We start from the raw sequence: 58,131 nt of genomic DNA, 5'->3' as shown, positions 1-58,131 counted from the left end.
TTGTACAAAGACAAACAAACAGCTGCTCTACAACATTTAGAGCTAGCAATGCATTTCCATACACTGTAAAGGCCCTTTAGTGAGTTTAATAGCATGTGACATTAGTAGAGCTGTTTCCTTCTTCAATTAGTTTGACATGAGATAAAGAAAATAAAAGAATAAATGCTTAGGACTGTCATTTAAACTAGAATGAAAGACACACAGGAATTTTGAAAAAGTGCAGTTTTTCCCCCCAAGTATTGTTCCAAATATAGCCTTAAATTTAACAAGCAGTCTTCTAAAGGAAAATATTGTTGTGCTAAAATTCATGGATTAACTACAAGTCTATAAATCTCTCTGCTATTATTACTGACAGCACATATTTTGGAGGGGAAAAGTATTATTATTGCACTTGTGAATTCCTGAAAACATTGGCAGCACTGCATATAGAATCACAGGATAAAGGACGGGAATATCCATTCTGATCCACTCAACACATTCTATGTCTCCAATATGCCAATATAGTGTCAAAAGCACATGTAATATACATGATTTTTTTTTAAAGTACCATCAAAAGCCAACTTACTAATTTCTAAAAACAACAGAGATGGTGTAACGTATAAGTGTACATTTAGATGAATCACATTTTAAGTACATAAAACTTTGTCATTGTGGGTATTCAGTTGATAAATCATAACATATTTATTCCATATTCTCAAATGCAACATTGTAACAGATAATCTTAAAGGAGTAGTTCACTTTTAAACAAACTTTTGCTGATAATTTACTCACCCCCATGTCATCCAAGATATCCATGTCATTCTTTCTTCAGTCGAAAAGAAATGAAGGTTTTTGATGAAAACATTCCAGCATTTTTCTCCATATAATGGACTTCAATGGGAACCAAACGGTTCAAGGTCCAAAAGACAGTTTCAGTGCAAACTGTTCAAAGGGCTTTAAACGATTTCAGACGATGAATAAGGGTCTTATCAAGCGAAACGATCGCTCAGTTAAAAAAACAAAGTTTAATTTTATAAGCTCAAATGGTCAGCTTGCTCTGTTCTGTGATACGCGTTCGTGACTCTCCTGTTTGAAGTCGTTTATCAAAATGAACAAATCTTTTCCCCGAGTCAACTCGTTCATTTCATTCATTGAATGAACCAAATGACACGAAAAAAGATTCGTTCATTTTGATGAGCGAGTTCGATCAGGAGAGTCACGAACGCGCATCACAGTACAGAGCAAGGCGAACATTTGAGCTTATAAAACTTAAACTTGTTTTTTATGAGCGATCATTTCGCTTGATAAGACCCTTATTCATCGTCTGGAATCGTTTAAAGCCCTTTGAACGGTTTGCAGTTTGCACTGAAACTGTCTTTTGGACCTTGAACCGTTTGGTTACCAGTAAAGTCCATTATATGGAGAAAAATGCTGGAATGTTTTCATCAAAAACCTTCATTTCTTTTCGACTGAAGAAAGAATGACATGGATATCTTGGATGACATGGGGGTGAGTAAATTATCAGCAAAAGTTTTTTTAAAAGTGAACCACTCCTTTAAATTTTGGCTGAATAAACTTAAATTCTACACGTGTAGAAAAAGAGCCACTCAACCACGTTGTGTTATAACACTCTTGAACGAATAGTGTGTGCATGTATACAAATCTTTTAAAGGTAAGTTTCTCAGATTGTCAAAAAATTAGACTTAAATGAAACTGACGCCTGAGCTCTTGAGAAAATATTTAGGCTAAAAAAATGAGTGACAGCAAAGAAGAGTTATTTCATTTGGGGTCAATTCATGTGGTATAGTTACTTCCCTTCCCTTTGCTTTATTTATATATTATTATTTTTTTTAATTTTTTTTTTTTTTGAAGATGAAGAGTTTAGACATCTTGCTCTTTCGTATCTGGAAACAAGACTAGTTTCCAGATACGCTTCTTTTTTTTATCCCTGTCCAGATAGTAAAAGCATGTTGGATGTGTACAGGCCAAAAGTTATTCAGTGAAGGAATGAGAAAGATGAAAAATGTTTACGAGACAATTAGGGCATTTGGCAAGAACTCTCAAAATCTCTCAATCCAGTAAAAAAGGAAAAGTCATGAAAAAGAACAGCAAGGGAGCTGAAGAGACCACTGCCAACTAACACAAATAGTTAAAATGCAATTTCAGAAACTATTTGGACATACTGCACATACTGGACAAAAGCCTAAAGCGCACCGTATACAAGATTCCAGCATTTGGCTCCATCCCACTAACATTACAGTTCTGATATGGAAAACATGCGAACAGTTGGAATAGTTATCAAATCTAACACTTTGAAACTGCTATTCTAAAAGACTGGCCAACTTTCTCTCAAAGCGTGAGGGTTGAGCTTCACTAATGCCTTGATTATGCACTGCAAGCAGTAACAACGGTCAGACACTGTAAAACATAAGTCTATTCCAACTGCTTATTAGTCCAAGAACAGGCTGGATAGCTAGAAATCTGGCAACAGAGGATGTGGCAAATTGGAGCAAAAAACGTGTTACTATTGTAATCTCGACTTGCAAATGGATGAAATATGCAGATGGTTATGTTGAACTCATGCATCAACATCACTGACCACTGATCTGCTACTACTGGATCGTTACTATGTCACAAAAAGTGTACGGGACTAAAAAATTGCAAAGATTTGGCACATTCTTCATATATAACTTCATAAACTCATCTCAAAATTGCCAAGGCTTATTATCATTGAACCATAAAATCCCAGAGTTATCTTTATCTGTATTCAATCTGTATTATCTCTATCTGTACTCAATGTTATTTTTTCCAATTGAAAATATAGGAAAGACAGCTATATCCTATGCAACAGGAATACAACACTAATATTTCTATAGTAGTAAATATTAAATATGGGTTTGAGTCAATCTCATGTCACATTTTACCCCCAAAATCACGAGAAAAATTATGAGGTCTATTTTTAGGAGCATTAAAAAAAATAGTCCTAAGAACAGACTTTAAATTGACTTGCAAAATAGAATTTCAGGTTTTCTTTTTCATTTGATTTGAGTGAAATGTGACCGGGATATGTTTATGACAGGTTTCATGAGATTCGCCCATTTGTATATTTTTTTTTATTTTTATCATATATATCAAAGATGTGCAAAAATAGTGAGGCAAGAAAGCTGTGTTGCTTGCATTTGGAGAGCTGAGACTTTTCAAAATGTACAGACGGACAGACAGTAGCTTTACTTGAAAACTTCAGAGTTTGGCAGAGGTTTTTGCATGAATGAACGAGAGAGAGAGAGAGAGAGAGTGTGAGAGAGAAAGAAAGAGAGAGACAGTATCTGATCTGTTAAGCAGGTGTTTTCTTTGCTGTCTGATTTTGGGCGGTGATCTAGAACAGAAATGGATCCCCAAGGACATTTGAACGGGGGCTGAAGAGCGTCTTTTTCAAAGAAGTGACCATTGCATCGGGATTCAGACAAATCTCATTTAACAGATTTGGCTCCAAAAGGAAGTTACGTAACTTCCCCAGTAACATCACATTCTTCATTTGCTATTCTCCTTGTTTACTAATAGAAAGAAACTGAGGCTGGAGAGGATCTGGCCAAACTGTTTACGACTGCGTCAGCAGCAAGTACGTTCCCTGGTCGACTCTGATGGTTGACGACGAAGTTTGAAGCCCTTGACCGCAGACCCATCTGCATCTATAACTGGGATCCTTTGACCTATAAAGGAAATGAAATAAAAATTAAAAGGAGCATAATGACATTACCTTTTGTTTCAATCGGAATGAATTCATTCTGATTGATAAATCTGATCTTACACTCTAAAAAATGCTGGGTTGTTTTAACCCAACGTTGGGTCAAATATGGACTAACCCAGCCGTTGGGTTAAATTTTTACATTACATTTTTAACCCAGCATTTCGGGTTTGTCCATATTTGACCCAAAATTGGGTTAAAACAACCCAGCATTTTTTAGAGTGTAGTGTTTACGTGAACGCTAAATAAAGTGATCGTGTTAATGTGCGCGTTGATATGTCACAAGCTTTAAATTGGAATGGATTTTTTGACATGCTCACACTGCACAAATATAGTTTCCCGCTGTTTGGGCATACTAACAATTCTTCTATATTGCATCTTTTCTTTGTTTTAAAGAGGAGACCTAGTATTTATGTATTTCAGGTCCTAATTAGGGGAAGCGAGCACATGAACTGTTGTGCCGTGTTGCTCAAGCAGTAAAAAAACGCCCCTTTCCCCGCCCAAAACAAGAGAAAATCCAACTCTTCCCACCTTACATATACCTAAACCTACCTATCTCCGCCCACTGATCCCTAACCCCACCCCTAATCCTACCCATCTCCACCCCTTAGATCTGGATCCAACTCCGTCCCCTGGATCTCGTGTCTACTGCGAAACAAGGCATCTGTGGATGAGAGTCTGAAACAAGGACTGGTGGGAAGTTGTCCTGCTCCACTTCAAAGATGATGAGTGGAAGGAGAAGTTTAGAATGACACTTTATTCAACAACAACAGCTCATTCCGTGCATCATACGTCATTACGCCATTTCTACATCACTGACCATGCGCAGTACTTTCCAGTTTCAGGTTTCAATCCGATCAAGTGCCATCTTAATCGCATTACAAAATGTTCAAACCACCACATTTTGATTTGGATTTGGCCAGGCTATTCTGACGTGGTTACCTGTGACTTTTTTATTCTGACTGTGCTACTAGTCCGATTAAAATCGGATTGTTGGGGTCCATGTAAATGCAGCAATTGACAATAACAATATGCAAAATGATTAGACATTTCAGTGTCTGTACTAAAGTCACAAGCATGGTGTCACGCCTGCTCCTTGATGGGGCAACTGCCAAGATCCACGGTAAAAGATCTGTATCCACTGTAACCCATCCACTGCCCTGGGTCCAAATGGCGAGAACAAGTATCCACAGAAGCACTATTCTCACCACCATCAGGATCAATTATAGATCATGCATTCATTATCATTTTAATAATAAATAATGTTGCAATAAACAGAATTTATTAAAACTAAACCTGCCTGTGATCAAGCTCAATCTAGAGAAGATGTTTGGGGCTCTGAATGAGTGCTTCTAGATTGTTTGTTAAATTGGCCTTGTTAATGGCAATGCACCAATGATGACTAGTTAATAGTATACTCACTTATTTGAATGAAGACTTCATTGATGTTAATGGCATTTTTGGCACTGGTTTCAACAAATATGGCATGAATGGAGTCAGCATAGTCCTTGGCATCTTTCTCTGAAACCTCTCTGGAAAGCAAAAGCACAAAGCAACAGAAAAGGGTGAAATAAGAGAGTGGAGTAAGCAGTAGCAGTTTTACAACTAATAACACACTAACAAGTAATCACTTTATTAAATGAAGAATTCAGATATTTTCAAAACCCTCAAAAAGTGTGGCATGCCATTGCTATTATTATTGATATTTGAGACTAGAAGGATTTAAAAAGACACCGTGGTTGAGTGAGAGATTATCTGAGTGGGGTGAACCTTGTAAAACTCATGTATTTATGTTTTTGTGATGGTGGTGTAGAACTAGCACAGGGCAGCATGTTAGAGGTAAACTTTTGTGTGCTGGTTCTCTGTGCACCTGTCACCTGATCACAGGTACTGATCAGATTGCACCCGTGCTACACATATCAGGCCGGTCACACTGACAATGGATCAATTTTCCATTGACGCTTTGCTCTCTTAGATTAACCGCCAAGACAGTGATGTTTTCTTTAAACATTTCGATCAACTAGACTTTTGTTGGTCACTGGCAAACAAGTCATTGGCACCATGCTAAGGTGTTGTTCGTGGTTGCTAAGGGGTTGTGGGTGGTTGCTAGGGTGTTCGGTCTGGTTGCAAACTAGCCCTATAATAGATATATGTGGTGAGAGACCATATCACCCCAGTTTTGAGCACTTTAAAATGGCTACCAATACCAATCGACCACAGAGTATATTTAAAAAATAAATAAATAAATATTTTTTGTATGTAAATCAATGCATGGTATGGCTCCGCTGTATTTAGCAAATCTGATTAAGAAATATGAATCAAAGCGGTCTTTAAGGTCAGCTAACCAGCTGGTTTTGACGACTTCCACAACTAAACGGAGAAGCGGAGATCGAGCTTTTGTACCGATTGCCCCAAAACTCTGGAATGACCTACCCATTTCTATTAGATTAGAACCTATATTAACTGTCTTTAAACAAAAGCTAAAGGAATATCTTCTAGATTTAGCATTAAACGAGGTATAGTAGCTGTTCTTGTGGGCTTTCTAGTTGAGCTGTTCATTTTATTGTATTTTAACTGTGGCGTAAGTGTTTTTTGTCTCCATTCTTGTCCAGCACTTTGTTCAACGACCAGTTGTGTAAAAGTGCCTAATAAATAACATAAATGAAATGAATGAATGAAAGTGAAAGACTATTTTTACCCGCTTTCTCCACCAAGTGAAAAAGCGCACATCTAATCAAATATCTAACCTCAAGTATGAGTAAAATCACGGCTTTTAGTTTATTGCTTTAATTAATATAATTTGAAATACTGTTAAGATCTACAAATAGGGGTAATGTTATGAGTTAGTACATTTCCATGATGACAGTGTTTAGAGCAATTGATTTTTTCTTTTAAATTTGGAGCAAACCTCTTAAACTTCAAGCAAAGTATCTATAAAGAAACAATGACGGCTGTGGATCACAGAGAACAGCACCACTTGTGCTAGAAACAGAAATATGAGCCAGACAGAACAATTGCAAGAATTTTCCCTGATATTTATTGCCTGAATGGCTTGCGGTGCGAACGCTATTCCTCAGATTCAATGTCTCGGTCTTTATGGTTTCGAGAAGTAAAATACAACCACAATGACAGCTCACTAACACTGCCAACAAAAGCAATGGTGAACCAAGACATATCATTGGACCTGTGGGAAGAGTGAAGCAATTTAAAGTGGAAAGATAAATTACAGACCGCTGAAGAGTGGATTTCTTTTTCATCACAAGTTATGCTTATGGTAACGGTACGTGTGCGAGCTTGTTTTCAATGAGTCGAGACAAGTTGACAGCAAATATGTGGGTCTTTTCCCGACGTCAAATTGAGTTGACAGCCATTGCGGGTGCATCCCTTCAAGCTGAATAGAGATGACAGGATGTGAAGTCTTTTGTGGCAAGGACGCTGGAATTCACCTGGCATCAGAGAGATCACATTTGTTGCCAGCGATAGCCACCACTATGTTGGGTGGTCCGTGCTGGCGAAGCTCCTTCACCCAGTTCTTCAACGTCTGGAATGATTCCTAAGTGAGAGATGAAGAGATCTTCAAGGCAAGCAATGACAAGCAAACTTTTATGCCATCTACTGTCCCTCATGTTTGCTCGAAAACCTGTGTGGTCACATTTATTCAGTTGAAAACAAAAGGAGTCACCTAGCAGACCGTCTTCCATTCATTGAACATGAATGCAAGCACACAAAAGTAGTCTATAGGCACTAAATTTCAAGTCTTCTAAAGCCATACGATAAGCTTTGCGTGAGGAACAGGCTGACGTTCAACCCGCTACTCACTGAAAGTCTTACCACAGCCCATGACTCCTTTAATGTGCCATGGAAAAAAATAATCTCCCGTAGTTCGAGTGACATGAAGTCGAGTAGATGATGACAGAACTTTCATTTTTTGGGTCAACTATGCCTTTAATAGCTTTACCAGCAGAAAGATTTGTGTAGTAATAATAAAGAAATGTTTCATTACCTCTTTAGTGATGTCATACACAATGATAGCTGCAGCAGAGCCCCTGTAGTACATGGGAGCCAGGGCACGAAACTAAGAGCGAAACGGATAACATGCAGATGTCAGAGAAAAATAATGGCCGAAACTTTAAAAAAAGGGAAAAACACCAAGACCCAACATCCCTTGTAAGGGGCTGAGTGGCCAATCTCAACCTGCATATGCTTATTTTCAGAGCTTTAAAAGAATTTGTACGCTTTGGCGGAGGTCTCCTTCGAGTTTCAGGCTGAATTAAGAGGATGGCTCAAACACACACACACAAAAACACATGTTATTCCAACTTGTTCCTTTCAAACTGAACAAACAGGCAGCGGTTAGGGAAACCCATGGTGAAAAACCCTAGAAGTAAGCCACCGTTAAAACCTAAAGGAGAATTGTGTTTCAGACGGACATGCCTAAGGAGTTTGAGTAGAGGAACTGCAAGGAAAGGCATATCAACACATGTGGGAGCCATCAGGGGAAAGATGAGCGCAACGTGTCAGAAGTTGTTAGCGTTTAATCATTGTAAAATAGCATAGTTGGTTTGTTTGACCCCGGTCATCAAAAATAGACTGATTAATAAAAACAAGCTGGATCCAGAATGCCATTCCACTGAAGAAAAAAAAAAGACCTAAAAGAGCAGAAAGATGCGTTATAAAATGAATGATTAAGAGAAAGGGTAGAGAGGGAAGACATGATGAGAAACCTTGGCAGGTTTGTTTTTTTATACACTTTCTAAAGTTTAGGTGTGAGCTAGCTTGTGAAATAATCTTCAAATCAAATATGAAGAGTTCAGATGCAAAAGCCTCTAAATGCCATTTGAAATTTGAAAAATGATCATTTTTTATCAAGCTTGTATATTTAAGTTCAGTAATTTCACCTAAATGGCAATGAAGATTACCTATTAATTGTCATTTAAGTGAAATTACTGAACTTAAATATACAAGCTTGATAAAAATTGTCATTTTAGAAGAAAATTTCAAATGGCATTTAGAGGCTTTTGCATCTGAACTCTTTATATACAGTTTAGAAATGAAAGAGTTTTTAGGCAAATTTACAGTTGGTTATGAGCTGCAAATTGGTGCACATTAACATGTTTGTGCTCATTAACAGCATTAGCTACAGTTTACCATCAATAAAAGTGAATATTTACATTTCATAAAATGAAAATAATATACAGAGGCCCCAAAACCACTTGGACCCTAAAGCTTGAGTGCTCCATTGGTTTTGCTGATGAGATCAATTATTTAACAATTATTTATAACTATACTCTACAAATTCATACTAAGTTTATTATTTAATTCATCAAAATGCTGAATACAAATTGGATTTTAGTTAAAGGAGTAGTTCACTTTCCAAAAAAACTTTTGCTGATAGTTTACTCACCACATTCGTGACTCTACTGTTCGAACTCGTTCATCAAAATGAACGAATCTTTTTCGGAATCATTTGGTTAATTCAACGAACAAAACAAACGAATTGACTCTGAAAAAGATTCGTTTACTTTAATGAACGGGTTCGAACAGGAGAGTCAAAAACAGAGCAAGGCGGGCATTTGAGCTTATAAAACTTAAACTTTGTTATTTATTTATTAAATGACCGATCGTTTCACCTGATAAGACCCTTATTCGCCGTCTGGAATCGTTTAAAGCCACTTCAACAGTTTGTAGTTTGCACTGAAACTCTCATTTGGACCTTGAACCGTTTGGTTCCTATTGAAGTCCATTATACGGAGAAAAATGCTGGAACGTTTTCATCAAAAACCTTAATTTCTTTTCGACTGAAGAAAGAAAGACATGGATATCTTGGATGACATGGGGGTGAGTAAATTATTAGCAAAAGTTTTTTCCTTTAAGACAACAGGTCAGAGCAATGCTCAATCCATCTTTTTTTGCCAATAAAATTAGTAAATCAAGTTTGACTGACACGGTTTCTCACATTTATAGCTGTTTTTGGCTAAGTTTGCTGCACAAGGAAGAGAAAAAGCTTCAGTATAGCTTTGGACTAAAATTGCAGGATGTCTCCTTAGACATATCCCAGGATTCCAGACTGTGTGGTCCCTTTCCAACTCTCCCACTGGATTTTCTCTCATCCAACTTCCTCCAGTCACTCACTACCTCTTTCAAATGTGTCTTGCCGTTAAGTCGACTATTCAACTTTAAAGACCTTGTGAAATCACTTTACTAGCTATAATATGGAGCTTCTTTTTGCACATTTTAAATTCAACTGGTCGATAACATTCTTTAATGATGCTTATTCTTATTCTTGATCAAAAATACAATCCTTTTAATGCGTTTTAAAATCTAGTTTATTCCTGTGATGCAAAGCTAAATTTTCAGCATCTTCAGTCACATGATCCTTCAGAAATCATTCTAATATCCTGATTTGGTGCTCAAGGAACATTTATTATAATTATTTATTTGAAATAAATATGTTGTAATAATGTAAAAGTCTTTACGATAACTTATAATCAATGTAATGCCACTCTAAAACTATCAAAAGTAGTACAAAACAAGCCATGTTTCTATAATGCTGTTCTAAAAAGCAATGTGCCGGATAATTATCTAATCAAGAGCTTGACAGCCAGTGAAAAGCCTGATCACAGCTCCCGACGGAGTACAGGAAACTGTGGACAGAACGGTCTTCTCTTCACAACATCACAATAGAGCTTGAAGTTAGAAAAGAAAGAAGAAAGAGGGCGGAAGGAAGAGAGACAGAGTCTGGCTTCACTTGTTATTCTCAAACTCTTATCTCTGACAAGGCCTAACATTTCATCCCATCAGGCTCTGGAGCATCCTGAACAAAGAAAACTTGACCTCCTTAACCACTCATAGGCCACGATGATGAACTTGCACCATCTTCACCAGTGGGAATACATCAACATCAAAGCACTAAACAGGTCCAGATGAGGGTAAAGAGGCTCAATAAGTCAGACTTTCCCATATGCTCAGACCTTCATATGCAATGGGAGCCAAATATCTAAGACAGGTTTGATTTTTGTTATAAATTACAATATCAGCAAAACAATACGAGTGAAGATTGGAAATACGTGGCCTTGTCTATATTTTGAACAAAAAACTGAACGTGACAAACCCTACAAATTTGTTACATTTAAGAAAGTAGTGCAGAATATATAGCACAAATCTCAGTAAATAACCTTGCATGACTCATTTAAAAACTCTTCTCCCATAAATTTTGCATCTGAAAGGGAAAATCGAAAAAAAATGCAAATGGACTAAGCTTAAAGGAGTAGTTCACTTTTAAAAAAACTTTTGCTGATTTACTCACCCCCATGTCATCCAAGATGTCCAAGTCATTCTTTCTTCAGTCGAAAAGAAATTAAAGTTTTTGATGAAAACATTCCAGGATTTTCTCCATATAATGGACTTTAATGGGAACCAAACGGTTCAAGGTCCAAAAGACAGTTTCAGTGCAAACTGTTCAAAGGGCTTTAAACGATTTCAGACGATGAATAAGGGCATTATCATGCAAAGCGATCGCTCATTTAAAAACAAAAAAAAACAAATGGTTGCCTTGCTCTGTTCTGTTTGTGACCCTCCTGTTCGAACTCGTTTATCAAAATGAATGAATCTTTTTTCGTGTCATTTGGTTCATTCAACAAACAAAATGAACGAGTTGACTCTGAGCTTATAAAACTTAAACTTTGTTATTTATTTATTAAATGAGTGATCGTTTCGCTTGATAAGACCCTTATTTATCGTCTGGAATCGTTTAAAGCCCTTTGAACAGTTTGCAGTTTGCACAGAAACTGTCTTTTGGACCTTGAACCATTTGGTTCCCATTGAAGTTCATTATATGGAGAAAAATCCTGGAATGTTTTCATCAAAAACCTTCATTTCTTTTCGACTGAAGAAAGAATGACGTGGATATCTTGGATGACATGGGGGTGAGTAAATTATCAGCAAGTTTTTTTAAAAGTGAACTACTCCTTTAACCATGCAAAATTAACCCTGTATAGGCCTTTTCAGTGCATTTTTTTCCACTGTGCGTATTTAGTAAATCCTGACAGTAGTTTTTTAACAGCAAAAGAGGGTTTGCACTGGCATAAGCTGTTAGTAAATCTGTCCTTTGCTGTGATACTATATTTTCTAACAGCTTGTGTGGGCCGCTTGGCATTCTACATTTAGCTTCACATAACATCACAGACAAACATGAGAGGAGATCATATTCCAAACACCCTCAAGACTGCCGTCAAATTGTGAGTGGTGATAAAACATATCAAAATATGAGATGTCATCCATAGACTTCAGCTGTCTCTCCTAACGTAGAACGTTTTGGGGGAGAAGACCGTATCTAGATATACGATGAAAACCAGTCCTTTTCGAATGACATTACTCTCTTTCCCAAATGTCAAATGTATGCCTGCATTGTAGTAAGAGAAGTGCATGCAATACTGCCCTCTGTCTGAACTATAAAGACACTGCAAAAACAGAAAGTGAAACAGCTTGTTTGTCACCCAAGTGTGTGTGTGTGTGTGTTTAGTGATGATTGTTGCTGTGTTTACCCTTTCTTGTCCTGCTGTGTCCCATATCAGGAATTTGTGAAGCTCACTTTGGTACTGCACAGTCTTTGTCATAAATGATGCCCTGAAAGTAAAATGCACAGATCAATAATAATTTTAAGCATACACATAGCCTAAAGAAGCTTTTATAATAATAACATTTAAATGATGTATGTCATAAAAACATGAAATTCAATCAATATCACATTATAACATACATTTCATATTGAAGAACAAGTTAAGTAAAAATACAATGAATATGCATTATGGTGCAAATTTAACAAAAAAATTGCTCCTCTCTAGAGTTATATTTACCATACCATACTTACCATAATGAGGTTTTGAACACTGAATGGCTTTCTGAGATAAATGTAACATTACATTGTATTTTTTATCCCAGGCCTATTTTTTGTCTATGGAAACTGTGTGTTTTGGATTCACAGTAGTTGAATTTTAGCTGCATAATTTCCAGCTATTATTTAAAATAGAAAACTTAAGTTTAGGAACTTTAGGCAACCTTTTAGCAATACTACCTTAGTTTGTGAAATGAGTGGCCTGACTGGGACAGCACAAAAATCTTTATTGTTGAGCCCTGAAATGTGTGTCAATTGAATTTAGACTTATGTAACTGAATTAAATGGGGTCACATGTTAAATCTTTAACACACTGTGATGCAACATGCATTATACAATCAATGGTGAATATTAAATCACTTAAAGGAAAGATAATCTCATCTGTATTAAGTTCCGACTTCTCAGCACCAACAGGGAAGTCCGAGATGCTGCTTAACAGATATTGTTTTCTTATTTAAGAGATTGAATTATTATTGTAACATTGTTAAAGCAAATAATCCATGAAGTTTTTTTTTATACAATGCTTTCTGACTCTAATCCAGAGGACATTTCAACACAGTAAGTATCAATTTGTTTTGCCTGAAACATCTTCTATTTCAGGGCATGTCACGGCTTGCTGTGTTTTGCTATGTGCAAATCCTTCAAAACTTTTTTAGCAGGTTTTTTTTATTTTATTTTACAGAGCATCACAATCAGCTTGAAGGACCTCCCAGTAAGCATGTTTTGCAGTAAGCTTACCCAATTGTGGGATTAATGTTGGGATCAAAACTATCCTCCACAAACCTCCACACGATACTTGATTTTCCAACTCCTGTATCCTAGGACACAAGATAAAAATCACATATATAAATCAAACACAAACACACACATATACATTATATATACACATAATTCACTTTTGATGCAGTTTTCCATAATACAAGATACAATTAAAAATATATATATTTGTTTTTTGTCAAATGTTCTGATAATATTACATGGTTTGAATAAACTAAAACAATTATTATAATTAGAAAAATAAAACTTTTATTTGAAGTGTAGAATGCCACACTTCCAGATTCTGCTTGACGTCATGTTAACTACCCGTTTACAAATCACATGACTAAAAAGACACATTTATTGTCAATATATGAGTAAATAGGTAACAGTGCAAACATTTTCAAATGAAGTAAATACACCCTATATGCATCTACTGAACAGATTTTTTTTAACTCTCTCTAGACTTTATCATCCACTTCTGAATGGTTGGTTAAATACGTCATCATCCCACCAACGTTACTGTAATCCCCAAAGCTTGCACAATAGGTAAAACCACTGACAAACTTTATTGCAAGTTATAACATACAATAATAAAACAGTAATGATCGATCATCAAAAGAGAAACAAAAACAAAAAATATTGCACCAAAACTGCAATCTATAATAGCAACGTCGAGTCGTAAAAAGTGAATATAAATCTTACCCCAAGAAGGCATACTTTCAACTCTCTTAGCGACATGATGACCTCCAAACTAATGAAAACTTCCCAATCATTCCAAATAGTTTCATAAACCTGATAAGCAACTATTTCTATTTGACGTAACAAAAAAACACAGTCAGTCTCTATCTATACACTAGTGTCGGATATCCACTGATTTGTGACGGTATAAGAAGGCGACGTGGAATACTGACATAACGCGTAAAGCTTCTTTTAATGTGAGGACTGAGATGGTATATTAATGATCGATTAGTTGCGATATTAGCTGCTCGCTGATCGCCATCTTGAACTCCAGTTCGAGTCTAGTTCGAGTCCAGAGACGAGTCTAGTTGTGGGAAGTAATTCCCGCGAATCGGTTCTTTCGAACGGTTGGTTTCATTGAACCGTTCATAAACTGTTTTTCCAACGTAATTACGTCATAGCGTGGAAAACACAAATGTTGCACACTTAAATAAAGACAATAATAAAAATAAAAAAATAAAATAAAGCTTTAAATAAAGCCCTATTGGCCATATAAAGGTAAATACGGCTGTTTTTAGACATTCTATTGTGTTTTAATATCAGTTTTAATTTATCGTGATTACAAATAGGCTACCCAAGTTCACGACTATTTGGATGACTGTGCTTTTACACTTCAGCAACTTTACAGATTAATACCTCCATCAATGTGGTTGGGTGAATCTTAATAACATATATTTAATATTAAATACAATTTATATATACATTTAAATTAATCAACTATTGCCTTCATGATCATTTGAATAAAAAAATGTGATTTGCCACTGAGAATAATTGAGATGAAAATTATGTTGCGATCCTGATTCAACGTTTTATAAACGAACCAGACCAGTTTTGTGAACCGATACATTGGATTCAATCAAAAGATCCGACTCATACGAACAGTTCATTGACGAATCGGACGTCGCTAGACTAGTCACGTGATCGACATTGTCTTATTTTTTTCTGATCGAGCGTTCGGTTGAGCGACACAAATATTTACGATATTTTCGCGGGGAAAAGAGTTTTGTTTCGATGAATTTGTCCCCCTTTTTAAAGTATTTGATCTTCATATAAATGCCGGGATTGAAATAAGAGCAGGAAATCTTTTGAGGAAGTGGAGTGACAGCCCCGCTGTAAATCAAGATGGCAGGTAACGTGCTTTAGTACATTTATTTAAAGCTTTATGAGGCGGTTTAAAGAGAATCGGCCCTGTTATTGCTGTTGACTGTAATGACGCGTTGTGCCTTTTGAACATTTCTGGTGTATTTTAGAACAAAGGCCATGAGCCTAGTGAAATTTTAAGTGGATTAACACTAGTTGCGAGTTGTGGAGCTAGCAGGACATACTGAGATATTATAAAAGTACTGCAATTATGAACTTTTGGCCAACAAGACAATATATGTTGTATTAAATACATAATGATGGAAAATATACCGTAATTTTAAGTTAATAGTGAAGATAACATAGCTGAGTTGACAGGAGCTTGACTGTCAGTTTGTTAGCCAACCTGACCGGGGTCGTTTCCCGGATAACACGTTTTGTTCGGTGGTCACCATTTGAAATGCATCAATAACGTGTCATAACATAAGACATGTTTGTATTTTATTGCAAACTACTGTATAAAAATTGTTTGACAGACATAGAAGCTTGGTTTGTTGTTGTCACCTGAGTTGACATTTTAGTGAGAAAAGCTAACACTACGATAAATGCCAAGGCAGTGTGTCAAAACCTAGTGAGCTGTCTACCTAAACAGCGTTTTGGGGTTTTGTGGTTGTGTTTCTGGACTAAAAAAAGCCCCAAAATGCAAGTCTAGTTAGATAACTAAATAGGTTGTTGTCAGGCACAGCCCAACTTCTTGTGTAACACTATCATGGCTAGAAACTGTCCGTTTATCTACTGTAGACTTGTCAGTCTTTAAACATAATGTTATTCGTGTTTCCACAGGTCTGTCTTTATATTTTGAAGACGGTCATGATGATATGGATGACTGTGAGTACACAGAACTCGTCAACAACTTTACAGATAAACATCTTTCTATCAATGTGTCTAGGTGAATCTTAGAAAACCTCCCAAGAACATGTCTAGGTCATCTGTCACCCACAACCAAAATAAGAGTTTTTTCCCCCCTTTATCAAGTCCATTTTAAAAAATTTACATTTTTGCAATTGTGACGTTATTTTCAATTAAAACTAAGCACATTTCTCCCTCAAAATCTTATTATATAGACCCAGTCATGCTTTTGAGATCTTTCCCGGACGGTTGTTGTGCACTATTTAGGTGAAGAATAGTCAGTGTGATCTTTGCTGACAGAAACAGACTGCATGTAATGAAATCCCTTTAACTGTTCTTGCTGTAAAATAAATAATTTCTCATTAAACAAATTCCCCTTTTTAAAGGTGATCTATGTAACTTTACTTCTAAAACGATTCCTTTTGTGTGTGAAGGGGTGGAAATCACGCACTACAATGATCCACTTGTCAGGTTTTGCTATTACCTCTGAAGGCCAGTATTTATTTTCAGTTTTCTGCGAAATCTATCGGATGTGACGTGCATGCGCGCTCCCGAGTCTATCTCCTTTTTATATACAGTCTATGCGACGGCACTGCAGCTGACGACAAGAGTCTGAAAACACCAAAACACTCCTGCCTCCAGCACAACACACACTCCAACACAAACGCCACATAAATATAAAAAATAAAACAAAAATTTATGTGCTGAAGCTTGTTAGGCCAACGTGAATCGGATCGACTTGCGAAAACACGAATCAACATCAGCAGAGCGTTTGAATTATGAAGAGACCTCCGCTATTTTTTATTGTGATAAACTACAAGTTTTCAGATTTGCTGAAATAATGGTAAACTGTAATGAAATAGCAAGGTAAACTACAACATAAATGAGACATGAAATGAACACAAAAGACTGTTCCAGAATAACAAAAAGTTGTTGTTTTTAGGATGTAACTTTTATTTTATGTACTAGATCTTCTGTCTAACGTCACTCACCCACTACTATCATATTGTTTATAATACACACGTTCAGTACAGTAATGTTACTTCCTACGATCTTACTGTTACACTGAAATTGTTCAGTTTAGTTCACTAACCGTTTTCGTTATCATATCACCTATGTTGACATTGCTGATTGTGAAAGATACACGAATAGTTACTGAAATGCCTTATTCTAAATAAAAGTAGCCTATTATTGTAACGTTGCAGTGGGAGTTTACAGCATGTTGTGTGATGCTTTTTCTGGTGTGTTGAAAGTCTCTGTGTGTCTGTGTCCGTGTGTCGAGCACGCGCAATAGCACAAGCGCTCTTGTAAAACTTGGTTGCAGTCTGAAACATCACCGATAGAGGCCGCTAAAAAATACATATAGCACCTTTAATTAGATCTGCTGTCACTCTGTATTTTAAAGGGATTCCTGGTTTTAATGTAAAAGGTCTCACATTTGATGCCACCATGAGGCTGTGCCAACAAAATGGACATTAAATTATACTTGGTCATTAACTGTCTGTATGAATCTGTCTTGCAGTTGGATTCGATGACTATGGTTCAGAGTGTGATGGGATTCGGATAACAGCATTCCTGGATTCAGGCCAGGATAATCTCACCCCTCTGGGTCGGCTGGAGAAATATGCTTTCAGTGAAAACGTTTTCAACAGGTGAGATGTCTTCAACTATGAGGCATGTTATATGAGACAGATTTCAGGGTTGTTTTTTTTTCCCATACCATATAAAATGTTAATTTAGGAGTAGTATAAAATGTCCCTCTTGTACCTATCACTTGAATTTAAGTGAGATTTGATACCAAAAATACTTTTTTATGGTGCAATGGTGGAAAATAACATTTTCTAGTTTTTCTATATATCCTAATCATCTGTTAACAAACATGTATTCATTACTTTAATGAGCTCATTGTTTCTGCTTTAAATTAATACATTTTTATCTATCTTGTGGTTTGTGAATGTACATTTCTGAAATGCATTACTTTGACACAGCCACCTCTGATAACAAATCACTCTAAATTGTAAAATAGACATGCATTTTCTGTAAAGCTGCTTTGAAACAATTTGTATTTTCAAAATCGCTATATAAATAAATGTGAATTTAATTTAATTTAATTGGAAATAAAAAAAAATGACAGAATTTAAATTTGTGGGTGAACAATCCATTTAAGTGCTTAAAGCGAACCTGACATGACGTTGAGCCCAAAATACTTGTAAAGAGCCAGGCATGTCATTGTAAAACAACTTGGCTTAGACTTGGAAATGCTATAAACATTGTTCTAGGATTCAAAATTGAGCGGTTTTATTTTTTTATTTTTTCAAATAGTTTTGTGCTTATAAATTGTGAAGGCTCATGCCATGTGGGCTATTGTGGTACACTTGATACCATGAATTTTCAGACATTTATCATTTATTTTCAGGCAAATTGTGGCTCGTGGATTGCTGGATGTGCTCCGGGAGTTCAGTGATAATGAAAATGACTTCATCAGCGTTATGGAAACGGTTGCCAGGATGTCTGAGGATGGAGGTTTGTATGGCTTTTACCCACTATAAAAAAGTTGCTGCCTTAAATTTATATAATCAACTTGGATGTTTACGTCATTTCAACTTAAATTACATTAATCTGACTTATAGCTTATTAAAACATGTTGACAATTGCTAAACTTATTTTGATGCATTAAAGCAATGTAAAAACAAATGACTTATTGATCATAGCATTTTTACAGTGTAGTAATACATATTTAATATCATAAAAATATTGTGATCTTGCAGAACCGACAGTGCGGGCAGAATTGATGGAGCAGGTACCAAACATTGCCATGTTCCTCCATGAAAATCGGCCCAATTTCCCAGAAGCCTTCTCACGGTACCTTGTTCCCATTGTGGTCCGGTATCTCACAGACCCTAATAACCAGGTAAGTTTCACTCGAAAAACTGGCTGTTCTTTGAGTTGTTCTTCTGAATAGAAGTGAGGTTGACAAACATCATGGCTTTTGAGTAGGAGTGCTTCTGATAACAGCTAGTAAGCAATATTCCCATTACTATGCTTAATTTGCAGGCTTCCATTTTTTAATGAAGACTTTGATAATTGTGTTGTATTTGTTCAATATCTGTTATTTTCATATTAAAGGGTGTTGTTTGTTTAGGAATGGATCTGAATAGTATTGGAAAAAAGCCTTATTATTCAGGGATTCCTTAACACTAACTAATCGATTAGTCATTTAAGTCGGTTTTGTCTGCTTTCCCCTTAGGTGCGAAAGACGAGCCAGGCCGCTTTGCTGGTGCTACTTGAACAGGGTCTGATGAGTAAGGCAGATATGGAGGGAAAGGTTTGCCCTGTGCTTCTCGAGCTCACTGAACCCAGTAGTGACGACGATTATAAGATCGAGGCTGTAGCGGTGAGTCCTTTGTGTCAAAGATACTGTGCCACACTGATTACTGGCAGTGGATCATACTCATCGTAAAAATATGTAAACCATGGGCTTTCATAGGATTGAAGAGATTATATTTCCTGTCGTAACTTCATTCCTTCTGTGATGGAATGCGTATCTGTGTACTGTCTGCATGATACTGTTTCTGTGCTAATTGTTTTATGGGGTTTGGTTGAACTTTCATGTTTTGAGCTGGATGGTGGGTAATGTTTTGTTGCAGATAATGTGCAAGTTGGTGACCATGTTGACTAAAGATACCGTGGAACACCTTTTATTGCTGCGCTTTTGTGATCTCTGCTGTGACGTCAGACTATTTCAAGTCCGCAAGGTAATACTCTTAAAATGTTCCTTAATTCTTTAAAGAACTGTTTTATGAGATTATGAGTCTTTGCAATAATTTAGTTAAATTATAAAGAACAAAATATAATCGATTACAATTGATATGCAGAAGTCTATGTAAGTGTTTGTCATTCTGTGATTTGTTAAATGCTAGTGGAACAGGTTTTGAGTGTGTATGTCTGTGAACTTCATATGTCACACATACACGTATAATCACCTTGAGATCAAAAGTAAATGCATATATATATATATATATATATATAAGGCTGCATATATTTGATCTAAAGTACAGTAAAATTGTGAAAAATTACAATTTAAAAGAAGTGTTTTCTATTTTAATGAAAGCTGAATTTTCAGCATCATTACTCCAGTCTTCAGTCACATGATCCTTCAGAAATTATTCTAATATGCGGATTTGCTGATCAAGAAACATTTATTTTTATTATCAATGTTAAAATCAGTTATGCTGCTTAATATTATTGTGGAAACTGTAATATATTTTTATTTGAGGATTCTTTGACTAGAAAGTTCAAAAGTATCTTTTTTCAACATTATGAATATCTTTACTTTCACTTTTTTATTATCAATTTAATGCATCATTGCTGAATGAAAGTATTAATTTATTTCAAAAAAGAAGTCTTACTGACTCAATCTTTTGAATGGTAGTTAGTTTATCTAAGGTCAGTATATTTCTTGTTTACAAAAGTGTGGAAATTCCAAGTCCATGCATGATTATATCAGTGTCATGAGACGAACAAGTAACAATCCTGAGAACACAATGGATAGAAATGGCTTCTATGAACAATAAAGTTGTACTCTGGAAAAAATAAAGCTGCTTAATGTTGAATGTTTTTGTGACTTCTGTCTTTCAAATAACTGCAGTTATGAAGCTTGAAGAAAAGGTTGTGAAAAATGTTAATCTACTTTTGAAACCCTTGCTGGGTTGGCAGAAAGCAATGCTATTTGAGTTGCAGCAGGCTTCTGCTTACAACATAACAGAAGACTGAATTTGACCTCATTGCAAATGTCTAAAACCTCTGTCTCTATTTTTTTTTCCCCCTCACCACCAGGTCTGTGCCGCAAACTTCGGCGAGTTCTGTTCTATTGTTGGCCAGGAAGCCACAGAGAAACTACTGGTGAGACCTCTGCAGCTTTCCTTTTGTGCTTGTATTTAGCACAATATTGCAGTCACAGTGGGCCAAAATTAATATGTTAATTATGTCTGAGTGCTAGACCCAAAAATATCCTTAGCTTACAAAGCCTTAAAGTTTTTTTTGGTCTATATGTTGAACTTTGTTTACGCGACAAATGTGTTAATCGGCACTATCTCTTTGTTCTGCCTTTAGATGCCGAAGTTTTTCGACCTTTGCTCGGACAGTCTGTGGGGTATCCGGAAAGCCTGTGCAGAGTGCTTCATGGTTGTTTCAAATTGCACTTCTCCAGAAGTGCGACGCACTAAATTGTCCCCCTTGTTCATCAACCTCATTAGTGATCAGTCACGCTGGGTAAGAGCACACACACCACACTGTTTTCTAACATGCTGTGACTCAGCATCTAATTTCTGTCCTCTCTGAAAGTAAACATGGTTATTTGATGTTTAGTATGCAGCTATGCGGAGTAGGACTTTAAACCTGTGAGATTTCGGACTTTCTGTTTTCCACTTATGTACACAATCTTTATTACGTTTTTGAAAATAGATCTGGACAAAGAGGTATGGAGAGTGGATGGATCTGTTTTTTATAGGGAAGGGAACTTCTCTCCTTTTTTCCTTTTCAGGTACGCCAGGCTGCGTTCCAGTCTCTAGGTCGTTTCATCTCCACGTTTGCCAACCCTTCTATCACAGGATTGCATTTCTGTGAGGATGGAACCCTCTGCGAGATCCCGAAGATCTCCTCGGAGAGGTAAGCACACATGGTTTCTTCGCTATGGTAGTGTTTGTTGGGAAAGCAACATAGGTTTGTTATTAACTAGTTGTTGTAGTTTATTATCAATCCACTTAACTGGGAGGTCTGTATAATTAGGCTTGTATTTGGTTCACCTGAACCCTATTGGACTGTTTCCTAGTTGCATTAAATAGTTACATAATGTTCAAAAGGTAAAGGACAGTGTTATTTTTTTTTTTTAAGAAAAAATTATACTTTTATTCAGCTAGCTTGCATTAAATTAGTGACAGTGAAGATTTACATGGTTACAAACAAAATCAAAAATCCAATCATAAGCAGCACAACAATTTCCAGATTTACAGGTAAAAATTAGAAATGTTTCTTGAGCAGCAAATTAGCATATTAGAATAATTTCTGAACGATCATGTGACAAATTCAGCTTTGCATCACAGGAATAAATGACATTTTGCAGTATATTCAAATTGAAAACTGTTATTTTAAATTGTAAATATTTCACTATGTTACAGTTTTTACTGTATTTTTCATCATATAAATGCAGCCTAGATGAGAATAAGACAAAAAAAAAATTTTTAAACATCTTACCATCCTTCTGACCCCATTTACACCTGGTATTAAAATGCGATCTGTATCCAGATAAGTTATCCGGATAATATAAAACGCATGTTAATGCAAGGTGTAAATGCGTTGTGATCGGATCGTGATCGGATCTGCCTGACCACATCTGGAGGTAGTCTGGCTCGCATTGTGTCCGGATCTTTACTAGGTGTAAACGCAATCTGGTTGTTGAAACCACATATGTATATTTTACTCCTCCCAAAAATGCTAAAAAATAAACGAGTGAGAGCGTGTTATAGGCTATATGTCATGTTATAGCCTAGTCAGATGCGACACGCATCACCGCAGATGAGCAGCTGAGCGTCTATTCAACGTGCAAACATCGCAAATAAAAGTGAAAGTAAGTCACAGACGCAGTTAACACATCTTCAAGTAAAGAAACGAAATTATCTTACCAGGCCTGTTGCCACTCTCTCTTATTGATGTCTCTGATTTGGAAATTAGCTGATGATCAATAAAATGCCGCTCAGATCTGTTGCTTTTGGTGGCGTGCAATCCATTAAATCTGCATGTAACGCAGGAGGTGAAGATCGGATTTATATCCGTTTTGCAAAAACACATTTATGTGGCCAGGTGTAAATGGAATCGGTACTTATTATCCGGATAACTTATCAGAAAACAGATCGCATTTTAATACCAGGTGTAAATGGGGTCTCTGAGTCACTTTCCATATTGAAATCATGTGTTTACAAAAGAAAATGACTGAATGAATTCTGAATGAACCCCTCTTGTCTTTGTAGCCACAGACAGGAAGTGACCACCAGCAATTCGAGTAACATCCGCAATGCCTCCATTCATGATTGTTCAGACAGTCTCATTCAGCCCCGTTCAGAGCAGCTACAATCCACCTCAGACACAGCGGTTCCACCGTCACGTCCTCCAGAAGGCCACTCTTACAGCACCAGCAAGAACCAGCCTGAATGCTCAACCCCTTCGTCCCACCAGAAGATGGATGACTGCACAATGTTCAACTCATTCAACTTCTGGAGACCCCCACTACCTGACATTACTCAAGAACTGCGGCTACTACAAGGAGAGAAAAGAGATGTGGTGATAGAAAAAGAAGAGACCGTGAGAGGGGGGAACGACAACGTGCCAAGTTTAGATGCACAAGGCCCAGCCACCAGCTCCCAAATACAGAAAGTTTTGGACTGTCTTCAGCCCCACCTAGATGATCCTGATGTTCAAGGTGATTGTGAAAAGAGCTCATGTTCTTTTGCTCTTTTCCGAGTAGGGAATTAAAGTTATTCATTGCCCTGTTTGCTTTTCACTCGCAGCTCAAGTGAAAGTGTTGTCCGCTGCGCTGAAAGCTGCTCAGTTAGAGAGTCAAACAGAAGATGCTGATGAGTCTGTGTCGGAGAGTAATGGTTCCACGGGCTCGCCGACGTCTGATGAGCTCAGTGCCATGAGTGAACTCTCCCTGACAGACACACAGATCTCAGACTCTCCCTCCACTTCACCTGTGCTGGTAGATGACTCTGAACACAGCAGTGAGGTGAGATGAGAGGACAACTTCATATGAAAAGAATTTTATTTATATTTTAACATTTAAAGTAAGGCTATGCAAAAATTAATTGCGATCAATCGCATCCAAAATAAAAGTTTGTGTTTACATAATTGTGTGTGCTGCATATAATTATTTTGTATATATAAATATACACACATGCATGTATATATTTAAGAAAGTGTGTTATTCATATATAAAATATTTATATTTATATATAATATAGATTATATATATATATATATATATATATATATATATATATATATATACACACATAATCTATATTATATATAAATATTTTATATATATATATATATATACAGTATTTACATGCAAATAATTCTTAAATAAATACATTTATGCATATGTATTTATATATACACAATAATTATACACAGTACACACACATATTATGTAAACACAAACTTTTATTTTGGAGTCGATTAATCACGATTAATCTTTGCACTGCCCTAATTTAAAGTGGTATTACATTTAATTAATGTTATAATACTTTAAATCTTTTTTTAAATGTTGTCATTATAATTTATATATTTTGTAATAATAATAATAATGTAGGTTCATGTAATTTTATTAAAATACTCGGTTACATTTTATTGTAAGGTGTTCTTGTTTCAGTGAAATTATACATTTATTAACTGCATGTACTTTAGCGCTAGGATTAGGGTTTTGTTTAGAGTTAATTGCATGTAATTATGCATCATTTATAGTTATTACTATAGTAGCTACATGTAACATTTAACAAGGACACTATAAAATAACGTTACCAAATATTTAATCTTCAGACAGTCATATTATTAATAATAAATAAATGATTATTACATATTTTAAACATTTAATGTTTTTTTTTTAAATGTTACAATTATAATTTTTTATTTTACATGAAGAATAATTATTATCAATATTGTTAAAACTGTCCATAGATTCATTTTAATTCAATTAATTGTATATAAATATTTCCTGAGTAAAGACTTCAAATGAAAAATCTACATTTAGGCAGGAAAATACCAATATTCCATGTAATCTTGTCAATTAATATGAGGTCATTACAATTATCAAAGGAGCATAATGTTGTTTTAAAAGGTTTTGATGCTGCTTCCACTGTTTGACATGGCATGGCAAAACCCCTTTTGCAGTTTTATGTAAATCGGTTTTAGCAAATGTCATTAGAAGGAAGTGCTGGCACAGTAACTGCAGTACGTGCATTTGTGTGTGTGCATACAGGAATCAGACCTAATAGAAAATGTGGAGGACACCAACTCACAAGTTAAAACATGCGAAGAGGAGAAGTCTAAAGTCCAGGTAATGTACTGCTCAGTAAATACTTGCACGTTTTACCATATAAAATCTCATGGCTTTACATTGGCATTAATTGTCAACTAGTTCTACAAATTGCAATCATTGATGAAAAGCACATCAAATTTACAAAGAAACTCTTTTTGTGAATAAACAATGAAAATCTGACTGATCGAACTGATTTTCCTAACACTTGTTTTTTCTGTGGTCACAGAATGTAATTCCACAGCAGTTGCTGGATCAGTATCTGTCCATGACAGACCCCGCTCGAGCTCAGACCGTAGACACTGAGATCGCCAAACACTGTGCGTTCAGCCTGCCAGGTGTCGCCCTAACGCTGGGCAGACAGAACTGGCACTGCCTCAAAGACACCTACGAGACCCTCGCTACAGACGTACAGGTAAAACTTCCTCTTTATGCATTACTCGTCATGAGTTTTATTGGAAAATCAAGGTTTAACAAAACTCTCAAAATGCTAAATGTTAGAACAGTACTGTTGCTTAACCTTATATATTGAAAAAATAAATAATATATATGTTATATTATAAACTATATATATATATATATTTACTTATTATTAATTAAACAATATTTTCACTGTACCATACTCTGATGGTTATAATTGTCTTTGTTTTGTGATTATGTAATGTTTGAGGTGTGTGCACAGTAGCTTCGGTACTGTGAATGTGTTTTGCATTTGTCAAATGAATTAACTTTGTATGTGTTACAGTGGAAGGTGCGACGGACACTTGCATTCTCTATCCACGAGTTGGCAGTGATCCTGGGGGATCAGCTGACCGCGGCTGACCTGGTGCCCATATTTAATGGCTTCCTCAAAGATCTTGATGAGGTGCGGATAGGAGTCCTCAAACACCTGTATGATTTCTTGAAGGTGAGAATATGAAATTTCATGAACTGAGAAAATGTGGTTTATTCAAAGAGCTTTGAATTGTCCATGCTGGAAAAAAAAATGTTTGTTTGAGAATTTGTGCATTTCTTTCATGCTTTTTTAGCTCCCCCCCCCCCCCAAAGTTATATACATTTTGTTAGCGTTTGCTGATTTGTTAAATGCATTTAAAAAAATTAAATTTAAAATTTTTCAAGCATGCCATGGCTTCCCAACCAGTGTTATTTTAGTATTGTTTAGTTAGTTTTTATTAATATTTTCAATTGGCTTTCTATTTCTTTATGGATTTAATACATTTTTATTTCATTTTACTTTTATGAATTTTTGCACTTCAACTTAAATGTATTATTTGAGTTATTTTCCAAGGCAATATTTCTCATCTTTGTTTGATTACAATTTTATTTCAGCTTTATATTTCAGCAACATTCAATAGTTTTTGTTTTAGTCAACAACAGTGGCATCAACAGATCGTTCTGTTTTGTCTTTTGTAGCTTCTTCATGCCGAGAAGCGTCGGGAGTATCTGTATCAGCTGCAGGAGTTCATGGTGACGGACAACAGCCGAAACTGGAGATTCCGCTATGAGCTAGCTGAGTGCGTACTACTTGGTTACACAAAGGGTTGTTTGAAGCTCTCATTTGTGATCTCACTCTTGTGGCATTTGTCTGTCTGTGTATTTAGGCAGCTTATCCTGATCATCGAGTTGTACAGTCACAACGACATCTATGACTACCTCAGACAAATTGCACTTAACCTTTGCTCTGACAAAGTGTCTGAAGTGCGGTGGATCTCCTATAAACTGGTGAGTCAAGTTTCCTTCAGCTTGTTTCCAAAAATAGTGCAACATTACAATGCCTTATACTAGCTGTATTGTTTGAATTTGTGTTCTGCTTTTAGCAACTCCACTGGACTCTTTTAACCTCAAGTTTATAGGCTTTTTAGACCTGGTATTAACATCTGTCTTGGCTTATCTAGTGCTTCAAACTTTTAAAGAGGACTTATTATGCCTTTTACATTTTCAACTTACTTTAGTGTGTGATGCTGTTTCAGCATGAAAAAGGTCTGCAAAGTTACCAAGTCACTCCAAAAGAAGTTCAAGTATTCTCTATATCAGTGTGCACTGTTGAACTCCCTAAAAGCCTCAATTGTAGTTTTAAGTGTCCTTCTGGGAATGTACACATCACAATATCCCTCATTTCCACTAAGATAAGATAATTTCCACCAAGGTATGTACAAAAAAAGGGACGAGGCCTGGTTGAGTTGCGATAGTAGTATAAACTTGCTATTATGTGAAAGGCAGTGACCTTTCCGAAACAAGTGCGAAGTGGTTGACCAATCACAACCCACTGGTCCAGCGACCAATTAGAGCACAGTGATTTTCAGAAGGAGGGGTTTCACAGAAATTGGAACTAAACAGAGCATTACTGACAGACTGGGAAGAGAGGTGTTGCAACAATCTCATATGTAAAAAAATTATGTTTTTGTGTTTTTACATTTCAAGCATGAAAACCTATTGTGGTATTCTTTAAGATTTGTCTTATGAATGTGTTTAGGTGGTGGTGATCCTGCAGAAGTTGTATTCCTGTGAAGCTCATGATCTGGGTCTGAATTACATTAATGAGCTCATTATGAGATTCTGCCACTGTCCCAAATGGGTCGGACGTCAGGCATTTGCATTCATTTGCCAGGTACATTTTACATCAAATTGGAGTTTCATGTTGTATTATCCAAAGGATTTACAGTCCCACCATCTTTATATATATATTCATGTGGTCCTGCAATATTTCTTAACGTCTTTTATTGTCATATTGCTGTTAATTTCAATTTTGCATAGAATAAGTTATTTTCATGACATTGTGGGATGAATACATTTGAAATCAAGATACCAAAATAATAGACTAGTGTTAGTCAACCAATCAGAATGAAGCTAATGACATTTTTATTTATTTATTTGAATAAACATGCACTCTTTTTTTGTATAATATACATCAGGCAAAATCTAAACCTTTAAGAATGTGGGAAAGCGATTTAGGCATTTCCTTTGTTTCCATTCAGGCAATAGTGGAGGAGGACTGCATGCCCATGGACCAGTTTGCACAGCACCTTCTTCCCAGTCTGCTCAGCCTCTCATCAGATCCTGTGCCCAACGTGCGTGTGCTGGTGGCCAAGGCGTTACGGCAGAGCGTGTTGGAAAAACGTAAGACACAAACGCACACAATTTACAGACAAGTTAGAAGCGTGCATCACAGGATGTTTACATAGACTTGCGTCTCTTTTATTAGGCCCTCCAAGGGTTACAATGGGCTTTATGCCCAGCTGCACTACTTCCTGAACTTCAGCCAGCTCCTTGTTTCCTGTCTGCCATTATTGGTCAAATTGATTAATTCAGGTGTACCTGACCTCAGTAGTCATGGCAACAATAATCAGACACACCTGAATTAATCAATTTGGCCAATAATGGCAGACAGGAAACAAGGAGCTGGCTGAAGTTCAGGAAGTAGTGCAGCTGGGCATAAAGCCCATTAAACTCAAAGTTACTCTCTTTTGTCTGCCTGGAAAATGGAACAAAAATATTAATATCCTGTATGAAGTGTATACTTATTTTTGTCCAATGAAATGCTTTCTAGAATTTTAATGTTCAAAGTACAAGACGTAAGATGTCAAGTGTCCTTTTCCAGGCAGTGATATAAAATCCATTGACATTGTTGTTGTTTTTTGGTTTTTATTTAGTTTTATATTTTTAATTTATTTGAACCTTTTAGGCTAGTGACCGTTTAACTAATTATCTGTGACCTAAATAAAATAGTGACCTATTATTAGCACAAAAGATCAAATATTTTGCTAAGTAACGGTGTTAGTGTCACAAGCTGTGTTTCCATTACCCATCAAATTGCACAAATTGCGAATACACCCAATGAAAACACGTCAGTTTCACAAAAACTCGCATATTTCGTGAACATTTTTTTAGCACTCGCATGAGGGGGTTTTTCAGGCAATTCGACAAAAGGAATATTTAGCAAAACTGCAATGGAAAATTACAGGTCACCTGGTGTACGTAAATGTCAATCATTCTTCAAAGATGGCGCGGTTTCATTGGACAGAAGACGAAAAAGAGTTCTTTATTAAACTCATAAAAGACAAAAGATTTATGGGAATCCTGTGTTTTAAACCACAAAGAAATGCCACAATTTAGCAAGACCTCGAAGTAGAAACACCTCACAGTATAAGGGGCGTTCCTTGCCATTAAAGCTTGAATAACATGCCTACGTCTCCTTCGATTAAAAGTAATGGGAACTACGGTGGCTGCGATATATGTAAACCTACCAATATCCATTGTTATGATTTTTGTAAAAACATATCGTGAGAGGAAAAAAAAAAAATGTACTCGCATAACATTGGTTAATGTTAATGTAACATTGGTTAAAACACCGTCATTTCATAAACGTTTTTTTATCGGCATTTAGAAAATATCGCAAAATTGCGCAAATCTGTAATGGAAACCCGGCTACAGTTTAGGCATCAGTTCTGATCGCCATCTATGTGTGTGTGTGCTCTGATCTCAGCGTACTTCAAGGACCCAGGCAGCGCTTATTCGGATGAGCTGGAAGAGGCTCTCTCCGAACTGAGGATGGACAAGGACAGGGACGTGCGGTTCTTTGCCACACTGGATCCCAACAGGAACGTCATGGACACAGCAGCGCTCATTTAGCACCTTTAGCCCAATCCGCACATGTGAACAAGCACCAGCAGGAAAAACACTAAACGGATTTGCGGACAAGTGTTTACAAATAGGAACTACTGACCAAGACCTTCACACACACACACACACACACACACAATTTATCCTTATCCTCTCTTAAAATGCTCCACATATGACAGTATATGCATATATTATGCATTTTCTGATTTATTCACAAAATGGGCCTCATTTATACATAAAAATCGACTCATGTGTAGCTAAATTTAAAATTGGATACTTAAAATATGCAAATGCATGCATATTTATGGTAATACAACGTGCAAAAATATTTTCCACAGGGGTTTTTGCCATTTAGATGGTTAAATTGGGAGATTGCCTCGTCAAGCAATTAAACTTTTCATACATGAGGCCCACGCAATCTCTCACTTACACATCCTCACTTTAAGCCGCTTCCTTCAGCACCCACACACACAAACACACCTTCAAACAACCATCTCACCTCTCTGAATGGTGCAAGATATCTTTTGCACCTTTGTGTGCGGTATTCGGAGACACAAGACGCATCTTAAAGGCAGATCGTGTCGTTTCTTCTCAAAACCGTTCAGATGCTACCAGCTGCCGCTCCAAAGCTAACTGTACATTTTTTTCCCCCTCCATTTCCTTCTCTTGTGGATTTCTTAATACAAAAAGGACTAAGAAGACATAAGCAGACTGACAGTGAAGTGCTACTAACTCAGGGAGACCTGATATTCAGATTTTTTTAAAGCTGCAATGGTATCGAGCTGAGGCTGAGTGAAACTGCTGCATTTACCAACCACCTGACCCTGCATTGTTGTGGGAAACAGCAAACAAGCGTCATCTCGAGTTATCGCAGCTCGGGAGACGAAAACCTCCCTCTTTTTGCTCGAACCTTTTTTAGCTCACAAGGATTTGCTTTTGTCGTTCAGTACTGATGTTTTAATGTACACGTTTTTCTGTGTGTTTTGAGTGAGATCCAGTTGTATGTCCCTGATTGGTGAAGAGCTGGTTTTATACCTCGCCGTTTTATAAATGAAAGGGGCCAGTATTTTAAAGGGGTGTCATGAGTAAACCAATGCTTTCCAAGCAACTTTTGCACCCACTTGATGACATTTAGACACTGTACAAGCAAAATTGTTAGACGTGCCCAGTCTTTAGAATTCTAGTAAGACATCAGTGATGGTTATTGGTTAATTATGAGCTGACCTGCAGAGGGCGCTGCTTGGTTGTCTGTGGAAAACAATGAAGCAAGCACACTGTTTAGTCGCATTTGCACAAGTTTATCAAAGCACTCCACAGCTCCTCTGACGATTCCCAAATTTGCTTTAAAGTAAATAAGCTACTACGTGCTCCAAGATGATATGACGGATCATCGGTTTCATGGTTGTAGTGCTCTTGGCATGGGCGTACTTGCTTCTGGCTGCTGATCGGTTATTGCGACTGTATTAATGGTTTATATATTTAAATTGGGGGACCGGACCCACATCAGCACGTGAGGGCAAACTTAGCCAAGAGCACTTTACTAATCATTAAGGGTTCAATGGAAAGTAAATTGCGGGCCCTTTTTTAATATATAAATAATAATAAATCTGATGAATCATGACGTATCGTATCAGTGGTTCTGATTTTTTTTTTAATAAGGCAACTTCCTTGACCAAACTCAAGTGGTGCTCGGATCCAGTGCATTTATTCTCACAGATGTGTATATGGAATATGTTTATGGACTGTGTATATGGAATTGTTTTGTTTGTTTGTTTTTTTTAAAAAGAAAAAGGATTAGTCTAGTTCTGAAATACAGCCTGTGATTTAAATTGATATGATTTTATTGACTATATCTACAGGATTCAAGGCCAGTCTTTCTTTCTTTTTTTTTTCCTGTGGCGATACTTGGTTTGGAATTGTATAATGGGCAAAGTTGTTTTCCTTGTGTTCCCATGTGTGTTTGTGTGCATGCATCTGTGTGTCCTTTTTGTTTGTTTGTTTCTTTTTTTTCTTATGCACCATGTTGATAGATTTCTATTTTGTTAGATTGTTATATTTTCCCCAATAAATTCTCCTGTTTGATTTACTGAGGCACTGACATCACTGATATGTCAACGAAACCACTTCATATGTCTGCATACTGCATATGTACTGATCCACTAGTTTTCTCATATTGTTACAATATTAAGATTCAAGATTTGATTTATTTCCCCCTTATTGTATACTTCTCAATGTATCATGTTCAAAGATTTTATATCCTAACCTTTCAGGTTACAACATTTGTAATTTTTCTGTGCATCTCTTTTAAAAACAGTTTATGTATTGTTATTTTTAGTATTCGTTAATTAAAATAATATAAATTTGAAATCATTTTCTCAGTTGTGCCCTTTATTTTAAAGACATTTCAGTTAAAACTCACCAAGTCGATTGACTCAAATCAACATATTTCCAATGCAATTACAAAAGTCTTATAATTAAATTACATTTAATATTGTTTTAACTAGAGCAAAACATCATAACATAACTCTACCCTTAAAACTGTCTCAGTTTTAAGTCTGGATGTCCTGTAAAGTGCACATTCAGATACCAAATGTTTGAAGGTTTCACCATGACAACAGCTTCTCCTTGGTCTTTAAAAAATGGCTGACATTAATTTAGTGATCAAATTTAGCACTCTTATGGAAATATGATAATATTTTGTTGTTATTTAAATCAGACACTTTTTTAAATAGTTTGTCATAAATCAACATCTCAGGAAAATGATATGGGTTACAAATAAATGTATGAATTTCTGTTACAAAACACTGTAGTGGACACCACTACTTAAATCATGTTTATCAGGCATTTTGAGAGACACAAGAAGTGAATTGGGAAATAAAATATCTATCAATATTCCTATGAAATATTAGACAAAAAAATGATTACTCTCATTATTACACTTTTTTTTTAGTTACATGTTGCCCCTTGAACACATTAATATGCAAATTACATAAAGTGTACAAATACATTGTATTGAATGGGAATGACATTTATGGCCAAGTAAAATTGTAAATCAATTTATTCTGTTGAATCATCATTACCGGTACACAACGTTTGGTTTTAAAAAATCCTAAAACTTAACTAATTGGTGAATAAAACAAATCTCATTGTTTTTGCCTATACATGTCATTTCTCCACTACTATGGACATTGCATAACACATGGATAAAATATTATTTATTTATTTACCCATTTCATTCATATATAATATACATTTCAATTTCAAGTATTTATTCAAATTAAACGTTTATATTTCTATCCTTGCTCCTTGCATCACATAAAATCAATATTTTCGTTCACAGGACTTTTGTTGTGTAGAAGAGAAATGTTTTACTTCCGGTTAACCTTTTCCGGTCCTCTTTCCTGCCTCCCGTCAAGATGGTGAGACTTTAGTTGTCGCGATTGATCCGTGAATGTGGTTTAGTATATGAAATCTCCTTCATATAGTCAAGAAAACTACGTTATCAACGAGTATAGTTGGTAACGTACCTGATTTGATTAAAGACTGGCCACTATATGGGGATTATTAAACGGTTTAAGTAAGAAGTTTTTGATGATGTTTAGCATGTGCCTTCCTCTTCAGTAGCACGCGGCACGGACAGGGCTGGTATTGTGTGTATCTATGTATATAAAGCAAAATACTGTCACTTAATATAATCGGCATTATTGTCATTAAGACTTCTAATTGTGTTATTGTCGATATGTTGCTTAGCAAGACGCTGCAGCCTGTCAGTAACGTGGTTGTAAATTGAAGATCGATGCAGCATATACTGATGAATCCATGACAGGCTTTCTAAGCTAACATAAAATAAAGAGTAGATTGACACTTGGATAATTTAGTATAGGAGGATAATTTTCCAATAATTAATTTTGATTGTTGCACAAACATCTCCACTGTTCTTTGGAAATATACAGATCATATCCCATATGGAAAGTGGAAACCCATCAGGAAATGGAAAGTTTCCCATTTAGAAAATTTGATTTTAAAAGTAAAATATTAAACAATTTTTTGGTCTGTTTGTGGTTACTGTTGAAATGGAAATCCTGAGAATGTATATATATATATATTGGAATTTTGAAACTGGGCATTTCCTGATATTTCAAAGATTTCCAATTCTATCAGAACCAAATACAGATCTCAAATTTTGAGTTGGATATCATTTTTGAATTTTAAAGAGTCTGCTTATCGATTATGGGTCTTATCGACTCCCAGTTTCATTTCCAATTTGGTATTAAAAAATTAAAGCCAAAACATGTTTATTCTGTGTTTTTGCAAAAACATATTTTGCAACTGAACACCATGAACAAAACATAAGCCTAAAGAACAACTAATAAACTAGACTACTTTTAATTTCAAAATCTCTTATTAAAGACACAACCAGTAATAGAATAACAAATAAGCAATAGCAAAGATAAATACTGAAGAACAAAGTTCAGAAATTGAAATCAAATGTAAAATAACACTGCATCGTTTTCTTTTTATAAATAAAATATAGATTAATCCTCATTCAAGTTAAAAAAGTTATTTAGTGATGATCAGTGAGTCATTTTTCTTTGTTCTTTGATTAATGTTAACACAAAAAGCAGCAGGTTTATTAAGCTGCTGTCACTTTAAGTCTGAATGCGTTTCCGTTGACATTTTCTTCTGGCTGTCTTTGCGAGGATGTTTTGAAACAATTTTGTGTGTATTAAAGCACAAGAAGACATGAAAGAGTCCTCGATTCAGTATTTGTGCACTATGTGAGAGGCGGCTTCTATGTACGCGCTCTGAATGTGCCCAGTACAGAAAACAGTGTGCGAGTGCCGAATTTCGCATCATCTTTCACTTGATTTATTTAAAGCCCCATTAAAATGCGGAATCAAAATTTTATAACAAGTATCAGATCCCAGATTTGGAATTGGTTTTCAAGTCCCAACCTGACTTGTGAATGTATATATATATATTTATGTGTTTGTGTGTGTGTGTGTAGAGAGAAAGGGCAAAGTAGAATTTTTATAAAATAAATTTTGCTTCAGCTTAAAATACATGGTTATTTATTGGTTAGAAAATGTAGGATGTTTGATTGAATTATGTTCTATACTATTTTAATAATCAATTATTTTCATTTTCAAATGCCAGACTAAGAAGAGAAGGAACAACGGACGTGCAAAGAAGGGCCGTGGCCATGTCCAGCCCATCCGCTGCACCAACTGTGCCCGCTGTGTTCCCAAGGACAAGGCCATCAAGAAGTTTGTCATCAGGAACATTGTGGAGGCTGCTGCTGTGAGGGACATCTCAGAAGCTAGTGTGTTTGACTGTAAGTGACTGCTTTAACAAGCAAAACATTGACCAATTCTCATTAGTATGCCTTTCCAGATTAAAATAGTGGTTTACTGTTTTCCGCTCTTCCTTTTTTAGCATATGTATTGCCCAAGCTCTACGTGAAGCTGCATTACTGTGTTAGCTGTGCCATCCACAGCAAGGTGGTGAGAAACAGATCCCGGGAGGCCCGCAAGGACCGAACACCACCTCCCCGCTTCAGGCCTGGCGTAAGTGCCTTGAAATTCTGTTATTATTCCTTTAAAGGTAGGGTAGGCAATTCCAGAGAGGCTAGCAATAGTAAGCTAGCTTTAAAATCATAAGACTCCAGCCTCCCTTCAGAGCGTCTCCAAAGCGACACCTCCTTCAAAACACATGAACACACACACACACCAGAATCTGCGAGGTGTCACGAGACGAGAGAATCCGTTAAATGACCTCATTACAACATGGCGTGAATGCAGCATAAGCTTGTTTTGGTTCAAGAGGAATTGTAAAGTATGTAAGGTGCCTGCTGTTTCATTGTGACACTCGGTGACTTTAGACCATTGATTGAATGAATATTTTTGGTTCTGAGACTCCCACAGAAGACATCTTTTAATATTTAGACCACTTTTATTGTTGATTGCTATCAGGATGTGAAGATGCACAAATTGCCTACCCTACTTTTAAGTTAAAGTAACAGCTACAGGATGTTTGTAAAGTTACAATGCTTGTATTGTTGTTACTTTTATGTGGATCTCAGCATTTTCTTTTGTCCTTTTGTCCTGCAGGGTGCTCCTCCCAGAGCTCCACCGAAGCCCATGTGAAGCAAATCAACTGTCACGTTCTGAGCATTGTTTTGCAGAAAAATAAACAATATCTGAGACAGGTCCTATGGTTTCTTTGTTTTGATTTTTGCTGCATAGTGTGTTTGAAGCTCTAAATCCATAATTTTTCTCTCATATTCATATCTTAATTTTTTTGTTCTCTTTTATTATATACATATGATTATCTATTATGGTTAACATATACCTAATATTATTTTACATTTGAAAAAGCTGAGCGTTTTGATAATGCAGGTTACCTAATTTTTGAACATCATCAAACACTAGCTCGTAGACTGTTAGTAGTTTTAAATGTGTGTCAAAGTTAAGGGTCCAAATTTGTGATGATTTTGTGATTCTTTGTGATCCCATTTTGTAATTCTTAGACCAAATCTTAGATTTCGAAGAACTGGTCATGATACTGATTTTATTCATATTCGCAGTCAGTGGTACAAACTTGATTTACAGATTTTTATAAACGCATTAATAATCTGTTGTTTTTTAAATAGCCCACCTCAAAGGAATAATGTAAATGTTTTAATTCATACATTTCCTCTGTGAATGTGATCTTAATTATTATAGCTGAACAATAAAAACAAACGTTTAGTGATACCTACATTATAGTTCTTACTAAATAAATCCTTCAATTTAAATAAAATTTTAAAATGAAAAATAAAACATTTAATAATAATTAATTTTATTTATAATTAAATAAAACATTTTATTGTTTGCATTGAAGCTATTTTATATATATATATATTGATTAAAGAAAATATGATTTTTTTCTGTTCATATGATGTCTTTCTAGATTGTTGCTAGTTTGAATCATGTTAATACAACTACTGGACATTTATGTAGAAAGAAATAATGTTAGATGACCTTTTGTTAGCATCTATTCCACTTGCCATCTGTTACTGTAGGATTTTAAAAAAGTGCTGAGTGTCACTAAATCCCAGTGATCTCCTTAGTGAGGTGCGACTTCATAATCAGCCTGCCATATTCAGTCAGACACACACAGAAGCTTTGAGGAGGACTGTGGAAATTAACCAACAAAATTAAAATGGTACTGAAAACTAATTAAGCTGCTGCCAGGCTTTATTTTTCTCTGGCTGTGCAAAGGGAAGACCAACACGCAACTCAGCAAGAGGCCTGTCTGCACAAGTTGAACATTTCATTAAAAAGACATTTTCAAAGGCCTGAATTTTGGAGAGCATTGAACACGATGGCAGAAAGTGACGGAGCTGTGGAGGAGCAGGAGATGGAGACACAGGAGATCAACAGTGACGAGGAAGCCCTTAACCATTTTAGCAAATATAGTGAGGCTCGGGCCGCAGTGCCATGGGAACAACGCACATTCAAAGAAAAGCTGCTCCACCACGCTGATCGGATCTTTCTCATTTTTCTCGCACTCTTCCTACTGGTACACTTTGGAGATTTCATGTATAAGATGTGGTATGTGATCAGCTGGAGGAAAGTCTTGGAGTTTATTCTGGAAACTGTGTCATATCTCTTTACACAAGAGAAGGATGAAGAGCTTATAGAACTGTAGACATTCCTGAAATTCATTCATCGCCCACTGCTTTATACATCAAGATCGAATTGGAACTGAATCCAATTTTAGAAAGCATGTGTTAATTACCAGTACAGCTGTGAAACTTGTTTTATAATGGAAATGGTTGGTGATTGATGTGTTTGCTATTGTGAGGTTTTTGTTCCTGTCAATAAAAAGCTTTGGTCTATTTGATTTTGTTCACTTTTAATGTGGTTGGTTATGTCCTGAGGTGTTTTTTTTTTTTTTTTTACTTTAAATACTTACTATTCAATATTTTGGCTATGATATATTGTGTCTACATTACGTTTATCCTGGCCTCTACTAATAAAAGATAGAAAAGAGCTGATGCAATTAATGAAACATTAGAAAGCTTTGTATCAATGTCAGAACTTGAATAGTTCACCCAAATCTTCATTTATTTACCCTCAAGTTGTTCCAAACCTGTTTGAATTTCTTTCTACTGCTGAACACAAGAAGATATTTTGAAGACTGTCGGAAACCAGACAGTTGATGGACCTTATTGACTTCCATAATATATTTTTTTTCATACTTTATTTTAGTCTTTGGGCTCTGCATTTCACGCCGGTATCTGGGCCCACAGTGGGCTGCCCGCAAGGGCCTCAAAGGATCATGTTTTCTGAGTATGTTCTCATGCATTTTTCAAAATGTCTTCTTTTGTGTTCAGCAGAAGAAAGAAATTCATACAGGTTTTGAGTAAATGACAGAATTTTCATTTTGGGATGACTATCCCTTTAATGATGGGTTTAAATGCCGCCAAAAGGAAAAGCCCAAGTAATACAAATTTTACTACTTTTGTAGTTACATATTGAAACTTTTTAGATTTAGAAGATTTAGCTGTTCATACAATAATTATAAAATCTCTGTGTGTGTTGTTGAATGTGTAAGTTAGCTGTTAGCTACACTGGAGGGGATTTTGATTCGGAAAACAAACCTAAAAAGCACAACTGCTTCATATTTACTGAAGGAAAACTCCTTATAGAGGTAGGGGTAAAACCAACTGCCAAACATTCGCAAATATTACCCTTGCACGCATAGCTTGCACGCCATGAACGAGGAATAAATACTACCCAATCATCGTCTCCCATTTTGACAGGGCGCACCGTGCAGCCAATCAGATCATCGCATACTGCTTCATCCTTCAGCTATTTTCCTCCACTCGTCCTCTCTTTTCCGGAAATTGCAGCGTGACCGACGTTTCGTGTCTTTCGCAGACTTAAAGTATGTTTTTATTGATATTGCACTTATATATTGAACGTATTAAAGTGTGTTTAGGTACAGTCTTTTAAGCTAGTATTCATTATTTAAAATTCACCTGTATTTCCACTCTGTACGCACGTGCGTATCAAGTTATATAGGCATACTCCATTTTGTTTGCTTGCGATCTAATCAGAGTAGAATTGAAATATGGCAGTTTGTAATTATAGTTAATAACACAAATAAGACGGGAAGGGTTAAAAAATATTCTGGTTATTTGAATAATGTTTTAAAATACAAGTCCTTAACCCTAAACAAAGCATGTATGACACGGCACGCTTTATAATCCTAGTCAGCTGCTTAGCAGTTCAGGCTGACTAAACATCGGACTTTCAATCTATGCATTACATCATTATACTTTATATACATTGCTATATTTCGTATATGTTTACTTGAAAAATTAGGGAAATAATTACTATAGAAATTCATTTCATAATTTGTCATATAAGTATAATAAATATTTATTTAAACCATGTTTCCTTCGTGAGACCAAAGATTTTTTTAGAGATTTCAGATTTTTGTCTATATGTTAGGAGCTTTATTTAATATAGTTGTTTTTTTTTTTGTCAAAAATTTCTTGTTTGGTCAAATGTTCTTGTATGAATCAAAGATTCATATAAACCATGCATCATTTATAATAAATAATAAAATAAATGATATTACAATGTTATTCTATAAAAAAAAGAATTGTGAATTTTGAATTTATGCTGATTTCAATAGATTTTTTGTTATCAATATCATCAAATGCTTCTTAAAATCATATGAATAGAGGATACACACACATCCATTAATCAGAAGTGTACCCTCTCTTCTAGAATGCGTTACGTGGCCGCTTATCTGTTGGCTGTACTGGGTGGAAACACCAACCCATCCGCCAAAGACATCAAGAACATCCTGGGGAGTGTCGGAATCGAGGCTGATGATGAGCGTCTTAACAAGGTAGATCCTGGATCTAATAAACCTTTTCAAATCGTATATTAGAATTATCATCCTAATACAATTTAAGTGTTTTATAATTAAGCATCTTAACATTCATCATAACATACATTTTTTATTCTCCACTCTTTGCTCTTGTGTATAATCTATTATTATTAGTTAAACAAAAATGTAACTCGGATGTCTCATGTACGGCACCTAAATCACCCAATGAGTCAATCCTCTTGTTTTTTGCTGTTACTCAACAGGTCATCAGTGAACTGAATGGCAAAGACATCAATGAAGTCATGAATGCCGGTAAGGCTGCATTGCTTTTACCGTTTGACCTACACAATATTAAAATCATGTGACACTGACTTTTTTTTGTTGTTTCACTTGTATGTTTCCACAGGCCTCTCTAAGTTAGCCTCCGTTCCAGCAGGTGGTGCAGTGGCGGTTTCTGCTGCTGCCACTGGTGGCGCTGGAGCTGCTCCTGCTGCTGGGGAAGCACCTGCAGGTGGGTACCAAGGGGGTAATCCATCGACCGGAAGTTCACAGGAGAGTTGCAATGGCGTATTGTTGTGTTTAATGTAGAAATTCGTTATTCTAATAATGTACATACATTTCTTTGATACTTTACACTATATACAGTGAAATTTATACAAATAAATTACATATATATATATATATTCAGAACGTAAAAAAAGAAGCAGGAATGAACTATATACATATCCTATGTTGGATATTAACATCCAATAGCTTAAATCACGGCAGCAGCTTAAGGCATAGCTGTCAACATTGAACATTGAAAATAAGGGAGATTTCCCGGAATCCCTAGCCAAAATAAGGGGATTTTTTTTTTTTTTTTTTTACATTATTAAGAGCATAAGAAACAAATGAAAAAAAACAAAAAAAAATTATTCCTATGTTATGCTATGACCTCTGTAGTGGACACCAGGACTCGATTGTTTAAAAAATGACATGAAAATATATATAAAATAAAAATAATGGAAATTTTTGACATATGAACATCGGTTTTTTTTGGCCTGGAAACGCTTCCAACACGCTTGAGTGTCGCGTGGAAAATAGGCATCTGGTTCTATTTCTAGCATGCACGCGTTTGCGCGTGTCACGCAGGCAGTGTGCAAGCTCTAATCTGTTAACATGGGAGCCGAAATAAAAACCATAGACAGTAAAAAAAAAACGGCCACGCCACACAGCTGAGACGCACGCAGCCAATGTGTCTCCGGCCAGCGCGCGCAGCGCTGCATCCGAGTATGAATGACGTCAAGCCGAATAGGTCCGAGCTTGTACGTCTCACACAATCAGAGCGTAAAAATACGAGATATTTTACGGGAAAATACTAAAACGGGAAGACAGCGGGAACAGAGATAAAATACGTGAGAAACCCGGAAAAAACAGGAGGGTTGACAGCTATGGCTTAAGGTTGGTAGTCCAAGACATTGTTGTCTATCTGTACTTCTGGGATTCTTCCCACCGGAGCCTCGCTTTCGATTTCAAAATGGCAGCAGCGTGAAATCATTTATAGGGATATTATAGTTAACAAAAAACACAGAAAAACTTTTGGTATTTGAAATAAACTAAACTTGACTATAATAAAATATATAAAAAGGAAACTTATTTTATTTTAGCTATTTTCATATAGTTTAAATTGTACTAAAAACTGAAACTAATGTATATAATGTGTGTATATATATATATATATATATACATATTGATTAAAAAGATAAAAGCACAACAAAAAATAGGTCAAATTAAAATGAAAGCAGAAAATGTAGAATTAAAAAAAAAAAACTAATGCAAAATATTAATAACTTTCTAATACTGTCTCTGTAATACTGACACCAGGCACAACAATTTAACAGCAGGCCAGTTCATTTTTTTGAATGGTGAAGATGATTTTAATGTTATAGGTTCTCTTGAATAAAACTGCTCAGGATATTTTTATTCACCGTCATTGTTTACAGTTTTCCGGATGCATTACATTTAAAATTTTAGAACAATATTCTCTTGCACAATTTTCTAACTCTTTCGTTGGGGTTTTCCGGCATTTTTTTGTTACGGCTCTGATTATATAATACAATTTCTTCCTCATTCCACTTAACTAAAGTTCTGAAGTCGGCTGATTTGCCCCAGTGATAAAATACTTTGTCTGAAGTCAGAAATAACCTGGAAAGTTGACATTTGGATGTTTGCTTTTCAGCGGAAGAGAAAAAGGAAGAAAAGAAGGAAGAATCTGAGGAGTCTGATGAAGACATGGGCTTTGGCCTCTTTGATTAATCTTTCTTTTGTACCTGTAAAAATACAATAAAAAAGGAAAACATTTGTGTTTAAAGATGTTTTATGATTATTTGTCTGCAAAATGGTAAACCGGTTTTGTGGTTACTGATATAAGTTGAATAGGACTTGCTAAAACTTGCATCCAACCTTTTGTGTCTGCAATAACACAGTATTTATCAATCTTGGTATAATGTTAGTCAACGGAAAATACAACTGTTAGACCAGGTCCATTAAATAATAACAACTCTTCTAGTAAATGTTGAAAGTAAGTGGCATTAATTAAGTGAAATCATGAACACTTTACAAAACATGTTTATTCAATATTTAATATTTAAGGTGTAAACCTTCTGCATATGCCCGCATACACATTTACAACATATTTAAAATATGCTTAGAGAGTATACTTTACAAATTTTAGGGATAATGTACAGATTAAAAATACGTTTAAATAAATAAAAATAATGAATGCAGTTGTGCAAACATTTGCAGAATACATACAAATCCACATTAAGATTTCTCTAGCTTATGTCATACAGGTTTGTTTTTTAATGTACACTTTGCAAGAGTATATGCTAAAGTTTAGCATGTTCATTTAAAGAGCGAACCACTCATCTCAAAGTTTGGTTTCTTTACAAACATTCACAGTGTTTCTTTCCTCCTAAATTGCACATTAATTTAATAATGTTTTACCGTGTAACCAAACCCAAACTATTTGTGTGTAAAGTGCCTAATTTAAAATCCTTCACATCTTTTTTTGTGTTTCTGCAGTTCAAAGGTATATCCAGTAAAACCCTAACAACTAGGCCCTATTTACCTGGTATTAAGATGCGTTTTGTTTGATCGGATCTCCAGTAGACAAGGGAGACACATTGGTGTTTAAATCCGTCTCTTTTGTCCACTTTAAACCACTTCATTACGTTTACGTCTTCAAACCAAATTTGTGTCTGAACCAAAATGCCGCCTGGCTAGTAAAATGGCGGTCGTTTGTAGCTTTTCTGTTTTTACAGTCTACAGTCCGAACGCGCTTGACCACGAGCACCTACACTACGAAAGCAATCTGGTTGAATGGTCGAAAGTGGACAAGCTCAAGGCGTTTTCAACCCCGTTTAGCGTCGTCCACTTGTGATCCGATCGACCAAATCGTATCTTAAAACCATAAGCTTCTACAAGCTCATGAATTCTTGCTCAGAGTTCTGTGTGTTCCGATCCTCTGCTTTAATGTCAGGGAGATGCGGGTGGCTCTCGCTCATGTGAGTGAAGCGGTCTTGGAGATACTGGTTCCCAAAGCCCATGATGTGGCCAGTGGCCTGGCGGTGTAGATTAGCGACTTGGGCTGTGAAGTCCAGAGTGAAGGCGAACTTCACCAGCTCTGGTGCCACGACGGGCGTGGAGGTTTTCTTATGCGGAACTTCTAACTGAACATATTGATCAGCCATTTGCTGGAAGGATCTATAGGTGATGCCGTCCAGAAAAGTGCTCACGGTGTCGTTCTCTTTCAGCTGGGGGGACAGGAGAGGAGAAAACGTTAGTGGGAAAAAGGAACTGGGAGGACCTCCTTTAAATACCACAATTCATGTTTTGAAACTGAAACATCTGCAAAACTAAAACGAAATGTTTCAGTAGTGTTTAATGATTTCAGAAGGAATGCGATACACTTACCCTGTTATCTATTATGTCCCCTTGATGTTTTATCAGTTCTGTGATTCTCCTGACAAGCTCTTCTTGTGAGACTAGTTGCAGAAATATGATGGAAAAATGTAAGACATTTTTATAAAAAGATACTCTGCACTTTGAATATCATTATTCACTGTTCATGTGTCTTTCAAAACCTGTATTCTGTTTTAGATACAAGATTTTTCAAATAATTTTCACCCAGATTTTCCATATATTAACAGGTTACGGTGTTGACATCTGTCAAACTCCAAAGGACAAAAATGTGACAATTTGCAGAATGGAGAATAAGATTTGATAATGCAAGGCAGAAGTTCTTAATTAAATGATAATTAGTATTACTTCAGAAGTCATGGTCTCCACTTCATAGAGTTTTTGTCCTTCATAGTCAATATGAATTGTTGAAAATGTAATATTATTTTTTTTGCATTTCACAAAAAAAAAAAAATTACAGCACATGGTTTTGGAACAACAGAATGAGCAAATAATTATTTAAATGATTAGTGAAACACTTTCGAATTTCTTAAGTGATAACTTGCCATATATTTACCAAATTAAAATTCTGTTAAATTCAGTTGTCCAAACCTGTATGATTTTCTTTGGTGGAACTCAAAAGAAGAATTTTGAAGAATGTTGTTAACCAAACAGTGCTCCAATGGAGACATTTCTGAAAATATCTTCTTTTGTGTTCCACACAAGAAAGTGTGTTTCATCCTTCTTCAGTTGTATTGAGTGATTGGGGAAACTAGCTGAACCCTATAATGGTTTGTGGGTTTCTTTCTACCTAATATTTAACCCATCTCATTTGCATCATTCAAATAGAGTTTATTATAATAACACTCACCCTTTACACCGCTCTGGTCTGTTGGCTGAAAAGTGGCATTGTCATCGACTGGATTGTCTTTCACTTCATGTACAATTTTCTCCAGTTCTTCTGACATTTTCTCATAGTACGAGGTGGTGGGTTCCACCATCTTAACAGCTGTTAAAAACAAAACTATTTAATATTTTATTCCCATATATATTCAAGCTTTAAACTAATGCAAAGAACATACATCATACATTGAGAAAATCTGAAATACATACATTTTGCAGTGGACAGATCTCCACTACGCCTCCATTTTGACGATCTCCTCTTTTTCAAAGACTTTGAGCGCCGCAGGTTGATGTCACCATCAGCTATAGGCAAACAAGACGTTTGGGGTGTTGAGGGTTGGGAAAGTGGGAGCTGTTCTTCTGTTCTCTGATGATCTGGTTCCTTTTCGATGCTTCCTCTGTAAAACCAGTTCAAGAAAGTCTTCCATACAGTGGGTTTCTTTGTCTTCTTGCCTTCTTTTTCCTTCCTTTCCACGGTGGAAGACTTTGGCGTCTTTGAATGAATATCTCCAACAGTTACTGTACTTGTTTGGGGGGGAGCATCATTGCTTTGCCCTCCTGTCTCCTTGCCCTTATCCAAATTTTTAAACCACTTCTTGGATTTTCCATTGGACTTCTGAGACCCACTAGAGCCATCGTTGCGACGCAGACTGCCTTTAACTTTCCACTTTTTAGATTTCTTCTCAGAAGACATCTCCTTTTTTTCCAGTTGTGGTTCAATGACATACTCATATCTAATGTTCTCATCTGAGATGGAGGCTTGTGACGTCAAGTAAAGAGATGTATGTTTGTGATCGCTTGTCTTCTGCTCTGTGGTGGCGATCCATTTGGATGCTCTGTCCTCCCGTCTCCGAGGACACTGAGATCCATCGTTAAGGCTGAGACTTCTCTTTACATACACCTCAAGCAACCGTTTCTTATCCTTTTCTCCGACTGACAGCAGCTGAGGGGTGTGATTGGAATCAGTTGAAATGGATGCCATGCTGTCCTACTATATATAAAAAAACAACAATGCAAATTAACAATTTTTTTTTTATAAAATATTTAATCAAAATTAACCAACAAAAACGAAAAAAAAGAGAAAAAAACTTTAAGTTAATCGTCCAAATCTAATATGCTATAGGCCGAACAACAGCCTCAGTCACGTTCACTTTTTAAAATCCCCTTTAAGCGTCCCTCAGATCTCAGAATTGCAGCTTTCTCCAATTGTAAAGGTTTATATGATTCTCTCAATATGCGGTTGAGTAAATGAAGACAATTTTTTTTTTGAGCGAACTACCCGTTTAAGAACAGTCGCTATTTAAAATACATTTAAATAGCACGGTAAAGGCACGCGCATATTCAGCTAGCAACGTAAACACAACAAAAGACGATATTACAATGCGAACAGTAGCCTACTGAAATAAATGCATTGAAATGTTAGAATAAACCATTTGACTTACAACTTCTCGCACTCTTTGATGTTTGCCCTATCTCCAGTGGTGACAAACTGTTTGTGTTTTCGGGAAGTTTGAACCTTCGACATGTAGGCACCGTTTAAAGACTCCTTTTTTTAAAAGATCCACCAATCAGCATGCGCTTCTAGCGGGTGACATCACTCAGGTAGACTGACTCGTCAGGTGATGTTTACAGTTTCGACGCAGTCAATTTTTTTCCGACGCACAGGAAAATGGTTTAAAATGAAACCTTACCGATATTATTCCAAGTGGATTTGAAGAGGAGTTATATAGTTGTGCAATAGCCTAATAGCTAATTAATGCAATAAAATAACTATCCCCCCCCCCCCCCAAGTTTGGCTTACATGGATTTATGTCTAAACCGTGACAAAGGAAAAAGATTGCATCATGTCAGTTAGCCATTTACTGTAGGCTTTATTAGATGTCATGTAGCCACAGTAAACTGTTTATGAGGTAGGATATTCCTGAACCATTATGCTTCGGATAAAAGCGCCTGCTAAATGATTTTATCTAAATGTAAATGTAGACATAAGATAAGATATGGAAAATCTGACCCTGGCCTAATAACTTGGTTTCATAATAAAAAATGAAACCAAGAAAAGACAAGTGGTTATGAGAAAATTCAGGAGTTGTAATAAAAATAAATTTGTCTGGGAATGGCATTTCTGATTTTGTGAAAAGTAGCCTACTAATGTTGGGCTACCAGTCATACATTAGGCCTATATACACAACAGTAACAATTTGGTCTTTACTTTGTAAAGACTTGGCTAATTTGACCATTAATTTGACTTAACTCGATACATTATTATGTCACATGTTGTTGCATAAAATGAAAGAGAGGAAAAATCCATTCAGACTCAGTCAAACCAGTTTGTCTTCTGTGCGCTTGTTTACAGGCTTCTTTTCATCAAAAAGGACCTTCTTTTTCATACTTTCACTATTCATATTTTAATTAAAACAGATGTAGCCTAATACATGGTACTAATTGTTCATATTTTGTTCTATTCAGCAGTTTATTGAATTGGAAAATAGCCTACATAAATGCATGGATACATAACTGCAATAACATCGGTTTGCATATTAGGCTACATGTGAAGAGTTCAGATGCAAAAGCCTCTAAATGCCATTTGAAATTTTCTTCTTTAATGATGATTTTCATCAAACTTGTATATTTGAGTTCAGTGATTTCACTTAAATGGCAATGATAATTACCTATTAATTGTTATTTAAGTGAAATTACTGAACTTAAATATACAAGCTTAATAAAAATCATCATTAAAGAAGAAAATTTCAAATGGCATTTAGAGGCTTTTGCATCTGAACTCTTCATGTATGTTCTTACTTTCAAAACATAGGTCTATATTTAGTTAGTTAGGGAGAATACAAGTGTACCAAGCAAGGTGATTTCTTTTACTTTGTATACAGTACCAATAGTGTAGGTGTACATTACAGTGGTATTCAGTAAATGATGACAGATGGACTTTTTTGTAGCACATTATACACTAGGCTACTTCCTGTATTGTTTACATATGCCATATCCTGTTAAGATACAGTTTCATTCTGTCTTGATTTATAATTCTGCATATCACGTCTTTTTCCATATGTGTAAGATGAGTTAACTAAGGCATCTCTTGTGTAGCCTATTTTCTTTGTGGTCGACTTACACAACAGTTCAATAGATGGCCACTAGAGGTCGTCTGAAGGACGTGTGGGCAGACCGTGGCTGATTTACTGAAATCATGACAGTTTCCTGGAAGGCATTTGACTTGTCACTTCACTCAGTAAACACCTTTTGTATTAGGCTACTGCACGCACATGCAAAGCCTATCAGTCTGGGAAATAATGCTTACTCATACACATAATTCAGTTTTATTAGAGTAATTGCGAGCGACACAGTAATCAGCAAGCCAGACCTGTCTGTGTGGTTTGTGGGAAATGCAGCATGCAGACAACTTTAAGGAAGTATCTGTTCATATGATTTAGACAGATGGGATTTTTATGCCATAGGCTGAACATGACCTTTGTTGTCAATTTAGCATTCAAGTGGACGTGCAAACAAAGACACACATCTATTCTCTTTTATTTTATTCTATTATTTTAAACGTATGATTTGGAGGTTTTAGTGTCCAGGCAAGGACTTACAAAAGTATTCCCTTAATTCTTCTAACAATGCATAGCTGGCAGTGCACTGTCCAAACACACATATGTTCTCTGACAGAAGATTAATGTTTGCTGCATATTGCTTCTAAAAATACAAATGCTTTCTAATGTTTTTTTCAGTAACATCATGTTCTTTATGAAGTGATTGAATCTGTTGCTTTGATACGCCTTAATGATGCAAACTTGCGGTCTTTGCGTGTGTGGGTAGCTTGCAAATTATGTGGGTAGGTTAAAATTGTATAAGGGAAAATGTATTTTATATGTTGTGACTGATTCCCATTACTTTTATGTGTGTATTTACCTACCCGTAAGAGAAAGTGTCCATAATATTATTTACATTTTTTATTTTATTTTAATCTGAACTTTACTCCAGTTATTAGACCATCATGTGACTATTTTGAATTATTGAGTGAGACCAAAACATCACATAAATAATGAATGAACTGGGTGTAACAAAGCTGGGTAATAGAGTCAGACGGACAGACGTGAAGCAACAGGGGAAATCCCTCATGGGAGTAACATTCATCAGTTGATTTTACAGCTATTTGAGATAAGAGGAAGGGAGAACAAGCACGTTCAGAATGTGAACAGATATCCATGGTAGTATGTTACATATTTTTTTTATTTTTTATTTTTTTTACACAATATTACAGATCATAACAGCTTGATAGCCGTATTATCTGAGAAAATTAACTTTATTATATTGTAACACATGACAACATGAAATATTAATATTTTTTAAATTAAAATTAGTATATGTATCTGTGTCAATAAAAATATAGGTTTATAATAATATAATAATATACGTAAATAGCCTAATATACGTTTTTAATAATGTCTAAGTTCATACTTGCTTAAAACAACCACTTTAGCAAAATTATACTATTTTCGGTTAATTTTGATAAAATAATTAATTCAATAAATAGGCTATATACTGTCATTAAATTATTTTCATTTTAAAAAAATACAGAAACAAAATTATCAAAAAAGTAAAGATTCTGAAAGCATTGAACGTGATCCCACAATAATTTAATAAAGCTTTACAGTTATTTTTTTTAAATACCCTATATTTTAATGTGATTAATATTCTATTTTTTAATATGATGGTTTCATTATATATACGGTGATTATATAATTTGATAAATGATATTTCCCATCTGAATCTAACCATGTCATGTCAACAAAAGGAAAAGTCAGCAAGCTTTATTGTCATGTCAATGATTGTTCATTTCACTCCAACAACCTTAATGTAAAAGGTCACATTAAAACCATTAACTATTATATCAAATTAACTAAGCTGATCTCCTCTATCAAATTTCCACGTGCTTCAATGAAAAGTGCTGAGCTGATTTTGTATGCCATCTAGTGGTTTAATTAACCTTCAACCCGGCCTTATAAAATGAAATGCAATTATTTTATTTTATTTTTTACAATTTTTTTTTCATTATATTTTTGATAATTGTTCTTGTGTATGAGTTATTGTAAATGTATAATTTTGCAGGGTAATAAAAGTAGAATGGGTGTGTCTCAACTTCATTTAGGCTACTTTGCAAGTTAGGCATGTAAGCGTTGCGCATGAGCACATGATGTGTAATACACTACACGCGATTGTGCAGCCAAGAGGTAAGTTAGTTTTTGCAGAATCTGTTCTGATAGAACGCATGTGGGTGTTAAGAGACATTTTATAGGCTACTCTATTGGACATCAATCAAGTAAGCCTACACTCAAAACTATCCGACCTGAGTTTTTGACTGAACAAACAGTGTTGATGTAAACTGTATAATATCATTAATGTCAGACAGTAGGCTATGTATTGAGTGTTTAAAAATTATGTTATGAACCTTCGTACACAAAACTCACTAGTTTTAAAACTGGCATCACTGGAAATAATGATCAATTGCAGTTCCAAAAGAGAATCGAATGTTGATTCCGTACACCCTGATTCAGTGAATTCATTCAGTGAATGATTCACCAGACCGAATCAAACAAGAGTATAACGGAGATAACGAAGTATACTGCATCCAAAATAAAAATAGTAGCCTAAGTTATGTGACAAGAAGTATGTCCGAATTCACCATACTCCGAAAAGTAGGCAACTAAACATATATATATATATATATATGGGAAATCACAATGGAAGATTTGATATATCTAAATATGTTTCGTGAAAGGTAAAACTTCCGAAATCTCCGTGTAAACAATGCGTGACGTAGACGCACGAGAGATCACTTCCGTGTAACTTTGGAGACGGTTCAGTTCGGTTCAGTTGAACTTCTGATTCAGATCAGTTCGACGGCTAGTAAACAAGAGGTAAAAACTATATAAATACTGTTTTCTCACACAAACCGCTTGGTTTCGTGTCTTAGGCCATCAGTGTGTACTTACATTTACGAGTCATTAAATCATGTTTAATTTTGACTTCTTTTTGCATGCTCTTTTAGGAGATCCCCATGGCATAGACCTGCATTAAGTGCCTGACAGACAACAACGGTTTGACCAAAAAATGTCAAAATTGAAAATGCTGTGGAAACAAAGACACCTACATCTTGGATGCCCTTGAGGTAAGCTAAAACATATCAAAAATTAATTTCAAAGTGAACTATCCCTTTAAAGTGCGCTCAAAATAGATACTATCCCAGGGAATTGAACCAATGACTTTTGGCACTGCAAGGCACAACCACAAATATCGTCTGGTCTGCATACTAATGTTACCGCAGTAATCAGGATTGCGTGAAAGTACAAATTGAACCACGCTCGGGTTATAGGGGTCAGTTTCTTTCACTTTCTGCCTGTTGTAGATGTAATCAGTCTTACCCAGCCTTAACTTGCTATAGTAACTTGCTCCAGCCACAGAGCTACAGAGACCTGAACGGTCTTAACAGTGCAAGACTAGAACAAAATGGCTGGCCATTAATCGTTTATAACCACGTCTCTCTCCATACACTGCTTGACCTTACCTTGCACCTGACCAGTTAAGTATATATGAGACTGAGGGTTTCTCCAGGGTATTAAGGCGATTGCAGCCTTTGTGTGATTTTTCTTTCCTCAATCTCCTAATTGGTCCTATCAGGGGTTATCAGTCTAGTGTCGGGTTTTAGAGATAAAAGCAGATAAAATTAAGGACACATCGTTTAAGGCACCTATAGTCTGGCCTGTGTTGTGACTGGTGTAACTGCTGAGGAGATTTTCATATAGTGTTTTTATTGAATATTTAAATATAATATTTAATTCTATATATGGAAATGCATATCATTCCAAAGAAAAAAAGGTACAACCCCTAGCGAGGAAGCCAAGGAGGATGCGTTTCTTTAGTATTTCGTTTTGTTTTTGTATTTTGACGACTGTTTGCTGAAATTAAATGATAGTTCGCCCCAAAAATGTACATTCTGTCATCATTTACTCACCCTCATGTTGTTCTGAACCTGTATGTTTCACTCTTATCTTGAACACAAAAGATAGTTTAAAGAATATTGGTAACCAGACAGTTGAGCCACTGACTTCCATAGTATTATTTTCCTAATATATGGAAGTCAATGGTTACCGTCAACTGTCTAGTTAGTGGTTAAACTACTCTTCAGAATATCTTATTTTTGTGTTCAACAGAAGAAACAAACTCAGATTCAGAACAACATGAGTGTGAGTAAATGATGACAGAATTCTCATTTGTGGGTGAACTTTAACAAGTATGACACGATACTTTTTAATTGCTTTGCTTGGAGACTATCCGTTTGCTTATCTCTAAAAACACAGAGGGAACTATAATTTTATGACAAACAAATATTGCGATATCATACTTCAAAAATGATACTACTCAGATGACAGTTATATAATACCTAGGATTCATCTTACATAACCACAAAACATTACCAGCATTCTCTTACATACTATATACATAGTTTGGTATTTGGTTACTTTGCTGTCTCACTGCTCAATATTTTAGTGTCTCAACTGGACTCTTTCCTCCAGACAAGAGTGCTTCTTATGACTCCCTGTCAAATTACTGAAATCAATCATGTCTTGAAATAACCACTATGAAGCTAACAGAAAAAATAGTGAATTTATAGTCATTTAAAGGGTGCTTTAAAAAATTAAAAAGTATTTTTTTGCAATAAATGTGTAAATATTTTGACCTGTGCTTTGATTGACAGCTCAACTTAATACATGGATAAATATAAGGCATTTTTACATGCAAAGCAAAATTGGCACCAGGGCAAAAATCTAGGGGTGTCATTTGGGTTTTGCTTAAATTATGACTTTTCTGCAATAAAATAATGCCATTTAGGGTGTTTACATGGCAATTTTCATGTAAGATCATGCATGCAAACATGCTTTGTATTCTTTCAACTTTGTTTTCTTATAGAAAAAGAAAACGCATTGTCCATATACGCAGGAGAAATCATAAGAAAAACCTGTTAGGAGAAATACTTTAGCTTGATGGGCAAATATGGGTCTAGTGAACATTAAACTAAATCAACATTTTGATTTGAAGTTGGTAATTTAGAGCAGCCAAATAAATGAAAATGCCCATTACGTCTGCATAGACGGTGAGCTTTGAAACATTAATGGGCACATACACAAACAAAATGCCCTTAAAGATTAATGTGCTCTCATTGTGGGATCTTGCACAGTTTAGTCTCCGTCCCCAAAAAACTCCACAGGTCATGCCAACAAATCATGGTCACTCTGTGTGAGTGATCTGGACGTACATTTTTAACCTCTCCAATACTGTATAAAAACCTTATGAACTCTCAAATGCTTGGAGAAAGATTAATACTTCAAAAACACAGATAATAACATTTTTAGTTTTAATACTCTTTAAAAGTGAAAAAAGTGCTATGATGAATCAAAAACAGGAGAAAATTGTCAGCTTTTTAATATGAAACTTTATTCAGTGTGCCGACGGGAATCCAGATTTAATCAATAATTTTTGTTTTACTAAAGTGGTGCATGTGTAGATGAGGGCACCAATTTTTTCACTCTTTAATGTTACTTTTTGTTTAGTTTTGTATGATAAACATTTAATTTTGTGTTGGGACGACACACATTCATAGAATGAGAATCCTTGTTAAATCACACAAAGATGGAGCCATTAAATTTAATATGTATTTAATAAAAGGCACTCAGAATATCATGAATAAAATATAGTGCTTAAACAATCAAAATATATCATACAGCCATAGCATACATTCACGAGATGCTAAATGCCATAATGATCACATAACACTGGCATTATCACCTTCGCTGGTGGGATAATTGTATAAAATCAAAATAGAACTCTCAGGATTTATTGAACAATCACTTTCAATATTGCTATTCATATTTTGCCATACTATGACATAAAATGCATGCTTAAGGGAATATACTTACGATTTTTCCATTGACACAATGGAGGGTCGACTTAAATGTCATATTTCTATCTCTAGTCAAAGCATGATCGTTTTATCAAATTCATAGATCTTAGTGTTTCCATGCATCTTTTGCAATCTACAACATCATGATAAAAAGCATTTCAACTTCTATATTGAAATTAAACATTAAGTGTCTCAAAAATGCAATGTTAAGTGCTGGCATAAGTTTAATTTTCAAGCTTCCCTGAAAAGTGCTGTATTGCTTTGCTTTAGTCAGTGCTGAAATGCTACAATCAAAATATGCTTTGGAAACAAATATTTGTCCTCTGTATTTTTTTTTTAACTTTGCTTTTTACTAAAACATGCAAATGTGCAATACGTTTTATGTGAATAAAGCAGGAAATATTCTATCTCCTGCAATAAAGAAACTTCAAGTTATGGAGCACAGATTTCTATGGGTAGAAATAGTTTACTCACTAAAAAAATTAAAACTGTTGTCGTGATGAGCGTAACAGATTTTACTCTTACTCCAAAGACAGATTGAACTATTATGAAAGACAATAATATCTCATAAGTGAAAATCTATTGCAATCATGGGTAAAGACAGACATATGCTCAAAAACTTTGCATAATTATTTTCTCTTTGCTATGAATGTTACTAATATGCTTGTAAAATAATGATTCTTCTTGTTCTGTTCATTAGATAAACCTGTTACGTTCTGTAAGTCCTGATGTTTTAAGTCTGTAGGCTGGATGATACATTCTCGTCAATCTTTCAGCAGTGGCTGATCGTTCATTGGTTTCGTTTTACTATACAGTACATGCAGTGTGCGATCATGCTCTCTGCCTTAATGGCTTGTCAAGTCAGCTTAAATTAGTGTGATGCATGGAAATCCATTCTTAAATAACACTTGTTGCCTCCATCATCAGAACCACCCTAAATTAAAGCTTATTTTATGTGTACTCTGTTTGACCGGCAAGTATTGTTTTTTGAGTGGCTAACCCATATAAATTCATGCTTAAATTCTTGTGCGTTTTTCAGCCATACATATCGATGTGCATAACAAGTAAGGCTGATAGTAGGCTAATGAAGCCTTTAGTTAAAGAAATAAGTGCTGTTTATCCTACCGGAGTGGCTATCATCACTGTTGTCATATACTGTACATTCGGTCAAACAGGAGACAAGATATGATGTGAAATTGTACAAAAACTTTAAGTCAGCATAGAAAGAATTAAAAAAAAAAAACATCTCACCCTAAAGATAGAGCTCTAGTGTCTCGTTCTATGTGTATGCTGACAAAAATAGAAACACCAGAAGAAATGTGGGCCGAGCAGCAAGCAGATGCTGCCACAGTACGGTGGGTCATCCAAATATAACATACTTGCATGCATAAGATACTGTATTTAAATTTAAAACAGGCCTGATTGTGTTTGACAACTACCAGGGCTATTAGAGGAGACATTTGGTGACATTGAAAGATGGATAACAGTTTGGCATACGCTTTTCTCTCACAAGCAGCAGGGACAAAAGGTGATGTCAGTGCAAAGCTCCAAAGGAACGACAACATCAGCAAAAGGTGGTGCTGGATGGATGCTCAGAGTGCAGATTCATGATTCCTCGGCTTTAATTTGAGGGACTCGGCAACACAGGCACTTAATCGCGATTAATTAAATGCTTGTTTTGACCCCAGTCAAATGCAGCCGTTTGCCTCACAAAATGATGACGAGTACTTTTTAGTCTTCTGTGATTCATATTCCTTTTCCAGTTCAGTGCATTTCAGTTTTTACTACTGTAAAGCCTTAAAGGGATGTTCCTTACAATATTTTTTTGCTTCCTTTTTGTAGATAGTGCTACTGAGGTTTTATAGTCATCCAGCTGTGTTTTAGCAGCCTTTGGCTAAAACAGCATCCTGTTCGAGTTCTCCCATTGAAACAGCACATTCTGCAAAGGTACTGTTGGTATGTGCATAGCATTAGGTATATATGTAGAGCTCTTAAATAAGCAGTTGTCAAGCCATAAAACGGAGAGTTTCTAAGTGCATTGTTGGACAGTCATTGCTAGTCAAGTGAAATACGGCAATCCTTATGGAATGCCATTTTTTCCCGTCTGCCAATTCCCATTGCTCTTGTCCAGCGAGTAATTGCTTTCATACTTCTCCTCAGCGCTGGTTTTCTGATTTGCAGCAGCCTCAGCAGCAGCGTCAATCACGATTTTGTCCGCCTGTTCCGTTTCACGATGGTAGAAGTAGTTGAAGTTGGAGACGATGACGGGAACGGGAAGTGCAATGGTCAGCACACCAGCAATGGCACAGAGGATCCCAACCATCTTCCCCCCTAACGTGATGGGGCACATGTCACCGTAGCCGACCGTCGTCATTGTGACTACAGCCCACCAGAATCCTTCCGGGATGCTCACAAACTGAGTATCAGGTTCGTCAACCTCAGCAAAGTAAATGGCACTGGAGAAGAGGATGACGCCAATGAAGAGGAAGAAAATGAGCAAGCCCAGCTCCCTCAAGCTGGCCTTTAGGGTTTGGCCTAGAATCTGCAGGCCCTTGGAATGGCGGGACAGCTTGAAGATCCTGAAGACACGCACCAATCGGATGACGCGTAGCGTGGCCAGAGACATGTTCTGGCCGGCGGTGGGGTCTTCTCCCTCGTGGGTGGCCATCAGTTCTGTTATGACGGTAATGAAGTAGGGTAAAATGGACACAATGTCAATGAAGTTCATGATATTACTGAAAAATTCCTTTTTGCTGGGGCACACCACAAAACGTACTCCAAGCTCAAAACAGAACCAAACGATACAGATGCTCTCCACCACAAAGAAGGGGTCAGTAAAGACAGAGGCCATGGCCTTAGGATTAGGAGTAGGGGACAGGAGCGTGCCGTTGGCGTCACGGGTTAAGTTGACGAACGCAGGTATAAATTCTCGCTCATCACGGAATTCCGGGAGCGTCTCCAGGCAGAAGATACAAATAGATATAGTGATGACAAAAACAGACACTAAGGCTACTGACCTGGCAGCGCTGGAGCTCTCTGGGTACTCAAAGAGCAGCCAAAACTGACGGTGAATCTCACTGGTTGGGAGTTGAGGCTCAGGGTCTTTGGTGAAACCTTCATCTTCCCTGAACTGTTCCATGACCTCATGCCCCAGTCGATAGAACACTATCTCATCCGCAAACACATCCAATGGCACGTTCACTGGCCTCCGAATCTTACCTCCGGACTGATAGAAATACAAGATTCCATCGAAGCTGGGGCGGTTGCGGTCAAAGAAATATTCGTTCTTCATGGGGTCAAAGTAGTCAATCCTTCTTATGGGGTCTCCCAACAAGGTATCTGGGAACTGATTCAAAGTTTTAAGTGTTGTCTCGTACATCATCCCTGAGACGTTGATGACAACTTTTTGTTCGCCGTCTTCGAGTTTCTCCTTTTCCGTGAAATAGTCCTCGCAACAATCCTTGGCTACTTTTCCTAAGAGAGCCTCATTGGGACTGCCCTCGATGCTCATCAGAACCTTCCAGTTGGAGATCAGACTGTTGCAGCTTGAAGTTCCTTTCTTGCTGAGTGTTGGTGGAGAGGCTAGAGAGCGCCTTGGACGTCTTCCTCTCAGAGGTGAGTGTGTGGGTGAATTTATGCCACAGGTGCCCTGGTTTGGTTCCGGGACATCCGAGGTGGGTGAAGTCGGATATCCTGAGTCGCTCGGGTCTCCCAGGTTGATTCCGATGTCGTCCAGATTCTCAAAGTTGACCAGAGGAACCTCCATGGCCTCCCTCCCCTCCCTGGGGCTGAGCTCAGGGTCCTAACCCAGGATGAGATGACAGACAAGCAGCCAAAAGCACAGGCCAGCCAGCCCACTGTGCTCCTCTAAGTGCGAAGAGATCAGGGAGGAGTCAAGCTGATTCTGCAGTAGAGAGCCGAATCCCAAGATACTGTCACCTGATCTGCAGATAAAGACAAAGGGAACAAATCAGTTGTGTTATTGCAAGTAAGGTAAGGTTGCACCTTAGTCAGCCAAAGAAAAGCAAAGCAATCTAAAGTAATTTAAACTACAACAAGACAATGAAAAAGGGAAAAAATTGAGATTTTAGTTTTCCGCGCAATTATTTTAAAGGATAATTCCGGTATTTAACACCTTGACTCTATTTTGTAGTTTGTTTTGAATGAAATAGAGTGGTGGACTTAGAAATTTCGACAATGGGTCCTGTCTCGACTTTTTGACTATTTTAGAATCGCCTGTGACAGCGTTAGAATGGCTGTCTATGGGCATGCACAAACATGTCCTTAAAACAACCCTTAACGTTAATTTTCAAAACTGTGCAACTCACCGAGTGGTTGGTGGTGTTCGTTGATGATTAAAAACAAATATATCGGCGCAGTGTATGCTTTCAATCCGTGTTGTTTGCTATAGTGGAACTATTTTCTCAGATATCTCACAACCGCGTATAAACGTGTATAAAACCGCTCGATATTTGAGTCTGAAGCGTTAGCACACTCCCGACCACTTGATGGCGCAACCAGGACGCTGTACGGACCACAGTGTCTAGCGCACCGTAAAAAAAGTCACAGACACAGTCGAATATGGCAAGACCTATGGGCAAGATGGAGAACCGAGC

General features: G+C 36.3%; 6 protein-coding genes across 7 annotated transcripts; 3 read left to right on the top strand and 3 right to left on the bottom strand.

Annotated features, from left to right (window-relative positions):
• Positions 1-3,251: 3,251 nt before the first annotated feature.
• rab22a (RAB22A, member RAS oncogene family) lies at positions 3,252-14,385 on the bottom strand. Its single transcript, XM_039692973.2, has 7 exons — positions 14,079-14,385; positions 13,356-13,435; positions 12,268-12,349; positions 7,728-7,799; positions 7,171-7,277; positions 5,147-5,256; positions 3,252-3,689 (listed from the first exon to the last, which is right to left on the bottom strand). Exons 1-7 carry the CDS (start codon positions 14,112-14,114, stop codon positions 3,589-3,591), a joined length of 588 nt encoding a protein of 195 aa, XP_039548907.2. The 5' UTR covers positions 14,115-14,385; the 3' UTR covers positions 3,252-3,588.
• Positions 14,386-15,013: 628 nt separating this feature from the next.
• Positions 15,014-31,905, top strand: ppp4r1l (protein phosphatase 4, regulatory subunit 1-like). The gene is made up of 20 exons (XM_039692574.2): positions 15,014-15,243; positions 16,038-16,082; positions 17,626-17,755; positions 18,520-18,626; positions 18,872-19,014; positions 19,351-19,497; positions 19,751-19,858; positions 20,940-21,005; positions 21,216-21,374; positions 21,646-21,770; positions 23,129-23,577; positions 23,666-23,883; positions 25,138-25,215; positions 25,424-25,609; positions 25,940-26,101; positions 26,608-26,708; positions 26,796-26,916; positions 27,668-27,802; positions 28,170-28,311; positions 29,678-31,905. The coding sequence occupies exons 1-20, from the start codon at positions 15,237-15,239 to the stop codon at positions 29,821-29,823; spliced, it is 2,775 nt and encodes a 924-aa protein (XP_039548508.1). The 5' UTR covers positions 15,014-15,236; the 3' UTR covers positions 29,824-31,905.
• A 1,233-nt stretch (positions 31,906-33,138) lies between these two features.
• rps26l (ribosomal protein S26, like) lies at positions 33,139-36,024 on the top strand. Its single transcript, XM_039691766.2, has 4 exons — positions 33,139-33,233; positions 34,972-35,149; positions 35,251-35,381; positions 35,925-36,024. The coding sequence occupies exons 1-4, from the start codon at positions 33,231-33,233 to the stop codon at positions 35,958-35,960; spliced, it is 348 nt and encodes a 115-aa protein (XP_039547700.1). The 5' UTR covers positions 33,139-33,230; the 3' UTR covers positions 35,961-36,024.
• A 2,567-nt stretch (positions 36,025-38,591) lies between these two features.
• On the top strand, positions 38,592-42,055 carry rplp2a (ribosomal protein, large P2a). Its single transcript, XM_039693259.2, has 5 exons — positions 38,592-38,748; positions 39,600-39,723; positions 39,969-40,017; positions 40,112-40,216; positions 41,924-42,055. Exons 2-5 carry the CDS (start codon positions 39,601-39,603, stop codon positions 41,998-42,000), a joined length of 354 nt encoding a protein of 117 aa, XP_039549193.1. The 5' UTR covers positions 38,592-38,748; position 39,600; the 3' UTR covers positions 42,001-42,055.
• Positions 42,056-42,197: 142 nt separating this feature from the next.
• LOC120494126 (uncharacterized) lies at positions 42,198-46,140 on the bottom strand. 2 transcript variants are annotated; one of them, XM_089134424.1, is made up of 5 exons: positions 45,990-46,140; positions 44,758-45,538; positions 44,516-44,668; positions 43,660-43,730; positions 42,198-43,499 (listed from the first exon to the last, which is right to left on the bottom strand). In XM_089134424.1, the coding sequence occupies exons 2-5, from the start codon at positions 45,527-45,529 to the stop codon at positions 43,164-43,166; spliced, it is 1,332 nt and encodes a 443-aa protein (XP_088990550.1). In that variant the 5' UTR covers positions 45,530-45,538; positions 45,990-46,140; the 3' UTR covers positions 42,198-43,163. The 2 variants fall into 2 exon arrangements, with proteins under 2 accessions (XP_088990550.1, XP_039549189.2); XM_039693255.2 differs by having other exon boundaries at positions 44,516-44,653; positions 45,990-46,130.
• A 6,921-nt stretch (positions 46,141-53,061) lies between these two features.
• Positions 53,062-57,492, bottom strand: LOC120493395 (potassium voltage-gated channel subfamily A member 10). Its single transcript, XM_039691976.2, has one exon. The coding sequence runs from the start codon at positions 57,279-57,281 to the stop codon at positions 55,596-55,598; it is 1,686 nt and encodes a 561-aa protein (XP_039547910.1). The 5' UTR covers positions 57,282-57,492; the 3' UTR covers positions 53,062-55,595.
• Positions 57,493-58,131: the final 639 nt, after the last annotated feature.

The sequence above is a fragment of the Pimephales promelas genome, chromosome 8 (assembly GCF_988280905.1).
Source record: "Pimephales promelas chromosome 8, fPimPro1.hap1.1, whole genome shotgun sequence".
Classification (NCBI taxonomy): domain Eukaryota; kingdom Metazoa; phylum Chordata; class Actinopteri; order Cypriniformes; family Leuciscidae; genus Pimephales; species Pimephales promelas.
This window is presented reverse-complemented; position numbering and strand designations above follow the sequence as displayed.

What these genes read in the sequence shown, in the direction of transcription:
- rplp2a (XM_039693259.2), top strand. Translation starts at nt 39,601, where the DNA reads ATGCGTTACGTGGCCGCTTATCTGTTGGCTGTACTGGGTGGAAACACC. An exon ending in ATGATGAGCGTCTTAACAAG is followed by an intron (nt 39,724 to 39,968) that starts GTAGATCCTGGA and finishes GTTACTCAACAG; the next exon opens with GTCATCAGTGAACTGAATGG. An exon ending in CAATGAAGTCATGAATGCCG is followed by an intron (nt 40,018 to 40,111) that starts GTAAGGCTGCAT and finishes ATGTTTCCACAG; the next exon opens with GCCTCTCTAAGTTAGCCTCC.
- rps26l (XM_039691766.2), top strand. An exon ending in AGAAGCTAGTGTGTTTGACT is followed by an intron (nt 35,150 to 35,250) that starts GTAAGTGACTGC and finishes TTCCTTTTTTAG; the next exon opens with CATATGTATTGCCCAAGCTC. An exon ending in CTCCCCGCTTCAGGCCTGGC is followed by an intron (nt 35,382 to 35,924) that starts GTAAGTGCCTTG and finishes TTTGTCCTGCAG; the next exon opens with GGTGCTCCTCCCAGAGCTCC.
- rab22a (XM_039692973.2), bottom strand. Translation starts at nt 14,114, where the DNA reads ATGTCGCTAAGAGAGTTGAAAGTATGCCTTCTTGGG. An exon ending in TGTATGACATCACTAAAGAG is followed by an intron (nt 7,278 to 7,727) that starts GTAATGAAACAT and finishes TCTCTCACTTAG; the next exon opens with GAATCATTCCAGACGTTGAA. An exon ending in TGTGATCTCTCTGATGCCAG is followed by an intron (nt 5,257 to 7,170) that starts GTGAATTCCAGC and finishes TTTGCTTTCCAG; the next exon opens with AGAGGTTTCAGAGAAAGATG.
- LOC120494126 (XM_089134424.1), bottom strand. Translation starts at nt 45,529, where the DNA reads ATGGCATCCATTTCAACTGATTCCAATCACACCCCTCAGCTGCTGTCA. An exon ending in AGACCAGAGCGGTGTAAAGG is followed by an intron (nt 43,731 to 44,515) that starts GTGAGTGTTATT and finishes TTCTGCAACTAG; the next exon opens with TCTCACAAGAAGAGCTTGTC. An exon ending in GGGACATAATAGATAACAGG is followed by an intron (nt 43,500 to 43,659) that starts GTAAGTGTATCG and finishes CTGTCCCCCCAG; the next exon opens with CTGAAAGAGAACGACACCGT.
- ppp4r1l (XM_039692574.2), top strand. An exon ending in TCACAGACCCTAATAACCAG is followed by an intron (nt 19,015 to 19,350) that starts GTAAGTTTCACT and finishes CTTTCCCCTTAG; the next exon opens with GTGCGAAAGACGAGCCAGGC. An exon ending in ACCTGTATGATTTCTTGAAG is followed by an intron (nt 26,102 to 26,607) that starts GTGAGAATATGA and finishes TGTCTTTTGTAG; the next exon opens with CTTCTTCATGCCGAGAAGCG.
- LOC120493395 (XM_039691976.2), bottom strand. Translation starts at nt 57,281, where the DNA reads ATGGAGGTTCCTCTGGTCAACTTTGAGAATCTGGACGACATCGGAATC.